General features: G+C 35.1%; 1 protein-coding gene and 1 non-coding gene across 2 annotated transcripts; both read left to right on the forward strand.

The window, feature by feature from the left end:
• Window positions 1-677: 677 nt before the first annotated feature.
• Window positions 678-60,371, forward strand: LOC123552772 (centrosomal protein of 290 kDa-like). The gene is made up of 57 exons (XM_053540785.1): window positions 678-750; window positions 3,275-3,406; window positions 4,303-4,441; window positions 7,521-7,576; window positions 7,808-7,957; window positions 8,597-8,650; window positions 9,710-9,859; window positions 10,248-10,361; window positions 10,960-11,028; window positions 11,271-11,360; window positions 11,600-11,840; window positions 13,314-13,420; window positions 14,072-14,143; window positions 14,535-14,605; window positions 14,991-15,183; window positions 15,550-15,623; window positions 16,006-16,144; window positions 16,861-17,112; window positions 17,661-17,825; window positions 18,223-18,375; window positions 19,421-19,546; window positions 21,128-21,220; window positions 22,010-22,159; window positions 23,087-23,167; window positions 23,608-23,781; window positions 24,295-24,406; window positions 25,170-25,369; window positions 25,907-25,967; window positions 26,707-26,804; window positions 27,680-27,812; window positions 28,089-28,291; window positions 29,237-29,350; window positions 29,860-30,054; window positions 30,435-30,515; window positions 40,682-40,789; window positions 41,240-41,374; window positions 41,914-42,150; window positions 42,510-42,728; window positions 44,171-44,325; window positions 44,793-45,006; window positions 45,388-45,525; window positions 46,027-46,141; window positions 46,313-46,422; window positions 47,248-47,394; window positions 48,102-48,253; window positions 50,447-50,594; window positions 51,445-51,582; window positions 52,221-52,376; window positions 52,962-53,078; window positions 53,574-53,738; window positions 54,579-54,701; window positions 55,724-55,945; window positions 56,236-56,328; window positions 56,531-56,610; window positions 57,047-57,131; window positions 58,141-58,266; window positions 58,907-60,371. The coding sequence occupies exons 2-57, from the start codon at window positions 3,314-3,316 to the stop codon at window positions 59,063-59,065; spliced, it is 7,545 nt and encodes a 2,514-aa protein (XP_053396760.1). The 5' UTR covers window positions 678-750; window positions 3,275-3,313; the 3' UTR covers window positions 59,066-60,371.
• Window positions 37,137-37,209, forward strand: Trnat-cgu (transfer RNA threonine (anticodon CGU)). The gene has a single exon. It is a non-coding gene; the product is annotated as a tRNA-Thr (tRNA).
• Window positions 60,372-60,948: the final 577 nt, after the last annotated feature.

The raw sequence follows: 60,948 nt of genomic DNA on the forward strand, positions 1-60,948 counted from the left end.
TGTTATTCATGAAAATTCATATGGATCCATGCCAGCCTTAAGCTGGAAAGTTAGCTTTTTGTACAAAACTGCCTGGCGACTTCAGAAATTAGATTTCGAGATTTATTTAGATTTATTTACTACTCTCATAGTCCAGAAAAACATGTGACGCAAAATACAAAATAATATAAAATGTGAACATGTTAAAATGTGAACATGTTACAACCGGAACAAGTTGAATTATACAAAATAACAGGAGAATAAGTAACCATGCATTACAATGTACTCATAATATTTTCTCCCTTATTCTTGAAGGATTCCAGACCAAGGCAAGTAGCAAAGGTCCAAAATTCCTGGGAGAATGACTGTCCTCTAAACAGTCACGACTTGACCAATGATACACGCATTTATGCACCATTTGAAAATTTCTAAAGAAGAAAACTAATGAATTCATGAACATTATCAAAACTATTTGTAGATTGTAATTATTTCTTTACAAAACAATTCAGGATTTTGTAAAAGTGTTTTCTTTCTTCTGTTCATAAGTTCTTCAAATTTCAATGTATTAGGATACCTATAATGATATGGTTTAATTAAGTTATGTCTACTAGCTGTTTACAAAAATTAATGAGTAAATGTGTGGGTGTCGTTAGCGTAGTTTCTTTACTTTTTGGTATTTTACAAGCAACAAAAATGAAAAACGCTGAAATATCCCGAAGTTGTTTTTCTTGACGAAAATGGCGGACATTCCGTAGCTTTTTCAAAACAAACGTAATATTTTGTTTATTTAAGCAGAAATTTAATGCTTATCTTTAAAATACCAGTAAAATCAAGGTTACAGAACCTGTCTATTTCTGATTATTGAAATATTTTACAATGGCATCACGCATTTAAACAAAAAATAAGTTTTATTTATAATTTTCAAGATTGAACATGTATAAATTATCAGATTGTAGCTAATAATTCAGGTATTTGGGATATTTAGACGTTTTTATGGATATCTGAGCTGAAATGCATCTCATATTGGAACGTAGACAGAAGACCTGTCCGAAATATGTTGCAAAATAATTCTGGAAAGCTGTACTCATCTTAGCCTGCTGGTACATCATCACAGTACCTGCTTAATCGCATCACCAACATGACCAAGAAGGACAACAACATGCTGGGCTTCCTAACACAGAATTTACACAAAGACAAGTGCCTACAATGCCGATCACATCTGGATTACTGCTGCTCAATCTGAAGTCCATACCAGAAGGACTTGATCCATAAGATAGAAAAAGTTCAACGCAGAGCAGCGCGATTTGTCACCAGTCGCTATCGAAACACCAGCAGCTAGTGTATCAGATATGCTCCAACACTTGCAGTGGGAGTCCCTCCTGACAAGGAGAGAAAAGGCACAGCTCATCATGCTCAACAAGAGTTACTTTTACTGAATGCAAAGTCCAGTTGCAGATATAAAAAGCAATATTTATGAACAATTAAGTGGCAACAGAGAACATTTCTAGACAAAAATTAACGATTCTCATTAATAAGCAGACAGACTTAGAGAGGTTTAAGCGTAGTCATAGCCCCTCTCTTTATTTCAAACCACCCCTGAGTACCGGAGACAGTTGTTTTTACCAGCTTTTAACCTATAAATTCGTCCACCTTGTATATTAACAGTTACACTATCACATTCACACTTATATTTCATTCTCATGATTTTACTTTGAAGTCTTCTTTCAATGCTTTTAAACTACATACTAATAATTCAGCTCAGCTGTAAATTATTCATCCATTGAGGATCTGTGAATGAAGATCTGTCAGAGTTCATTGTGTTTTCAAACAAGTAAATACACAAAAAAAGTTTTCATAATGTATATAAATTTCTGTCAGTACTTTAATCTGCATTTTAAGAGCTAGTTGAAATTTCTTGTAAGTACAAAATAACTAAAACCTAACCCTAGGAGATTATGCAGTACCATATGTTTCCATTTATTCATAGTTCACAGCCTCAGACTGACCTATTGATAAATTATCCATGGTGTTAAATATATCATTAACTGGAGCTTCTATCAGATCTTGCATAAAAGCACAGCAGGTGCCCTTGCTGAGATTCCTTAGATGTTTGCATTTTAGTGGATGACCTGGTTTTATTTAGAAAAATAGTATTGCTGGGAAAGATTGTGTACTGATGAAGGACTTTTATAGTACAGAAAATGTAAAGCAAAGGTTAGATATTTTTTTATGAAACAGTGTCTGCTGTGTACTGTTGGCCAGTGTATTAAAAACCACAAATTATTCAGTCATTTTAACACAGTAGGATTAAACTCTGATATGACTTTTAGCTATCAACTAAAAGTAATATTCTAACATTTATTTAGAATACTTTTTAAGAGAAGTTCTGATTGAAACCTTACATCTTTTTATGAAATTCTAAGAATCATTTGTCTCATAACAAATATGGAGATGTACTAGCTAGTGTTTGGTCTTCCAGATCTATTACAGGGTAGTTTGTTAATGCAAAACCCAGGTGTACAGTGCACTATACATAATTCTATTTGGTCTCTAAGGTTGGTTGTAGGATTCTTTTTGAATTTTTAATCTTTTTGTTTAAAAGATAAATAATTTTAATTTTACAACCAAAAGTATGTTTTCCCATTGTAAAAAAATCAGACAAAATCACAATTCTGAAATACATATTTTTTAGAACTTTAGAAAATATAAACTATATCTGAATTCACTGTCTATTCTACACAATATTTTTACTGTGTTACTAACACAGTAGATATAATTTCAACATATTATAACATTTTGCATAAATTGAACCTTAGTATCTGTTTAAATGTAGTTAAAATATTTTTAACCACTTGGTAGCATAGGATATTTAATATTACCGGTGAACTACTTTTAACTTATAATGAAGTCTAACAAGTAACAAAACATATTTAAATAAGACTAAGTAGAACACATGTATCAACAAAGCTAAACTCAAAGTCATTGCTTGCACGAAACGAAACCAAACACATATTTATTACCTGGTTTACATTGTAGTTAGTTTAGTTTAGTTTATTGGCAAAATTTATGAAATGAAACTTGTTATACATCATTAACATGAGGAGCACATTTGCATATATTTTTTAACATCCATATCCAGTTATTAACTGGAGCTATGGACTTTTATAATATTTATAATATTCAATCAAACAGTTCCATGGAGAATATGTCATACAATATTAAGATTATTCTTGTTTTGCATTATATTTATTTCAAGATGAAAGGTGATAGTTTATGCTGATTTGAATTATTTCAGAATTAACAACTAATAACAGAGAAAGAGTAAACCATCACAATGCCTCCCTTGGAGTGGGACAAGGTGATGGCGGCAAAGCCGTCCAAACTGTCAGATGATGAAATTGAAGGTTTCTATGAGGCGCTGGTTGATGTGAGTAAACTTTACATAATTTTGTGGAATGGTTTGTCAGTCACTGTTATGTTATGCAAGAGATTTTTCACATTTATTATCAATCTGTCTAGATATTATTTTTATGCTTAATTAAAGTCAAACCTCTGCTAAAGACCACCTCTTAACAGAGACCACCTGGCTCTATGGACCACCGGTTTTATTTCTATATCAAACACTGAGTGTATATTACCATAGACGGTCTATAAAGACCACCTAGTTTCTTCATCCGAGGATGGTCTTTATAGCCTATAGGTCCGACAGTATAGCTGTAACTTTGTATAGAACCAGAAATTTTTCATCTTTTATGTCATCCTCATGCAATGGACCATTGTTTCAATCAGCTGTGCAGTCAACCAAAAAAAAGACTTTCATATGACATTTTCTTTGACCATGTTTTTTTATACTAGATTTTTGATGCAGTAAGATCAAATATGACAATTTCCTTTGCAGTTTTGCAGTAATCTCCCCTTACAGTTCAGAGACTTTTGCCACCAACAACATTTTTATCAAGCATTTGTGTTATTATTCAATATTATACTTTGGTTATTGAAATTGTTTTGTGTAAATTAAGAGATTTAATGCTAAATGTGGGTTGTTGTAAAATGAAAAAAATAAAATAGAAAATAAGAAAATGATATTTGAATTTCTTTTCAACTATCATGAGATTTTCATGGTATGGTCATGTGGTATTTGTAGTGGCAGTGAATAATGTAGTGCTAGGGGAGATAATCGCTGCAGGAAATTTTAGAATTTTCCTTGAAGTGTTTGATCAATTACATATGGTCTGGATCCATGCTGGTCGCAAACCCACTATGTTGGTTTTCTCATGGCGCGGCTCAATTATGTTTATCTGTTTAACTGTGTATTTTTACCAGTTTGATCCTACTGAAGATGATGTTGCCAAGTTGAAACAACTGTTTAAGGTCACACAGGCTATAATGAAATCACGAAATGATCAGGTGGAAGAAATTATGGATGAGATGGAAAAGGAGACCAAACAACAAAAGAAGAAAGGTAAACTTGAAAATTAATAAACAAAATGACTGTTACATGCAAGGTTTATTATGTCTCCCCACCTCTGGGGGAGACATAGAGAATCTGTCATTGGCCTTCGGTTAAGATCAGAAAATCCCAACCCTAGGGTGCACCGCTCAAGTCTTAAACGAGGCTGTGCCGAGTTTAATACTTGAGCGGTGCGCCCGAGGGTTGGGATTTCCGATCTTTACCGAACACCAATGATGGATTTTATTTCTCACTTACCACAACAGAAACAATAAAAACAAGCATGAAAATATGGAACTACTTAAAATGTGGGATATTGACATCCGTAAGCAGAAGTGACGTCATGACATTTCAGTGACACACAATAACAAAGTTCCGCTTTAGTTTTATCGTTTGTAGCTTAACCGGTACGTTCTTATCATAAAGTAACGAATTTTGAATCGAGAAATACACTATAAGGAACGGAGAGAAAAGATAAAGATACCTGATTTTTAATTATTTTATATAAATAATATGTATATTCAGTGCATGAAGTAGTCTGTCACAGGAGTGTGGGAGGCATGTGAGATAAGATTTTCCAGCATTTCTAAAAATAGAGATTTTTCTGTCCGATAAGTGAGAAATATTGTTTTTACCCTGTACGTCACACTTCATTTCCAATCAATAACTGGAGAACCATTTGACCTAGAACCTTCAAACTTCATAGGATGGCAGGGCTTATGGAGGAGACGACCCCTATTGTTTTTGGGGTCACTCAGTCATAGGTCAAAGTCACAGGGGCCTGGACATGGAAAACCATTTCCGATCAATAACTTGAGAATCACTTGACCCAGAATGTTGAAACATCATAGGATGATTGGTCATGCAGAGTAGATGACCTCTATTGATTTTGGGATCACTCCATTGAAGCTCAAGGTCACAGGGGCCTGAACATGGAAAACCATTTCCAATCACTAACTTGAGAACCACTTGACCCAGAATGTTGAAACTTCATAAGATGATTGGTCATGCAGAGTAGATGACCCCTATTGATTTTGGGGTCACTCCGTTAAAGGTCAAGGTCACAGGGGCCTGAACATGGAAAACCATTTCCAATCAATAACTTGAGAACCACTTGACCCAGAATGTTGAAAATTCATAGGATGATTGGTCATGCAGAGTAGATGATCCGTATTGATTTTGGGGTCACTCCGTTAAAGGTCAAGGTCACAGGGGCCTGAACATGGAAAACCATTTCTGATCAATAACTTGAGAACCACTTGACCCAGAATACTGAAACTTCATAGGATGATTGGTCATGCAGAGCAGATGACTCCTATTCATTTTGGGGTCGCTCTGTTAAAGATCAAGGTCACAGAGGCCTGATCATGGAAAACCATTTCCGATCAATAACTTGAGAACCACTTGATTCAGAATGTTGAAACTTCATAGGATGATTGGATATGCATAGTAGATGACCCCTATTGATTTTGGGAACACTCTATTAAAGGTCAAGGTCACAGGGGCCGGAACATGGAAAAACATTTCCGGTCAGTAACTTGAGAACTACTTGACCCAGAATTTTGAAACTTCATAGGATGATTGGACATGCAGAGTAGATGACCCCTACTGATTTTGGCATCACCTGATCAAAGGTCAAGGTCACAGGGGCTTGAACATGGAAAACAGTTTCCAATTCATAACTTGAGAACCACTTAGCCCAAAATGTTGAAACTTTGTGGAATGATTGGACATGCCAAATAGATGATTCCTATTGCATCCAGCCACCAGTGTTGCTTAGACTTTTGCTCCTGTCCCCTATTGACTTCCTGCCTATATGACTATGCATTGGGGGAGACATGCGCTTTTCTACAAAAGCATCTTCTAGTTTGACCCATATTTTCACTGTAGGTGCCTGTCCTATTAGTAAACATGTCTTCTCCAGAATATGTGTAGCAGTTAAATTGCCTAGCCTGCCCAATTAGCTCAATGTGGAGAGTGCAGATCTACAGATTGCAGGGTCGTGAGTTCGATCCCTGGGTATGGCATATAAGTTCTCCATGACATTTTGATAAAAGACTTTGTGTCTGAAATCATTTGTTGTCCACCTCTTATTTAGTGGGGAAGTTGGCATTTACTTGTGGAAAACAGGTTTGTACTGGTAAAGAATTCAGGAAGATGCACTTCAGAATTAAAAAAAAATAGAAAGTACAGATTTCTGTTTTACATGTTGTTTTTTTTTGTTTAGCAGCTGCCTTGCAGAAGTTTTCTAAAAATTCTACAGACTACACTAATGTTTTGAAACCCGCCCGCTTAGCTCAGTAGGTAGAGCGTCGGTCTACGGATCGCGGGGTTGCGAATTCGATCCTCGGGCGGGGCGTATGTTCTCCGTGACTATTTGATAAACAACATTGTGTCTGCAATCATTAGTCCTCCACCTCTGATTCATGTGGGGAAGTTGGCAGTTACTTGCGGAGAACAGGTTTGTACTGGTACAGAATCCAGGAACACTGGTTAGGTTTACTGCCCTCCGTTACATGACTGAAATACTGTTGAAAAACGGCGTTAAACCCAAAACAAACAAACAAACAAACATTTTTTGATAATTAGATACTTCCTAAACTGTTTTAATTTCTGTGTTTCTTTTTATACAAAAACACTTTCTTACAACTTTTACATCAAGGTAGAGGTGTGCTCCTTTTAAGATTCAAAATCATTACTGTAAAAGCACATATTTTAGCTGGGTCAAAATTTCGCGAATTTGAAGTTTTCAGTGTGTTCGCGAGGGTTACTATTCGCTAAATTGTAAAAATGGTATCCTACTTTAATTTGAATTATACTAATGGTAAATATTTACGCGATGATTAATTTTCGCGAGATGTAGGGCATCGCGAATATAGCGAAAGTTAAACCCTCGCGAAAATTTCTGATTTTACAGTATATAAGCAAATAGTTACATGTAAAATAACTATAATATTATGTCTTATACTTTCTGTATATTTGGACTGTTGTGGAGAGTGCTATACAATGAGTTCATTTAGAAAATTATGTGTAAATATTTCTGACTGAGTTAGACTGACTGTTAAACTGATATTTTGGGCTGTATTTGTAGAACAAGAGTTGATTGCTGAAAGAAAAGAACTTGAAAAGAAAGTTGAAGAATTAGAGGTAAGTTAAGTTTAACTATATCATTTTACTTCAGTGACAAAAGCTGATATTAGTGTAATTATACTGTTAGATCATGAATTTGACTAAAATGAAAGTATTTGTAGGTCATGTATCTCTTAAAATATTTTGCTCAGTTGATATCAGTGCAATATAATTGATTAATTATGAATATGACCTAAATGAAAGTATTTGTAGTTCTTCACATTCCGTGACCTATTTTATTTACTATAGAAATATGGTGGTGATTCTGCAAAGGGCAGTGGTACAGCCAGAAAGATGAGAGATGAACTGTCCGACCTGGATAAACAGAATGTTGAACTGCAACAAGATATACGTGATCTCAAACAAGAGCTTGCTACAGAACGTAGGACTGCTGAAAAGGTATTTGTTCTAAGTTGAGTAATTTATGACAGTACTTTGTGATATTTTAGACATGGTCAACAATTTACCTAATTGGACATCACTGATGAAAAGATGAAAAATGGATGGACCAAAGCCGAAAACCTTGAACAAATCCGCAAGTGTTTTGGTACATTTATCCAAAATTGGACAGTGCCAAAATATCATGTAGTCAACAGAAGTTAACAGGAAAACACAATACATTTATGAACACATTTGTGAAAATATCTGCTGGAAACTGCAAGACAATTTAATCACTTCATTACTAGTGAAATTGTCAGACTTTTCTTTGTTATAATAGTGTAATTAATGGGAAAAGCAAATTGTTAATATCATAATATACACTTATTGAATAGCCTTGACAGTCAATAGTCAAAACTTTTGACTGAGGTCCGAAGGCATTCAGTAAATGTATTATTACATGATGTAAGAAATAGATATTCAGATCTTTTCTTCAAGTTTTGACTTTAGCCAAACAAAATTTGGTGTTGAATATTGACCAGTCATACAAAACAAACTATGGATCAGCGATTTATATAAGAAGTTATGTAATAACATGTATAATAGTAAACACACAGCAATGGTATATGACATAAATTCTTTTTTTCTTTTTGTTTACAGTACAGTGAAAGGATCAGTGATGTTGAGAAAGAAATGAAAGAACTCAGAGAAGACGTAAGTAAAGCATTAATAGTCTGGGTTGTTTGTTAATAATAATAACATTACCAAATTGGTAACATGATCTCTGTGATAAATCATGTACTAGTAATCATAGTGCAGTGTCAGGTTCTTGTTTTAGTTTTTAATTATTTAGACTTTGTTTGGAAGAGCTTGAACTTTCTTAAAGCGGGGGCTTCCAAGGTTGCTGATTTTGAATCACTTGCCCCTAAGCAATGTGGGTTCGAGCTTCACCAAGGTGCATTGAATCACTTGCCCCTAAGCAGTGTGGGTTCGAGCTTCACCAAGGTGCATTGAATCACTTGCCCCTAAGCAGTGTGGGTTCGAGCTTCACCAAGGTGCATTGAATCACTTGCCCCTAAGCAGTGTGGGTTCGAGCTTCACCAAGGTGCATTGAATCACTTGCCCCTATGCAGTGTGGGTTCGAGCTTCACCAAGGTGCATTGAATCACTTGCCCCTATGCAGTGTGGGTTCGAGCTTCACCAAGGTGCATTGAATCACTTGCCCCTAAGCAGTGTGGGTTCCAGCTTCACCAAGGTGCATTGAATCACTTGCCCCTAAGCAGTGTGGGTTCGAGCTTCACCAAGGTGCATTGAATCACTTGCCCCTAAGCATTGTGGGTTCGAGCTTCACCAAGGCGCATTGAATCACTTGCCCCTATGCAGTGTGGGTTCGAGCTTCACCAAGGAGCATTGAATCACTTGCCCCTAAGCATTGTGGGTTCAAGCTTCACCAAGGTGCATTGAATTCTTCATATGAGGAAGCCATTCAGCTGGCTTATTGAAGGTCAGTGATTCTACCCAGGTGTCGGCCCATGATTAAAAAAGCACTAAGGGACACCTGCGGTCTTCCGACACCATCAAAGCAAATGCACATTATGACATATGTTGGTACAACATTAAACCCAGCTAATATGAATAAATGTAAGTTTTTAAAAGCTTTCTTTACTTTCTTTAAATGTTGCTTTCTCCATATTTAGAGTATTTTCTTATGAAATGTCTTCAAAAATGATAATGTAGTTTACTAAAGAAGTTGTTTGTTTTTCGTGTTAACAGAATGACCAGATGCGTCAGGACATCACAGAGTACAAGCTACAACTCCAGTCACAGAGGAATATGATGGTGGCCAAACAGGACGACACAGACATGGCTAGCAAACTGATGAGGAAAAACAAAGATCTTGCTGAGGCTATGGAAGAACTTCAGGTAGATAAAAATGAGGCTTACCTACTTTAGACTTACTTTACTGTTTTCAGCAATGATTAGTGTTGTGTGTCTAATTTCGAGCCAAATTTTAAGTTGGAAAAATGCCCTGAAGAAGCTAAGCTGCTGCATGCTCTTACTCACTTACATAAATATGAAATACTAGATAAACCACATTATGAAATGCAGTTAACAATAAAAAATTAAACTACAGATTTATTATAGCAATCTTCTCACATGTGAACTGTAATAAATCAGCAGGTTTGAGTAGAAATAATACCATGGCATAATACAAAGAGTTTATCTTCAGTTTTATGACAGAGGAATTAAAATGATAGTTATCATGTTGTATGTTGACAGGAGTAATAAATGCTTGAGTGTATGATTTCAGAACCTGACAGATGCGAACGACATGTTACAAAAACAGACAGACAACCTGAACAGGCAGCTGGAGGAAGCTATCACACAGATGGACAGAACCACGGAGGATTATGCTAAACTCAAGGTAGGTTCCATTACAATCAAACCTGTGTGAAAGACCTTCTGTAAACAGAGACCACTTTATTCTGTAGACAAGCATGGGATTTTCAGGACTGGTCCTGATATAAGGCTTTTGATTGCCAGAATTCCTGTATATCATTCTAGTGAAAAAAGCATTGTTAACTGAAACAGAGACCAGAAAGAACACTTGTTTCAGTTCCAATTTAGAAATCTGCTGCTTATATCAACCTGTCATTGAGAGTCACAGGCAAATAATGACCACCTTCGACACTACTGAGCCTGATGTTTGTATACAGGATCGTAAGATTTGCGTCCTATCTTGTGTTAATAGCTTGCCCATATTAAGATAAAAGTTCTATATGTCTTCTGTTTTACTTTTGGATTTTTTTTAATACTTCAATAATGATAGTAATAATGATAATAATAAAAGTCTTTATTTCAAGATAATTAGGAAAAAAGATTATACAATTATTATTATTATCATAAACCTCATTTTCCAAGTATTGTAAATTGAGATCCTTGTCCCCTATTACTCAACCAATGGTATTAATTTACCTACTTGAAAATCATCTCTAACTGTATAAATGCTTCTTTACTTTCAGCTTGTTCTGCAGCAGAGTGATACAGTGCAAGACAGACTGAGAGAGGATAATGAAATCCTTAAGTCAAAGGTATGTTCGTAATTTTGGAATTTCCTTTTTCTTTTTTTTTATCTGAAAATTTGTTTGGAAATTTTGTTATACTTTTTTGTAAGTAAGACATTTGGGTATTATGTCTTCAGTAGAAATTATCAACCTGATTGAATATGTTTAATTTCAATGAAAATTTTACCTAACAGCTAACTTTCTAGGATTTATGTTAATAAAGGGAGATAATGCTGTAAATATTTATGTTCTTTGTTTTCTTTAAAAAGGTTGCTGATCTAACAGAGCAGCTAGCTTCTAAGACTGATGCTGATGATGCTATTATGGTTGCAGTGGACAACAAGATTGAGGAATGGAAAGTATGTCACATCTTTTTTGTAACTTTAATCTAACTCAAATTTTTGTGTAGTAATAAATTTGATAAGAGAAAGAATTTTCTCTTGGACAGAAAGTAATGTGATAAAATAAAAACAGGAACTGAAGTAGATTGAGAAAAATCCTATAAAAATTGTATTTCTTAAACTTTCTCCAGCACAGCTGAAGTTCTTCCATTTGTACCAGTCTGATCAGACATAACTTTAATGACTTTTTATTGTAGCTAATTCTTCAAGACAAGGACCAGTCTATTGTAGATCAACAAGAGGAAATTTTCCGTCTCAGAGAACAGCTGATTGCTGCCAACATGGACAGTGACAAGGCATCTGTTGCAGCTCTCTCAAAGGTTATCAAAGAGAAAGACAGACAGATTGAGGAGCTGACAGAACAGATGAAGGTGTATGCTGATGATCTGGATAATAATGCTGCAATCATAGAAGATCTAAGATCAGAATTACACAGAAGTAAGAATAGTCTTCTTTCCTGCTAATTTAGCCTACTTTGGTGCTAGAAATACATATCACTTGCTTGTTAGAAACAGTAGTAAACTTTTGTTTCTATTTGCAAAGTCAAATTCAGCAGATTCATGGATTTATGCCCTATGGTTATTTTTCAATTATAATATATTAGAAAATGGGATCAGGATGACTTCATGACTAGTACCATTTGCCATATGGACCTACATTTCTTGTTTTAAATGATGTACATAAGAGAACTCAAATCATAACCTAATAGATTGATGTTTATAATTTGATTTAAGATAGAGTACCTATTTTTCACCCACTAGTCAAGGGGAGATCTCAAGAATGATTGTACAAGAACTAAAAAAGAAACATATTTAACCTATAAATTTTAGTACATCTGATTAAAAAAGCTTTAATCATTTTTAGCTCATCTGATTTTTTGAAAAAAAATGATGAGTTATTGTCATCACTTGAGCGGTTGTCGGCGTCGGCGTTGCCTGGTTAAGTTTTATGTTTAGGTCAGCTTTTCTCCTAAACTATCAAAGCTATTGCTTTGAAACTTGGAATACTTGTTCACCATCATAAGCTGACCCTGTATAGCAAGAAACATAACTCCATCTTGCTTTTTGCAAGATTTATGGCCCCTTTTGTACTTAGAAAATATCAGATTTCTTGGTTAAGTTTTATGTTTAGGTCAACTTTTCTCCTAAACTATCAAAGCTATTGCTTTGAAACTTGGAATACTTGTTCACCATCATAAGCAGACCCTGTACATCAAGAAACATAACTCCATCTTGCTTTTTGCAAGATTTATTGCCCCTTTTGGACTTAGAAAATCAGTTTTCTTGGTTAAGTTTTATGTTTAGGTCAGCTTTTATCCTAAACTATCAAAGCTATTGCTTTAAAACTTGCAACACTTGTTCACCATCATAAGTTGACCCTGTATAGCAAGAAACATAACTCTGTCCTGCTTTTTGCAAGATTTATGGCCCCTTTTGGACTTAGAAAATATCAGATTTCTTGGTTAAGTTTTATGTTTAGGTCAACTTTTTCTCTTAAACTATCAAAGCTATTGCTTTGAAACTTGCAACACTTGTTCACCATCATAAGCTGACCCTGTACAGCAAGCAACATAACTCCATCCTGCTTTTTGCAATAATTATTGCCCCTTTTGGACTTAGAAAATCATTTTCTTGGTTGAGTATTATGTTTAAGTCAACTTTTCTCATAAACTATCAAAGCTATTGCTTTAAAACTTGCAACAGTTTTTCACCATCATAAGTGGACACTGTACATCAAGAAACATAACTCTATCCTGCTTTTTGCAAGAATGATGGCCCTTTTTAGACTTAGAAAATCATGGGTAGGACAATATTTCTATTACACAAAAAAAATTAGATGAGCGTCAGCACCCGCAAGGCGGTGCTCTTGTTTGCTAAATATCAGTAATTGAAATATATCATTTTTCACCAGCTGGCCAAGGTCCAGGGGAGAGACAGCAATTGATCATTCGAGAACTAAAAGAGAAACTGAAGGGTGAACAGGAAAGAAACAAGAATGCTGACAGAGACATTAAATTGGTATATAACCTTCATTTTGTTGTAAAATTGTCTAATAATGAAACATGCTTAGATAGTAACAGAATTTTAGCTTTCTGTCACAAACAAATTAAATTTTCAAACTTGAAACTATAAGATTTTTATATCATCTAGGTCTGCTTTGTTAACCATACTGTGAAATCATTAATATTCGCGGGGGACTAATTTTCGTGAATTTCTTGGTTGAGTCAATCCACGAAATTTAATCCCAACAAATAAGTAAAATTCCCATTAATTTTACGTTCAAAAGTTGAAATCCACAAATTCATATCCCCACGAAATTGACATTTTACCAAAAACCACGAAATTTCATGCCCACGAAATTAAATGATTTTACAGTATTGCCAGCATAATAGTATAAATGTTCAGCTCTGTTTAGATTACTTTATTTGCAAAAAATATAGACATTTTGTGTATAAACATTTACACATTATCAAACTTGCACTGTATGTTGTAATAAACTATCCATAACTCCTTAAATTGTTAGAAAAGTACTTAATAGATGAATGTATAGACATAAGGATGTAAATTGAGTGATTTTTAATTGTGAATAGATAATACTCGGAGGTAATTCAGGTCAACCATGAATGGTTCGAGTATGACAATTGAAATATTTTGATGACTATTTCATAGGCTGAACAAGATGCCAGTGAGAAGGACAAGGAACTAAATGATGCCTTGGAAAGGATGAGACAGTATGAAGCTGTAAGTTTGTAATAATTTTTACACAGAGAAAAACAAAATTACAATAGCCTAAAGCTACATTCCATGTATTTATTAGCACCAAGATCTTTTTCGAAGAATTTTAGCCTGCTATGTCTAGGTCTAAATTTGAATGTTTTTAGAATATTTACTAAATGGTTTTTAAATGCAATGGTGCTGTTAGTAAAGTAGGACTTGTAATAACTTCAAATTTAAGAAGACTTTTAAAGGAGCTTGCAAATGAATCTGTGTTGTCTTTTCATATTTTTTAAAGAATTTTCTTAGAAAGTTATTTTGTTTTATATTGGTTTCTGCTCTACCTAAATTTTTTCATTGCCCTGGTTTTGGACTGTCTATTTTGATTTATCATAACAATATGTTTTTACGTTTGCAGGGAGAATATGGCCTGGCAGAGGCTGTTGCTGAAATAAAAGATGGCAAGAAACAGGTCAAAGTTAGAGATAGGTATACCACCTTTTCTGTTTATACCATTTGAGAATAAAGTATATGTAGCATTTATTGAAGGAAATCAAACTGCATTTTTTTGTTAATGAAGTAGTGTTGGAGCTTTTTCAACTTGAATTTTCACTAGGTACAAACTCTGTTTCAAAATATTTTGGTGAAATGCCTTCTGGTCCCTTTAAAGTCATCTAAGCATTTAAATGTAATTTAAAAAAATAGCAGGATTGATTATCTATATATTTTATATGCCAGAATCAGGAGGTATTTACCGTGTTTACAAGAAAAAAAAGATATATATTGACAAATAATAATGTTATAATAATCGTGGATTTTGATAAAAGAAATAGTTGTTGTATATTTATAAACCTTTATGTTTATCTGTATATAGGCAAATAGAGGAGTTGACACAGCATATCAACAAGACAGAAATGGCTATCAATGATCTGTGTGACGAGAACGAGGACCTGAGAGGCAGACTCGGACTCGATCCTCGTAAACCGCTAGACCTCACAAAGTTCAGATCTGATAAGGCAGTGAGAAAGGAAGAGGAAAAGGCTATGAACTATATCCTGCAGAAGGAGGTACAAAAAGCTGTTCTGTTCTGTGCAATAATTATTTAAAACAACTTGCCAAATAGGATATTTTCTCATAAAACTTTTGACTTGGGTCCAAGTTAATGTAGCTAAGTTCTTAAGATCAGACTCAAAAGACTCGACTATCTAATTGGTTGTTTCAGTGCACCATTTCGAAATTTAAAAATAAAAATGCGAGGTTGCATTTTGTGACTCATCTCAGTAATGTTTGAGGAAGGTGACACAAGTCTTGGTAAAATGTATGAGGAACAAGGAGCTTTCTCCAATCACATTTTCAGCAAAATTGCTGTATCAGTAGACTTGTTGAAATCAGTTTGAGTTGTATGAATTAAGATGATAATAATCTATATTTAGGTTGAGAAACTTGAAGATGAGAGGATAGAGCTGAAACAGAAAATCAGAAAGATGGCTCAACACATGGGACAGAGGTGACAGCTTTTTTATATTTTGATACTCATTTGTACCATACCTCAAAGGAAAACTGACACTTGTTTTTGTTCTGAAGAGGTTAATTTACTAAATTTCTAATGGGAAAGAAATTGTCATCCATAAATATGAGGTATTTGCTCTTTTGAGGTGTGGTTATTATGTTATTATTACAATGTATATACTTTCGATACAGAATTTGAAGAGTCTGGATGTTTAGTCCCGCTTTATCAAATTTTGTTCAATAAATTTTGAAGAGTGAGACTTGTTATAAAGATTTTTGAAGAACTGTTTGCTCGTGTATGAGATATTTTTGCAGGTGTACTAACTTTAGAGAGTGTATGTTCGTTCTTTTATTTTGTTGTTTCCTTTACCAAATTTTAGAGCTGTAGCGCTGGGTCTGACAGCAGATGACATGATCGCTGTACAGGAGTACACGGAGACACTGAAGGAGAAGAGGAAACCAGAATCTGTGGCAACAATTATCAAGAGAGAAGTTGCCATGGAGGAAACAAATATGAGGGTTTGTAGTCTGAATCTAATCTATAAATATGATTTATTTGCCATCTTACTAGTTCAGTATAGAGAGATCTGTATTATTTTGTCAGAGTTTATCAACATCAATTTGCCATGAAGGTATACAACAATATCATGGCAAATTTGTCTTAAGTAGTATAGCCTTATGAACAAATTCGTACCAGTCTGCAATCAGGGAATTGGTTGATGAATAGCTTGCTGTTATATAATCTTAAAAACTTGTGATTAAATAGGGGTTTTGACTAGGAGGGAAGGGACCAAGGCCTGTGATTTTTGGGGAAAAGCTCAGTATTCTGCGAAAGGGGAATACAAAATCTGATGTTTAGTCAATTTTTAGTGGGAAACTGAAGGAGTTGAAAGATTTTTTCTGAGATTAAGAGGTGTGTAAACAACCCCTACTATAGAAGGGAAAGATCCGTGTTAAATGAAGAACAATTCGAGGGCTCAACTCGAAACTAGTCTGTCTAAGTGCATATAGAAATAGAAGCAGATAGACTAGTTTCGCGTTGAGCCCTCGAATTGCACACAGAAACAGAATTTTGTTTCTGCAGACAGCAGGTTCGCAAACTACAAAGGAATATATAAATGCATAGACTTCCTGAAAAACATACTTCATTCATGTTATAATAGAAAATGAAATTTTATACAAAAAAAATAGTCACTGACAAGAATAAGGTTCAAATAAAGGTTGAAATATTTCAGAGAAATGAGTATGATCAAGATATACGTGAGAACTTCCGTGAGATGGATCGTCTGTATAGCGACAATGCTCAGCTTAAAGCACGTGCTGAACAGCTTGATGAGGAAAACAAGCATCTAGAGCAGGGCCTCAAAGAAGTAATGGAGGCTATGAAGAAGTATGGGGTCAGGGCCTCGGAGGATGGGGAAGTGATAGAGAAAGGAGAAAGAGAGTTGCCGGAAATGCAGTTTCCAGCTCTAGAGAGAATGTTAGCGGTGAGTTAACATTGTGTTACCTGCAGAGAGATCTGTTCATTTGTTTTTAAATGTTTAATAATTAATATGTCTTTTATATTAGAATTCTCAGAGCAAGATTGTAAGGACAGATTATTTTAAATCATAAAATTTCTTCAGCTTATAAAAAAAACAAGAGAATTAAAGATCTCTGAGTTATTCCTTGTTAGAAGTCAAAGTTCAGAATTTAGTACTGTGAAATCATTAATATTTGCGAGGGACTAAATTTCATGGATTTGGCAGTTGCCTAAATCCTTGCAGTTAAATCCCAGTGAAAAGCAAAGATCCCATTCTTTTATCCTGATAAGTTGATATCCACAAATTCATATCCGAGTGGCTGTTTTGCACAAAACTATGAAATGTTATACTCACAAAATTAAATGATTTTACGGTACTTGTCAGAAGTTAATAATAATGTTATGAGCATTGTTGACATCAGCTGTAAGGAATTTCATTACAACACTGATTGATTAAGTATAACCCAAATCCAATTACATGATATGAATTTTTTTTCTTTTATCAAAATACAGGCAATTGAAGCTAAGTCTGTGATTGGGAGACATGATACATCACTGTTCCTGAAAGCCCAGATGGACAACTTACAGGGCAGAAATGACGAGTTACGTATGGTTCTCAGAGAAACCAGGCATGAATCAAACAAAGCCAACCTTGAACTAGAAAAAGCAATGGAAAAGGTTTGCATGGCTTACACAGTTCTTTTTATTTTCCATTGATGGGTCATTTTCAGATTATTCTAGAATTTGCGTCTTCCAGCTTTGAAGTACAGGTGATGCAAAATATTTATGATACGGGGCTACATATACCAATCTATTTAATGACATTGCTAAATAGTTTAAACGAATGTCATTTGTTCAGTTACGTATTATTTCAGTAGAAGATCAAATTCTAGAAAAGGACAACTAAAAAAAAGTTTGGTTCTTCTACAGAGATATAAGAATGTAGTAAATAAATGCTTATACCTATTTAGTTAGCCACATTAGCTAAAACTTGAAAAAAAATGGTTTCAGAAGAAAAATTCGCACAATGCATGGTTATTTAAGATAAGTTACTTTATGCTACATGTATGTACAGATAAAACAGATGGAGGAGGAGTTGAAGTCAGTGAAAGGTCCTGGCGGGGTCAGTGCAGGATTCTTCAAACCAATGAATCTTCCAGAAAACATGGCAACAACAAGCGCTGAGGTGATTGCCGGCCTCAATGAACATCTGGTTACAGTTTTACAGGTAAAGTTTTCATGTCCTTTGAAGTCTTAAGAGTTTCCAGAACAGTATGGTAATTAAACAGGGCTTACAAGTCAGCTAACTTCTTTTTCCCATTTGTTATATCATTGCTTACATGTTCAATGCAGTACTTGCATTTTCGGGGGACGTCTGTGGCTGAATGGTTAAGTTGGCTGACTTCAAATTATTTGCCCTTCACCACTGCGGGTTCGAAACCTCTCATAGGGGGTAGAATTCTTTCATGTGAGGTAGTCATCCAGATGGCCTGCCAAAAGCTGGTGATTCTTCCCAGATGCCCTCCTATGTCTGAAATAATGCACAGAGGAGGACCTAGGGTCTGCCTTCATCAGCAAAAGCTGGAAAGCTGCATTATGTCCAATTACTTTGTTGGCATGCCATATTATTATTACATTATGTATTTGCATATTAATTTTACTTACATGTACGTATGTTATCACAAAAATAGCATATACCATACAATAAAATGCAAATTGCTTAATGTCGCAAGGGGCTGAACAAACTACTTGTGTTATCCAGCATTTTTAGCAATCCAAACATAGAAGATATAAAGAGCACTGCCGGGAACCACATGAATTGATAAGAGTGAGCTGGGTATGTCAAGCATTGGATGATCAAGCACATAGTGTTTCACTGATTTTAAATGATCTAGTACTATATTTAGTGCATACGCTGCATTACTACCTGTATAAGACAATTTTAACAGTGTTAGAATATCAAATGTACATAAATTACCAGAATTTGAACATTTGGATCAGTGAGTCATATCTAGAAACAGTGTTTTGCTGCTTATACAATATTAACCTTTACCCTGCTAAATTTAAAAAATGGACTGATCCAGCATTCAATATGGGCAGTACCATTTAATATTGGAAGGGGTGTTCACTGAAAATTTACTGACTGAATAGGGAACAGTGCAGACCATGATCAACCTGCATGGATGATCTTGGTCTGCACTGGTCATAAAGGCAGAATCACTTGCCGCCAGCAGGCAAAAGGTTAAAAGAAGATTTTGATTTTACATTTGTAGGAGTTACATGTGAAAGAAGAACTGTTGAACAAGACAGAAGGCAAACTTGAGGATTACAAGAGAAAGTTCGCTGTGGTTAGACATCAACAAGGTCTCCTGTACCACGACTATCTCAAAGATAAAAAGGTGATAATTATAAATATGTCTAGAGCTATGATTTTTTGTATACTAAAGTGTTTAAGACTAAGATTTATAGAGAAATTCTAGCGAAACATTGACTGAACATTCACGTTTTGTATGGTGAATTCTTCTGGTTGACATTTTCTCTTTAATAAAGGTAGGCGTTTGATAAATGTAAGTGCAACATAACAAAGTTTAAGTTTTTGAATTTTGCTCTTTATATATTTATGCCCCCCTCGCAGAAGGAGGGGTATATTGTTTTGCAGATGCCGGTCGGTCGGTCGGTTAGACCAATCCGTTTCTGGATGATAACTCAAGAACGCTTGGGCCTAGGATCATGAAAGTTGATAGGGAGGTTGGTCATCACCAGCAGATGACCTCTATTGATTTTGAGATCAGTAGGTTAAAGGTCAATGTCACAGTGACCCAGAACTGTTAAATGGTTTCCAGATGATAACTCAAGAATGCTTGGGCCTAGGATCATGAAAGTTGATAGGGAGGTTGGTCATGACCAGCAGATGACCCCTATTGATTTTAGGTCAGTAGGTCAAAGATCAAGGTCACAGTGACCCGGAACAGGTAAACGGTTTCCGGATGATAACTCAAGAATGCTTGGGCATAGGATCTTGAAAGTTAAAAGGGAGGTTGGTCATGACCAGCAGATGACCCCTATTGATTTTGAGATCAGTAGGTCAAAGGTCAAGGTCACAGTGACCAGGAACAGTAAAACAGTTTCCGGACGATATTTCAAGAACGCTTGGGCCTAGGATCAGGAAAATTGATAGGGAGGTTGATCATGATGAGCAGATGACCCCTATTGATTTTGAGGTCATTAGGTCAAAGTTCAAGGTCACATTGGCCAGGAACAGTTGAACGGTTTCCAGACAATAACTCAAGAACGCTTGGGCCAAGGATCATGAAAGTTGATAGAGAGGTTAATCATGACCAGCAGATGACCCCTATTGATTTTGAGGTCAGTAGTTCAAAGAATCAAAGGTCAAGGGTACAGTGACCCGGAACAGTTAAACCGTTTCCAGACGATTACTTGATAATGCATGGGCCTAGGATCACGAAACTTGATAGGGAGATTAGTCATGATCAGTAGATGACCCCTTTAGATTTTGAGGTCAGTAGGCCAAAGGGCAAGGTCACATTGACCCGGGACAGTTAAACCCTTTCTGGACAATAGCTTGATAGGGAGGTTGATCATGACCAGCAGATGACCCCTGTTGATTTTGAGGTCAATAGGTCAAAGGTCAAGGTCACATTGAACCAGAACAGTAGAACTTTTGTTTACAGTGAGCAAATCATTTTTGTTTCTTGTGCAATTACTGAATTCATCAAGGGGGGCATTTCGTGTTCTACGAGCTCTTGTTTGTTATATGAAGTACCTTTCAGAAATGTAATTTTAATTAAAAGTGCTGTAAGTAAGTAAACAACGGATTTACAATAAAATTCTTTCAGATATGAGTGTGCATGTAATAACAAAGATTATTCCAAGGGTTCCCTGAATTGAAAAAAATATTTTGTGTTGACCTAATTATTTGGAAATTATATTGAAATTCAACTTTTGTGTTATAATTTCAGAGCTGGGAGGAGGAAGTGAAAAAGTTGAAGGAAGACCTTAAGAATGTGGAAGGACAAAGAGAAGAAGATAAAGTCAGAAATCTGGAGTTTGATGTAATTTAAGTTCTGTATACAGTCAAAGTTACTCAAGAGACCTGGCCTATTTAGAGGCCACTTGCATGAAACCAGTTTTTTTGTGTGTGGTTAAGGAACTAAACGTTTTAAGAGACTATTGGTGATATGAGACCAATTTTTTTACACTCTTAATGCAAGCTGTATTGTAATTGGAAATAAGTCTGAAGTAAGAGTGAATGAGGAAGTGGTTTAAAGGCACATGGTTATATTTTTATGTAAGAAAAAAAATCCGTACATGCTGAACACCTAACATAAATGCATACTTTTGTCTTCACTCCTCAGTGCAGGTTCTTTTCACATTTCAGCTATGACATGAATGTTTTCTTGAGGTTACCGGTAAACATCAACACACTTTGCCTTTTTACAATATTGTTTACCTAAAACATCTTACTGTGAAATCATTAATATTCGTGGGGGACTAATTTTCGTGGTTGAGTCAGTCACGAAATTTAATCCCAACGAACAAGTAAAATTCCTATTCATTTTATGTTCAAAAGTTGAAATCCACGAATTCATATCCCCCCGAAATTGCCGTTTTGACCAAAACCACGAAATTTCATGCCCACGAAATTAAATGATTTTACAGTATTTTATATGTAGTCTAGGAACGTAGCAAACTAAAAGAGTTCTTAAATGCAGTAAATTTTATTTATCCGATGTATTTTAAGTATTTGATTGATGAACTTTTATGGCACTGACAAGCCAGTCGTTCATTAAGTATCACAATGAATCTGGTAAATAAGATCAACAAATTTTTTTTTATTCCAGCGATTGATTGATACATTGAACCAGGATGACAGTGAAATTAAGCGTAGGTTATCAGATCTTACAAGACGTATCACAGTATATCGAGTAAATGAGAAGGCCCTCACTAGAAGATATCAAACCATGGAGGAGATGGATGGACAACAGAGAAAGGTAACTTTATAACTGCTTTATGATATGAGCCGTGCCACGAGATGACCAACATAGTGGGTTTGCGACCAGCATGGACCCAGACCGGCCTGCGCATCCGCGCAGTCTGGTCAGGATCCATGCTGTTCACTTTCAAAGCCTATTACAATTACAGAAACTGTTAGCGAACAGCATGGATCCTGACCAGACTGCGCAGATGCGCAGGCTGGTCTGGATCCATGCTGGTCGCAAACCCACTATGTTGGTTTTCTCATGGCGCGGCTCATATCTACATGTAAATACTGCCTTGGCAAACTGTAAATAGACGTGTATGCACATTTGTTTTTGATATCGAAGTAATACGTCATTGTCACTAGATATTGCTTTTTTTTGTCATCAGAATTTTGCATTTTATGATGTCTAGATATTACCCTGACATATCTTAATATTGCCATCATAATATGTGCAAATACTTTTAAAATGGTATCTGGATATTGCCTTGATGACTTTGGAAAATACTGTATGATAACTAGATATTGCCTTGATGACTATGGAAAATACTGTATGATAACTAGATATTGCCTTAATGACTATGGAAAATACTGTATGATAACTAGATATTGCCTTGATGACTATGGAAAATACTGTATGATAACTAGATATTGCCTTGATGATATTGAAAATACTTTATGATATACTGATATTTTCTTGATGATATATGGAAAATACTGTATGATATCCAGATATTACATCATGATATCTGAATGAGTTTAGGACTAGAGGTAGAGATAAACTGACATCACCTAGTAATAACAACACTGACTAGGCCAGAATCTTAAGTAAAAAGGGCCTCATGTTGCACTAGCTCTTGTCATATTCCATTTTATAAAAGTTTTTTAACAGTGTGTAATTGTTATCTAAGTACAGTTATTTTCTTTTTTGCCTACCTAGGAGATCAATCGTTTGAAAAATGAGATGGTAGCTATGGAGCAAGCAGTTGTTGAAAGAATGGGTTACCTGCAGAGATATAAGGTAAATGACAGTGTCATTTTTAAATTAAAGCCTGTGAATGACTCTTTGAATTTCAGTGTAGTTACATCTGGTATTATAGCACAAAAGTTACATGTATTTTCTGCATGTTTATTTGATTGAGAGTGCTGCATGCACTGACCCACGAAAATGGATAATAACTTATGGGAAAAAATGTATTGACCCCTACACTGTAGTTTTCATGATGTGAAAAGGGATATTATGTCATAGATATGAAATATGATAATTGCAGACTTGTGTTACAGTCAGTGTATGGTTTTGTCGACCTCGAATTATCTCCTCAGTCAATATTGCTTTCAGGCCGGTAAAAAAGGCTTGAAACTAATCTCCACTTAAGCCCATAATTGTGTAATATCTATTTATAGTACAGAATGTCACATTACATTTACATGTATATTACTATAGTTTCTTGCACAATTCAGGATATGGCAGCATTCAAGATTGCAGGCCTGCAGAAAGCCCTAGAAGACTCCGTTCCTACCAGTGACCTTGACCATGCTAACAAAAAATACCATGAACTGACTGAGAAATATAGAGACTTACTAGAGAAGGGGAATAACTTAGTGCTGAAAGCTGAGATGCTGACTGGTCTTGAGGTAAGACAGGAAGATTTCTTAAAATATGTTATTCTTTGCTGAAGTGCTTGAAGAGAAAGTCGGGAAAATTAATGAACAGCACACATAGGAATTTATCACTGTTTACTTGGATTGTTAGCGCCAGATTAGAAGTGACCATGATATATTACTAAAAATGATTTTTTCAGATATCTTTGCAGAACATTTCTTACTTAAAATTTCACCAAGTAATAGTGTTAATTCATCAATATTTGTGTTAGACTAATATTCGTGGATAAATGTGGTTATGTAATTCTTAAATTAAAATCTCGATGAACAGAACACAGAAAAGTCTTATTCATTTAACTTAAGAATTTTAAATCCAAGAATTCGTATGAAATAGCTGTTTTGTCTGAAACCACGAAATTTCATAACATCAATGATTTCATTTGATTTGAAAGTTTATTACTACCATTATATTGACTTCAGTTTATGCGAACTTTTCTAAAGGAATATGAGCTTCTGGATACTAATGGTGATTTTTGTTTCTTCAAGGTTGAAGTTAAGAGAATGACGGTGGAGAATGAAGAACTCAAGAAGACAATGACTCTAGACAAAGAGAAGTTACATACACTTGAAGCAGCTTTAAATGAACTACACAGAAGAGGTGATATTTCAAGTTAACATACTTGCTACTGATCATATGTGTGTAGTTTGTTTTGTTAAATGCAGAAAGTAATGTTTCTGAGTAATGCCAAGGCAGATATCAAAAGTGAAATTTGCAGAATGTCATATGCAAAAAAAATGTATGTATCTAAGTATTTATAGTTGCCAACAATTATCCTTATGGGTAACATCTCCTGCAAAAAAAATTTAACGATATAAATTTTAAGCAGATAGTGCAAGATGCTCCAATTCAAGAAGCTTGCCTGGATCTTTTATATGTCACACATGAAGTATCTACAGGCTGAACTGGTATCCAAAAGAAAGATTACTCTGTTTTTGTCGAGCCCGCTTGCGGTGAGCTCGATATAGTCACGACTTTTGGCGGTTCGGTGTATGTGCGTGCGTCCGTCTGTCCAATTTTGTCCGGACCATAACTTGCATGCATGGACCAATCTTGTTTATATTTGGCATGAATGTTTACCTCAATGAGAAGGCATGTCATGCGCAAACCCCATGTTCCTATCTCAAAGGTCAAGGTCACAGTTGGAGGTCAAAGGTCAAATTTAAGTTTGTCAGGAGCATTTTTTCTTCATGCATGGTGGGATTTTGATGTAACTTGGCATGAATGTTCACCATTATGAGACGGAGTGTCGTGCGCAAAACCAGGTCCCTAGGTCTAAGGTCAAGGTCACACTTGACAGCTGGCAGGTTTGACATTCTGCCCGTGGGCATACTTGTTTAAAAATGCTTGTTGCGTATAACAGGTGTGACCGATGGAACTGAGATAAAAGGCATCACCGATGCAGATGTTATAACTACATCAAAGAAGATAACTACGCTGGAAATGAAGGAGATGAATGAACGACAGCGAGCAGAACACGCTGTCAACATGTACGAACAACAGAAATCTATTCTACACGGTCTGGAAAACAGAAATAAGGAACTGGAAGATAAATTTGCTGAGGTAAGCAGTTCTTTCATTACTTAAATAGATAAATATTTCTGTATACATGTACGAATTTACTGTTATAGTCACACTGGATTTTAGATATTGATGAATCATGACCGTGAATATAGTGAATATAGAAAACTATATTTAGCTCTTTGTTTATCAGGTTTTATGTCTCTTTACCAAGTTTTACAGAAGTAGCATTGTTCTAAATTTATTTTAAGACACCAGTCACAAAACTTAAGCATCTGATTGGTTGTTTTTTGAGCTGAATCATGAATTTTGCCATTGACAGGGGAGCATTCTGAGATTCAGGCTTTAAGTTGGAGCCAGTCAAGTTTAGACTTGCCTTATTGTCAAAGTTTTTAACTTTACCTAGGCTACACTATCTTGTTGATTTACTATGACATACATTGCCATTTTGCATGTAACTCTTTTAGATTTGTTCATGGAAAGAAATTTAAAAACATTGCTATACACCATATTAATAGAAACATTAGTAAATAGTTATGTCGGTATTTGATAATAAAAATAAGTTTAAATGAATTTCAGATTACTCGATCCAATTTAGATCTTCAGAAAATTGAAAGGGATTTACGAGATGAGCTGTCAAGTAAGTAATAATCTATTGTTTTAAAAATTGAATTTTATCGAGAGTAAAACTTCCTGCATTAATCACCGTTAAGCTTGTAACGACAACATTGCCTGATGAAAATAAACAATTTTTTAACCGTGAACCTTGAAAGAGTACAAGACTATAAGAGAAGAGATTGTGAGTTTGATCATGAGATACATCCTTCGTTCTCTGTGATAAATCAACAGAAGGTATGTGTCTGAAGTCATTCATTCTCCACCTTTGATTCATGCGAAGAAGTTACAGGTTACTTGTAGAGTACAAGTTAGTACTGATAGAGTATACAGGATCACTGATCAGGTTAACTTAGCATAGGAATTTGACTGAAATACTGTTGAAAACTAAACAAACAAGGCAAGCTATAACTAGTATTAGATCACCTTGTCAGTCCAGTGTAATTTGCAAAAAAACAACATATGCAGAAGTCGCAAGTTAGATCCCTGTGAGGAAAATATTCACCAAGAGGAACTGACTCAAGACAAAATATATTGAGTCATTAATTATGACTCTGATAAATATGAGGAAAATTTTCAGAGAACACATTAATTTGTATTATACACATTTAGGCTCCTAGGTTATAAAACTTGAGTTTGGAGGCCAGTCTAAGGATAGTTTTGTGATTGGTCAATTTCAAAATTGAATTCAAAATCAGCCAATCGGGCTTGGAGTTTTGAGACTGTATGCTGTGTAACATTGTGATACTTTGTACTCTATACAGATTCAGTAACTAAAGCGGTGAGTGATGCTGACAGGAAGAAGATTGACCAACTTGATGAACAAATACTCAACTTACAGCATGAAAACTCTAAACTTAAGGTAAGAAATACTGAAACTTATATACTGGTACTCAAAATAATAGCCCACAAGCTTCATAAAGAACATTTAAGAGCACTATAAAAATCTGGTAAATAATAAAAAGTGCATATGATTTGATTTTATTGACAAGGAAATGAAATTTAGCTTCAGTGTGGTAAAATAATAATTTTTCTGTTAAGTTTTAAACGACACATGGAGTCGAGTCACTGATATTAGGAATTGTTGTATACTGTGAAAACATTGAATTTATTGGGCATGAAATTTAGTGGTTGCAGCTAAACATGCAATTTAGTAAGAGCATAAATTTGTAGATCCCACATTTTAAGGACTACAGTGACTAAGAATTTTATGCTTTAGATAGAAATTACTTTCATGGATTGGCACAACCATGAAATCAATGAAAATTACTCCCCATGAATATTTACGATTTCTCAGTAAGCCTTTTGATTTTATAAAATTTCAAAGAGTGAACAGCTTTCTACAAAAGCCAGCTTTTTTTTCTTCATTTGCAAAAAATCTTCCTAAATGTACCACTTCTTTACAACAAACACAGTAAAGCTTTCTCAGTGGTATTCTCAAGAGATATCAAAGTTTTACAAAGGCTGTGACAAGTAGTAGACTTAAACCCTTTCCCCGCTAAATTTATGTAATGAACTTGTCCATCTTTCAATTTGGACAGTACCATTAACTGTTAAAAGGGGTGCATACCAAAACGATACTGACTGAATGGCAAACAGTTCAGATCTTGATTAGACTGCACAAAAATGCAAGCTGATCTTGATCTGCACTGGTCGCAAAGGCAGAATCAATCGTGTCCAGCATGATAAGGGTTAAAGAGTTTACAACTCTAAAGACATGTTACATTTTATCTCTAGGAAGTAACAGATGTGGCCAGTTCCCAGGTGAAAGCTCTAGAGATGCAGCATATATCAAAAGAAAAGGAAGTGAAATCACTACGGCAACAATTATTAGACTTCCAGGTCCAGAGTGATGAAAAGACGATTATTGGTATATTTATTTTGTATTATATATCTTTGCAGTTCTGACATTAGTTTTCTGCTTTCCAAATTTCTTAGTTTAAGAATATTTTATTGCAAATGTTACACAAGATACATTCATACACATACAGACAGACATAACAACACAAGCAACAGGATATTGACGGAAGTATTGAAATACTTATCGAGTCAACCTCCAGATTTCTTGAGTTGAGGTATTGCCAAAAATTGAAAAGTTTAGCTTTTTATAAAAATGTTACAGAGATTTCATCATGCTATTTTTAAGGTAAACTTCATCGTCACATTGTCCAGCTGCAAGTCAGTGAAGGAACGGCAGTGAGAAAACTAGAAGAATCGAGAAAGAAGGTCACAAAACTTGAGGCGATGGTTCTACGTCTAGAACAGAAGATTGACGACAAAGAAAATACACTCTTCCATAAGAGAAAAGAGGCTCAGAACAAAGTTCAGTACCTGAAAAGAAATCTACATGTAGGTTCATATTGCATTTTCAGCATAGTCTTTGAAATTAATCTGTTTTTAAAGTACGTGAAATGAGTATTTCTCCTGTGCACAGAATAAATGATTTTACTATTCAACTGCACACTTATAAAAGTCATAAAATGGTTTTAAAAAATGATGCATATCTAAATTTGTAGTCCTTTAAATATAAACAGATATGTTGTCACAATATGGTAAAAATTAAAAGGTGATTGTCAATTTTATTATGTCTCCCACACCACTGTGGTGGGAGACATATTGATTTACTCCTGTCTGTTGTGTGTCCGTCAGTCTGTCACAAATCTTGTCCGCACTCTAAGTCAAACATTTCTCATCCGATCTTCACCAAACTTGAACAAAATATGTTTGCCAATAAGTCCTCGGCCAAGTTCGATAATTCCAAATCGGCCCAGGCACATCAGAATTATGGCCCTTGAACCGAAAATACGGATGCCAGTGATACAGGCCTTGGTGCATGGTTGACTCAGATACATAATGGAGACGAAATGCCAATCTAGATGATTAGGCAGTTGTGGGAGACATGCGCTTTTCTCAAAAGCAGCTCTAGTTTCTACTCAAAAGGCATAGAATCAATAAAGAATCACTGTGAAATCAATCTTATTTTCGTGGGCACAAAATTTTGTGGTTTTGGCCAAAATAGCTATTTTATGGGGATAAAACTTTGGGGAATTTTTACCTTTGAACATAAAATGAAAGCAAACTTTAATCGTTCATTGTGAGTTAATTTCGTGGATTGAGTAAATCTTAAGAATAATAAAAATTAGTCCCTCTCGAATACTTATGATTTTACAGTATGTTTTAAAATTGTATTACGCAGAATTTGTTAGTGTTTAATATTTCTATAACTTACTTTAAGCATATAATAACTACATATGTGGAATAGGATGTAATACATGTTATTGTACATTATTGTAGGATATGAGATTGCAGTTTGCCGGTGCTATACCTCTGTCTAAACAAGAGAAATTCTCCAAGAATCTGATGCAGTTACAACAAGATAAAGCTCACCTGGAGGATGAACTTAGACAGGTATACTAACTTGTAGAATATACCATGGAATCAATTAACTGCACACTGTTTAGCTGATGAGAATTAATTTCTGGTTTGGAACAAGGTCATGAATTTGATCACAAGGACCAGTGGTTTCCATGACAAAATGACATTATAGTTGTTGCTCTTTTCTCCACACCTGTTACATGTGGGTTTTCGCCAAAGAAATTAGTTTCCTCAGTTGCATTTCCAGGAAAATGCTAAGACTTCTTTAAAAATATCACAGTTACAGTTACATAACTTATACTGTTAGGAAATTGTGTTAAACACAAAAAGGAAAAGTAACAAAGGTATTTAATGTGAAGAAGTTGTCATTCCCTTGTGGGAAACTAAGTCGGAATATGTTAGAAATCAAGTAAGAAAATGTAGAAATATAGTTTGGTTCAATGGTGGTTGTTACTTAACAGGGAAATCTGTTGAAAAATAGTTTTAAACAAATGAGTAAATAGAAAAAAAGTTAATTTTTAAGATTTGTTTTATCTTAAAAGGTGAAGAAAACAAAGGAAGATATGGAAGACAAGCTTGCTGCTCTAGAATTACAACACAAGAGTTTACAAGATCTAATGACAACACTGAAAGACGGGCGTGGCGCTGCAAAAGTGAAGGAATGGCACGGGAAAATGGATACCTTGAGACTTGAAGAATTGAAACATAGAAGACATATAACTAAACTTCAGCAACAGGTGTGTGTTTGTGTTAGTCTGTGCTCAAACGTGCCTACCATTTTTTCCATCTTTAAAAAAGAGAATCTTGTGAAAAATTATGTCTTACATTAATAGAAAAAATGGCTGCTTTCTATTGGAATTGTTATTTTTTTTATGAACAGTTCTTTTCATTCACTCGATCACCATATATTATGTAGTTCCTAGATAGTTTTTAACCTTGTTTATTGAAATGAACTGTATTCATGCTTTTAAAAGTAAGGCAGATGTTCAAGTGGAAATGCATCAGCATGTGAAGGAATGTTTATTAAAGCATAACTGCTGTTTTTACCATATCTTTTTAAATCTACTGAAATAAAGACAGTACATGTTGATAAACTTTTTGCTTTGTTTACTTTTAGATTGGTTACCTAGAAGGAATTATCAGGACTCATGAAAGTGGTATAGCAGAATTAGAAACCGATAATGTCAAACTAACACAGGTCAGTGTTTAAAGTGTGGTAGGTAGGTTATAAGGTTAAAAGAGATTGGTGTGTTGGTAGATGCTTGTCCAGGAAGATGTAACAATTAGGGTGTAATCAAGGTGTGTGCAGGTGTTTTGAAGGTATTGCCTACTCTTAGCACATATCTGTGTTGAGAGTGTATATGTAGGTTTAAGTTTATAAGAGAATGGTAGGTCAGTAGATGCTGACCTTAGAAGATAGTGTAACAATTAGGGTGTAATCAAGGTGTGTGCAGGTGTTTTGAAGGTATTGCCTACTCTTAGCACATATCTGTGTTGAGAGTGTATATGTAGGTTTAAGGTTATAAGAGAATGGTAGGTCAGTAGATGCTGACCTTAGAAGATAGTGAAACTATAAGGGTGTAAAAAAGGTGTTTGTAGGTATTGCCTAAAATAAGCAAAGATCAGTTTTTATAGTTATGTATATGAAAGGCCTGTTATTTACTAGCATACATGCAGGTCAAATGTTTATAAGGTATCTGTCCCAGTTTACCTATGTCAGACTTATACAAGTTAGTATAAAGAGTTTATACAGTTTAAGGGTTTTAAGTCTGTAGACATACTGGTTATAACAGCATTCAAACGGGAGATAAACCAACATTCTTATTGCAATGTGTAGAAACTGTGCTGACAATGGTAGGTGTTTAACCCAGGTTGAGATGGTTATAATATATGGATCATAATTATATTAATACATTTATAAATGTCTTAGTACAGTGAGGAGCAGTATTTAGTTTATACAAACTCATTTGTGAAGAAAGCTTCAAGCTTATTGAACCGCTCCGAGTCTGCTTCCTGGAAAAAACCAGTACTGGTGTCATGAGATGGTGTGGTTGTGACCCCAGTGGGGCTCGAACCCACGACCCCCGGGTTGAGCATCCAACACCTTAACCACCACTCCTTTTGAAGTGTTTGACCAATGTCCTAGTTGTTCTGTATCACTTTCTTGGGATGCCAACACATAACTTTACCTGTTTTTAAAACACTGTCATGACGTCACTCCTTTGTACTCGCAGTACTGTAATTTTAATATTGGACCGCAGTGCTGTAATTTTGATATTGGACCGCTTCAGTGGGACTCAGTACTGTATTTTCCACGTGGAGTCCAATATTTGTTTAATACTGGACAGTTTATTTGATACTGGACTGCACGAGGAAAACGATTAATATGCACAATCAATTTACTCATGTAGTCCAATATTTAGCAAAAGTTGGATTCCATACAAATGCGTTATTGTAACCCACTGCAGGCAGTCCAATATTATAACAAAATACTGAAAGTAAAAAAGAAAATTACTATCAAAACAAAGTTTTATTATAGACGCCTAATCATTATGAAAGTAATCGCAAAATGTCTGCAATTTTTGCATGCGTCGACGTGGTAGACACCTTCCAAGAGTAACAACTTTCCTTGAAAATTATTACATTGGGCCCGCATGCCCTAGCAAACATATTTTAAGCCTTTATGTCTGAAACAGAAACGTATTAAATTATGCGTCTATCAAACGCGTGACATTCCGTAGTTTTGTCACAATGTTTTGGAATTTGTACTTGTATATTCTATTTTGATTTATGCTTTCGGATGAAATACTGAGATATAAGTGAAAAATATATCTGATAAATTCAAAGTGAAAAATATCAAATGTATTCTTAAGAGTACTCCAGTTGGGACTACTTTAAATAGGTTTCTCCTTAGGGTGCCTCAGATACTGTCACTCATCAGCTCATTGAATAAGAGTAACTTCGGGTGTACATATCAAATTCATATTGAAACTAAGTTTTCCTTAGTTTTTAGCAGTTTAGCTTCCGCCTCGCTATGCGCCGTGTGTTAACCAGTTAACAGAAACAGAAACTATATCATTCTGTATGGTTTGGACTTACCAGTAGCTGTATCCGATAACATAGTGAAAGGGTCTGTTCTGTAAATATTCCTTCACTAAATTTGAAGATTTTTGGACATACTAGTATTCATGTACAGCCCAGGGAACTAATAAATCACTAAAACAGTATATTGCCGGGCAGGTAAACAAATAACATTTTTTCATTTAGTGCACATGTCCGCAGCAGTCAATTTTCTCCGGCTGTCCGATTCCAACCATGCTTTCAATGAAACATCATCCGCATCCGCTTAGTATGCCTTTGCCAATTTGAACAAGAAAGTGTTTCCTTGTGCATGCTTAAATAAAATGAACTAAAGCACTTTACCCTTGCCATGAATTAAAATAAATCCAGTATTTGTTTCCGAAATATCACAAAATTTCTTCTCGCTCCGCCAGTCGTGAGAATGCTATTTTCGAAGCTCATTCGAAGATTGCTATTCCGTACATGGGTTAACACAAGTTAGACCACGATAATCCGTAAATAGCCAATCGCAAAGCAGACATGTACCCGTCTATATTTCATATACAACAGTAGCGTTGTATATATATCGGGGAAACTTGGGCAAAAAAACGCGTGAATTTCGTGTCAGTTTACCATCTAACAATACAGGCTAACGCCGGAGTTAAATGACCTTGCAAAATTCTCACCAGTTATCAATGGGACAAAAAATGTGACTGACTTTGAGGTAAATTCAGTTGACAACGTCTAAATATTAATATCGTAAAAATGATCCCATGTTATTGGATATCAATAAAATTGACTTACAATAAACTACATATTTGTAGTGTAGAACCAACTGGGTAAAAAATCAATTTACTCATTCACTGAAACGTTTCCAACAGTTGTAACTTTTTATGTTCACTTGTTATAAAATAGACATGTCAGCACGACCCTTACATTTTCAAACAACTGGCTCCAGTTGTTCGAAACTTTAACGGTCGATTAACTTTATCTGTAGATTTCGACAGTTTAGAAAACTTAGAAAATCAAATGTATTTGTTAAGGATTATAAACACTAAATCAGCTTAATGCAGTGGTCATGGGTTCGAGCATCATTGGGGTCGCGACCATGACTTCTCATATGACACCAGTACTGGTTTGCATAGGAAACGGACTCGAGAGTGGTTACAATAAGCTGAAAGCTTTCATCACAATCGAGCTAAAACAAATTAGTATAAACTAAACTAAACTAAATTACAGCCCGTTAAAGTTTCGAACAATTTGGCCCAGTTAGAAAGTAGAACAACTACACCATTCTTACTAGAAGGGCACGATATAGTAAAAGGTGATCGTAGTCCTACGAGCATCTGCGCACTAACTATATCCTGATAAACAAAATGAATAAATAGATAAAATAACTAAATAACTATCTAACTAAATAAGTAAATGAATATAACCATAATTATTTTGTCACTTTACACCGATTGTTGATAAGTGATTTCTAATAGAATCTGATAATTTGTATGTGATTATGTATATTACCAGTAAGCACTAGTCCATACTTAAAATACCAGATTACTTCAAACAACAATATTTTTTTATCCAACATGTTTACCTCCGATTTTGCTGTCAGCCTTTTTTGTAGTTTCGGAACCTGGCTATCTTATTGAATCAACGTATCTGTCATCGTGTTTCGCCAACATGCAAACTCCTCACAAAAACTAGTTGTTCAGCATGCAGTTCAATTTTGAGTATTTTTAAGAAATCTATATTTAACTGTTTAGCATTTGTGATTGCAAATGACTCAAAGTGTTAATGAACGTAAAATCTTAGTAAATCCGGTATATGAGTAAAACTGAATTTATACAAATAACATGCAATCTTTCATATGCCCTAGTGACAAATAAGCGCTAACAGTACAAAGATAATATCACTGTTATAAAAACACGTTAATCCTAATTTCTATAGAACGCGTGGGAGAGTTTTCAATAATTGCAGTTTTTATGTCACGTGGTCTAAGTCGGATAGACAACTCGTGCCGTTGTCTACGGGATATATACAACTCGCTTTGCTCGTTGTATATATCCGGTAGACAACGGCACTCGTTGTCTGTCCTATACTAGGCCTAATAGCAATACGAGAATCCCGGGCTAACGAAAGTCCAATATTCTGAAGGGGAGAAACACGAGAAAAGCGCAATCGTGCATTATGAGAAAAACGTGCATAAAATGGTCATGTGGATCTACAGAGTATTTATAATCATACAGCAACTGTTATTCTAATATGCTTGTCTCTGTTAAAGCACTCTTACGCTAGAATGACGTCACGTTAATGTGCGGTGACGTCAAAGTTTTTGTTGCGACAAAGAAAGAGCGCTTCTATATTTTATCTACTGTTTTAGATTAAGGGCATATTAGAATCGAAATAATTTATAGCAAAACCGTGTTTTAACACTATTTATACACTCGGGCGGTAATACGTCGTACAAATAATTTCACTCGGGCTGTGCCCTCGTGATATTATTACGCCCGACGTATAACCACCCATCGTGCATAAATAGTGTTAAAACACTATTTTGCTATAAATTATTTCTCAGTTAAATGCGGTAAATAAAACCGAATTAATTTATGAATATTTTACGTCAATGTTTTTTACGTACTTCTTTATTGGTTATATCATAAAAACAATATTTTAAGTAAGATATACATATTTTACATATTCTATCGTTTTCGTCTTATATCCTATACAGATTATGCCTGTGGAGACATTTATTTTATGCTAACAAATGAAATACTGTATTCTATCAGTTAAATATTTTAATATCTCATCACTCACACTGTGGAAATATGAAATTTATATTTTCACACTGTGAGAGATATAGCTCCGCCCCCTCATACATTGTGTATGAATTTTAAATTATTTGCTTAAAACAGGATGAAAATTGTAGTCGCACTTTGTTCTTTATAGTATATTTCTCGATTCAAATTATTTTACTTAATGAGAATTTCATAACGTTATGCAGCAAAAAATAAAATAAAATGGAACTTTATGTTGTGTGCGTCTTTCTAACGCGCTCGTGAAAATATTTGAAATTTTCTCACTTCTCAGTGAGATATATTCCATATTCACTCAGAACAAACAAATATCCTCTATATATTCTTGAACTTCATTTAGAAGTGTGGTATAGTTTAGTTAATTGTAATCAGCATGAATGGATTAGGAAACGCTGCAGACATAAATTGTTGAAAGTTCTCATACCTGTTCCGCTTCCATAGTCTGTAAAGGTACATTTATAAGAAAACTAACATGACATGATCTGCGGGTAAAAGTATATGAATGCGTAGAGGTCCAAGTAAAGAAAAAAATATTGTTACCTGTAGTGTAATGTGCGCTGTGTCCAATTACCATGGTAACATTTATGCTGAGATATAAAACTCCCTTTGGGAAAATGTACAAGAAATATACTTCTAGCTCGCCAGTTTTAGTTTTGTATGTATGCATTGGTTTCCTTCACTGCTGTGGTATGTTTATTGGGTTATATTTCTAGGAGCCCTTTGCATATACAGTTGAAATTCGGTATCAAGACATTGTTTATCTGATTCTCGAAATTCCACCTATTTCGAAAAAAAGTTTCAAAGCCCGTCAAAATTCCTGTTTTTTTTTCGACTTTGATTATTATGTCAAAGTAAATTTGAAGGCCCGTCAATCAAACCCCTAAATAAAGAGGTGATTATCTGTTGTAGATAATATATATATAATGCGTTACTCCTCGCAAATTGTGTATAACATGTAAATCATGTGTATAAATGATACAGCAACTTCTTTAGCGAAAAACACGTGCACCAAGCCCAAAGTCGAATTAAAATGTTCTGTCCCTCTGAATTCGGGATACCGATTGACAGAATGATGCCAATACCTTGTTTATTTCTCACAGCCTAACTTTCATAACCTTAAAAATAGTAAAAGTTCTGAATTTTTTTTTTTTTTTTTTTTTTTTACAAAATCGCAATTGAGCATCAGTTTGCGATTAAAATTACAATAAACTCAGTTCAGATGTTGTAAATGGCAGTATTCTTTTTTCGCTAGTAAATCCGTGCTGTGCCGCCCCCGCACACACCCCGCAGCGGCGCTTGTGTAACCGGTTTTCTGTGAAATCGGCACCCAGTAGGACATATGGAAATGATGATGGTGTGGCTAATACACAAGAAAGATAACTGAAAAACGGATTGCTGCATTAATTAAATAATATAAAGATAAATGATCGGAGCCAGACTTAAGGTAAAGATTATCCCTGCCAGCAAAGAGCTATAAAAATAAATGTATTTATACTTCTTTGCTGCCAGTCACTCAACGCCGCACCTGTATAATTACTGGTAGGTTAAAATAATTTCAGAAACATATATCTTGTTTTTACTGGTTTATTTTATTCTCATTTCATTTTTCAAATTTGAACGAGCGGAATAGTATTAATCAGCTGCCAGGCACCTGCACTGTATAATGTACGGTATAATTGTGAAACGGACTATAGAATTAGTTTTCGTTTATCTCTGCTAAATTCCGTACTCGGCCGAATCGATATTGTTTACATCGGGTGTTTCATTAGCAACGCGCATAAATTTCAGATAAAAATGTCTTTATTAAACGTTAAAAAGAAAAAAGAAGCATGTTGTAAAGGTGAAATTAACAAAAAGGCAGCGAGGTTGAAGAAAAACGTTCTTTTACGGAAATCTAATATCGGTATTCAAATATAGTCTTAATTAATAACCAAGTGAGTGTCGTTGCCCCTATAGCTCAGTGGTTAGAGCACTGGTCTCGTAAACCAGGGGTCGTGAGTTCGACTCTCACTGGGGGCATGTGGGATGATTTTTCTTTTTTTTTTATTTCATTAAACATTTTTAACTGTATTTCATAGTATTAGCTATTCGCATTTTGAAAAAAAAACATATTAAAAATAGACTTGTACGTGATTCGTATGAGTGTAAACGTGATAAGTATGGAATTTTTCACCATGCAATTTTTATACTTACTCAGTGGTTCAACGGATTGTAAGCCACTTGGGAAGAAAATAGTTTCACTAACGGCGGAAGGTCCCCTTCCCCTTCCCCCCCCCCCCCCCCCCCACACACACACACACACACACACAACACACACTAAAAAAAACACACCGGAAGCTGGACTTTTCATAAAGTTATCATTACATGATGAGTCGTCAGCTTTGAAATAATTAAAGCGTTGTCTGCATATACTAAACTGTACAAAACTTGCTATTTTGACAATATCGTAATAGTTACTAAAAGTAATTTCTTGAAATTTAGGTACCCTCAGAACAATATGTTGTTGATAGCATATCGAAATGTCAACAAAATCAGACAGTGAAATCATAAAAAAAAATACTTACTTTACGACTGCAATGCCACAAAAATACACATATATTAATGTCAAAATTTACAAACTATGAGGGGAAAATGGCCATAGTAACAAAAGAACGCCGTTGTCGTGCAAGATCGAAAAGATTATTAGGTATTTGTACGATATGTAATCATTTTCTAGCACTTAATTAAAATCTACACAACTGTAAAATCTTTTAAATTGTATTCATCCGAACAGTTATGTGTAATTTTGTGACTCTTAAAAAAATGGAGAGTGATCACCGGGTAAAATGATATTTTGATAACTTTGCGTAATTCCATACTTTTGAAATTTTGACATTATTGTTTATAAGAAATAAATGTATGCATAACTTCAAAAACGCACTTTCAATAATTTTTAAGATAATGGTAGCTAATGGCGGCTTATTCAGGTTGATCAGCTACTTGACGACTTCGAGGTCTATGGAGGCTGCTTGTGCGGACAGTTAACGCCACTAGCACCTAGTCCGTTATCGTTGTGAGTTCGAGCTGTGCTCGGTTCGTGATGTAAGGAAAATATCCAGTAGGCTTATGGAAGGCCGGTGGTTTTATCCAGGTGGCCGCCCGTGGCTGAAATAATTTCTGGAGAGGCATCCGAGGTCTTCCTCCACCATCAAAGCCGATCATTCACCATTTAGGCCGATCACAACCAAATCAATCACAACCAAATCAAATGTAAAAAGCCTTCGCAAGTCTAGTTACAAGTAGTCCACTAATCTTTTTTTCCCCTTTCCTAGTGCCTTTTCTCTATAGCATTTAGTGTTACCGCGTTTCAGTATGTATTCTATCGAAATCGCATGCTAGGAAAAAAAAGAATTTAATGTCTCGAAAAGAGAAATTGAAAGAAGCGAAAGGGAGTAAATTCTGCGGGTTGTATTTAACGAACTGTAGTTTTCTTATATAAATTTTAACACCCACTTTTCTTTTCTGTTTTTAGCTCACCTGAGCCAAAGGCTCATGGTGAGCTTTTGTGACCGCTCAGTGTCCGTCGTAAGTCGTCCGTCGTGTGTCGTGTGTCCGTCAACATTTTCTAAAAAAAATCTTCTTGAAAACCTTACACCAAACTTTACAGGAATGATCCTTGGGTGCCCCCCTTTCAAAATTGTTCAAAGAATTGAATTCCATGCAGAACTCTGGTTGCCATGGCAACTGAAAGGAAATATTAAAACAATCTTCTTGTCCAAAACTGCAAGGCGTAGAGCTTTGATATTTGGCATGTGACATCATCTAGTGGTCTTCTAAGAAGATTATTCAAATTATGCCCCTGGGGTGAAAAGAGGCCCCACCCCGGGGAGCACAAGTTTTACATAGACTTATATAGGAAAAAACTTCAAAAATCTTCTTGTATAAACCCACAAGACCTAGGCCTTTGATATTTGGTATGTAGCATTGCCTTGTGGTCCTCAACCAAAATTGTTCAAATTATAACCCTGGGGTGAAAAAAGGCCCTGCCCCGGGGGTCTCAAGTTTTACATAGACTAATATAGGAAAAAACTTTAAAAATCTTCTTGCCTGAAATTGCAAGGCCTAGGCTTTTGATATTTGTTATGTTGCATTGCCTACAGGTCCTCTACCAAAATTGTTCAAATTATGCCCCCGGGGTGAAAAGAGGCCCCGCCCAGGGGGTCACTTTTTATATGAGTTATATAGGAATAAATAGTTCAAAAATTATCAGATCATATTTCCTAGACTGTTTAATTATAATTACCTGGCGACCCCAAGCGATTAGGGGTCACTTGACTGTGACCTTGACCTACTGACCTACTTTCTTGTTTTTTAAGATACAGCCTTGAAATTTGGATGACATGTACAGTTTTGCACACCGATCTTAAAACTGACTTTCAGTGACCATGAATATGACCTACTGACCTACTTTCTAATATTTTAGCATCAGTTTGCCATTTTAAACATGTGGCTCATGTTACTCAGGTTAGCGATTCAGGGTCATCATGGTCCTCTTGTTCTAAAGTAGCGATATAGTCCTTTATGGGAATATAAGTCTCTGAAAATCTGATATGCTAGAAAATGTCGAAAAACCGTTATAAAATAAGTGGATTTTATATGAAATAAAGAACAGCCGGATTTAGTGGTGTTCAACCTTTAGGGCATGACATAAAATACGTCTGCGGATATATTAATTTAAGGTCAAGGTCATTCTTAGTGAGTGATAATTTGGCGCGAAATCACCAAGCACAGGCCACGTGCATGTAAAGCCTCATGCCAGTGTCCGGTTTATTCATTTTCACATCTCTGGTTTTCCTTTGATTTATAAGATATTTATTTTAAACAGTCAAATGTTTTAGAAATTTCTCACAGCGTATGTAACTGATGTCATTGCCGCGGAATTATCCATACAAGTGAATTATGGCGTAGATACATTTGAGTCCTGCTGAAAGTACGAGTGCACGGAGTTGTTTTATACGTAAACGTGATTTTTGCTCAATATTGTCCGCTTTGTGCGTAAGAAAAAAAGCATATGCCATAGGCATCGCCCGCTAGTACGCATAATGTGCACGTCTGAAATAAAATTTGGAGAAATTGAAATATATGGCAGATCTACCAGAATCCAGAATCATGTCTTAGTGATGCTGGGACATTTTTTTCTGAATCCATTTAGCATGACCTCTCTACAAACTGTTTGCTAGACCTCATCCTTAGATATTTTTTTTGAAAGTTTTGTGGTTGTTGCTGTTAATAATGGTGGTGTTTTCGGACCTTGGGTGAAACAAAGAGCTATAAAAATAAATTTTGTACTTCTTTGGGTGAAATTGTTCCATATCTCACCATCTGCAGCGCATTTAGAACAGAAAATAGTATTTGTGTGCAATGTAGTTGACTGAACTTATTATCGAAAAATAGTGGCAACAGGTATACACGAAAATGGATTTTTATTTTTTGTTCATCATTGTATTTTCAGGAGTTTGAGGAGCGGCAGTTGAGGTGGGAACATCGTGAGGTGGAGTTAGAGAGACAGATAGCGACACTGGAGAGGCAGACTGCACAGATAGCGGGAGCTGCTGCTAAGGTCTTGTCTAATTTATAATATTACAGAGATTATTTTGTTAATACATGTATTAATATGCACAATTTACATGCCATATATATAGGACAATTTCTAATGTTTAAAGTCCTTTACTGACATGGTAGACTTATTGACAGTGAATCTTCTACAATGTATTAGTTTTTATAATTGATAAAGTCATGTAATTCTTATTAAGAAAACACATGTAATATTAGACCATTCAGTATAAATTCCCCGTGCATAAAGTAGCTTAGTAAAAGTAATTAAATATTAAAGTAAAATTTTGATGGGGTTAATGCTGATTTGTCTGTACCCGTTTTTGCAAAAGACTTCTTTCAGCTGTTTGTTGTAAGACCAAGAGAGACACTTTACTTGAAAATTCACCAATAAACAATCTCTAAATAGAGAATATTGGACATACGTTACTTATTTTTCTGTATGTTACATTTTCAGTTTGAAGAAGCAGTTGGTAGGTTACCAGACTCGAAGTTACCTGTGGCTAACCAGTTGGAACAGGCTATCTCCACTATCAAATCTAATGTGAGGATTATACTGGATACCCAGGCGGAGTCAAAGAGACTTAAACAGGTAATGTTGTCAGCATGGGTTAGAGTTTGTCAACAGATCTTTAGATGTTTTAGGAAATGAAATAGTAGTTTAAGCTGGAAACCTGAGGAATAGCTTGTTTTAAAGTTGTAAAACTGAGTTTGGAGGTGTGTCTCGGACTGCAAAACTACCATTTGTCAATTTCAGATTTATGATCAGAAATAGCCAATCAGACTTGGATGCAATTTTACATTGAAATATTTGTTGTCTACCTATTTTTACATTACACTGTTTTAATTTGTGAAAACACTTAAGATAGTATCATGTTTATGAATATTGGAGTGTGCAATGCTTGAGTCTTTACAAATATAATTCCTGCATCAGCAGGGGAGGTAATTACTATTTGACAAAATTATATTTTAAGGCATGAGAAAGGTAGTTAAAAGTTCCCTTGATGTTGGTATAGTAAAATTGATTAAACTTGCTTTTGTGCAAAAACTTCTCTTGAATAAATTCCAGTAAACAAAGACAAGGAAAAATAATCCTGAAGTTTTTACTATGTTTTTGGTTTTTTTTTGCAGAGAAATGAGGAGCTTGAAAAACACTGTCGAGAAGTAGAGCACGCTTTGATTGCCCGTGACAAAGTGATAGCGGATCTCAGGCTGCGTATGCCGGCTACTGCAGAGCGAGATGAGATCATATTGCGAGCACAGTCTAAAGCGAATACCGAGGCTGAGATTAACAAGGCAGCTCATGATCGTAACTTTGAGAGTGAACAGTCAATGAAAGTAGCTCAGTCCACTATAGCTAGTCTGCAGGTAAGGTTCATTTGCAAAATTTCAGTCATAATTTTTCGAAAAAGTTGAATACAGGAAATTATGTTGGAATATAAACCACTTCAGCTTGGACTTCGGAAGTTGAAAACAGTAAACTCGGTGAATGGACAGTTTTAAGAACTTTTCACATGTTTATATTTAGATGCCTTTAAAACAACTTAGAAATTACAAGAAAATATAAAGCAAATTTAAAAAATACATCACTGTTATAATGAAATAATGATTTTGATGTAACAATATTTAAAGCTTTATAAATGACATTTTTCAAAAAATTTAATAAAAATAAACAGAATAAAAGCTTTTTGTCAAATGGTTAAATTTCTTGTTAACTCTTAAACCAGGCAAGAATCCAACAGAAGGAAGAGACGATATGTAAGTACCAGGATTTGTTGCGTCAGGCTCGTGAAGATATGCAGGATATGAACAAACGTCACGAGCAAGAGTTACGGGCCATGCAACAGAAGATACACATGAACACGGATGCTGCGTTCAGCAAATTCAAGGAAGCCGCTCAGCAAATTATGACACAAAAATTAGCACATCCTATTTCAAATAAACAGGTAAGTTTGACAAATTACACAAATTTTGTTGATTTTGCTAAGGCAGCTGTAAATGATTTGTTCAACTAGTCTGTCCAAAAATCAGTTAAGCCTTGATTTCTGAGAAAAGAGAAATTCTCATCAGGGACTTATTATGCACAACATCAAAGGAAATTGCATATACTATTTTGCTCACCTGTCGGTAGACCATTTGGTTGCTGATTAATAGCTAGAAAATGATTGAGCCCACAGTGTTAAAACTTTATAAGATGACTGTCGGTGGTCAGTAGATGACTCTTATTGTCTTGGAGGTCAGTAGCTGAAAGATTAAGGCCACAATGATCTTGATATTGAAAATGGTTTCTGCTCTATAAGTATAGAACTTTTTGGCATACAGTTGTAGCAAACCATAGAGGATGATTGCTTGTGTTCAATAGATGACCCCTACTACTTTTGTGATTAGCAGGTCAAAAGTTAAGGTGTTAGTGACCTTGGGACTGAGCATGGTTTCTGTGTAATAATTAAAGAACCCTTTGGCCTACAAACTTTATAGGATGATTGCTATTTGTCAGTAAATGATCGCTATTATTTTGGAGTCAGTTGGTTAAAGGTCAAGGTCACATAAACCTAGACACTGAAAACAGAAACAGTTTCCGAGAAATATCGGAAGCACTTCGGATTACGGAAATCAAATTACACAGGATAATTGCCGGCGGCCAGGAGATAACCAGTATTGTTTTTGGGGGTCAGTACTTCAAAGGTCAAGGTCACAGTGATCAGCTGGATCACACTTCTGCTTATGGCCTTCAAACTTCATAGGATGATTGCATGTAGACAGTAGATGACCTTGATGTTTTTGAGTTTATGAGGTCAAGGCCACCGCATGCAAAATTACACACACAGTTGCCTCAGACACGTCATCGCGGAGGGCATATGTGTTTCGTAAACAGCTTTTGTTTTCTCAGATTTCGAGGTTGTACTGATCCGCAAAATCGACACACAAATACAATTTTGATTCAATCTCTTTTAAATGGGAAATCAGCAAGTTTATGCTTTCACATCGTTACTGTTAGACCCAAGCCCCAAAAAAATGTTGTGATGAAAAAAGTGATTATATAGTACATATGTATTGTGAAAGTATAAAAAGGAGTTTTTCATGAAAGTAGAAATTTCAATCAACTTCATAAGAAATATTCCCTGTATAGGCATTGTCTTTAAAGTTGTAAGTCATTCAGTCCTATGATTGGATTGATTTATTTTTGAGAGATATTTTTTCGCACATGTATACTGGAAAATAGTATGGTTTATAGTACTCCGAGGATATTTTAGTTGTGTAATGAACATTTAAAAATGCACCAATTAGAGGTTATAAAATAGATCTTTTAAATATCAAATAGCGTAATATAGATATAGGAAAGATCTGTGATATTGACAGTTGATTGACATATATATTCTATTTATAGATTGCCCGTTTGAATGAGTTGGAAGATCTGGTTGTAGAGCAGGAGAATGCACTAGCTGCCATGGCACAGAAACTACGATCTAAGGATGAAGATATTGTCGGTCATAAAACTAGACTACAGCAACAGCTACATGCTCATGCAGGAGAAAAACAGAGGTATATTATAGCAAAAACTTTTTTAAGAAATTTTGTAGCAAAGTTAAAAATGGGGAAATTGGCATTTCAATTTTGCTTTGTGAAGTAGGTCCCGTATTCATTAAGGTTGATAGTCTGAGGGGGTGGTGGTGGGGGGTGCGTACAGGGATAAAGCACTGGACTCCAATTTAAAGATTGTTGAGTCTGTTGTCTGTTGAAATTTTTCATGATCATTACAATTCCATATACATTATATTTACGTAGATGATTTGATAGCCATTAAAAGCAAGTATGAAAGTTACTTTGTAATACTTTTACTCTATCATGCTATAGTTTTGTTCAGTGCATGATAGCAGCCAAAGTTACTATAGATAAATGAAGGTCTTGAAACAGTTGTGCTCCTTGTGTAGATTGAAAATTAAACAAGTACAAAAATAAATGTATGACAAAATTGCAGTCTTTCTCATGACGATATTTATTTATTTCAGTGTGGTTGGACAGCTTTCAGAAGAACTTGCCAATAAACAAGCAGATGTGGACAGACTGACAAGAACAGTTGAACATCAAGCGAAAGAGCTGGAACTACTCAATGAAGAACTTGGTACCGCCAAGGACGCTAACTCTCGTGCACCTACCACAACAATGAAGAATCTTGTAGAAAGACTGAAAAATCAGCTTGCATTGAAGGAAAAACAACATCAGGTACAGTTATACTTACTATGTTACTGTTCAGCCTATGTTAAAGGTATCCAGTGTGCATTTTTCACCAAAATGATATATCTTAAGATATAACTTGAATCCAGAAAACCACTTCAGTAGCCTTGTGGTAGAGGGCCCGCTTTGAGTGCAGGAGGTGTTGGGTTCGCTCCCTGGCCGCATTTTACCAAAGACATAAGAAATGGTACTAGTAGCTTCCCGGCTTTTCGCTTTGCATTAAGAGGATAGTTCTAACCTAGGATTGGTAAGCCAGGTGTCAGTATTTAGATGGCAATAATCTTCATGAAAATTTTTCTATTGTAAAAATGAAAATATCTTGTGGTTTTCAAGTTGTGAACTGATTTTCATTAAATTTCATTATTTCAGGCTTTAAGTAAGGCACTTACTGAGCTGAGAGCAGATATGGTAACTCAGGCCCAGGAACAAGTCAAGGCTCACACGGAAGATTCATCACAACAGATAAATGTACAGAAAATTGTTGATAAACACACTAAAGAACTCACTGTAAGTATTTTTACCAAATTTATAGTGCATGTAACAAATAAGATCTTTCACATTTTTCAAAACCACATAAAGTATGAGTAGTAAAACCAATACTAGCAGTCACTGTTTCTATGCAGACATCTGTTACCCTTGTCACCCTTGTCAATGTGGGAAGGACAATTTGTTTGGCAACTAGCTCACTTAAATTACCGCTTTTTGTCTGACCCTTTGGTAGCTGCTATATACAGTTTCAACAAAACTAGTATTTATAAAAGCTGTTCTTGATTGTAATAATGATATGTAAAAACCGTTATAAACTTTAAAGATTTATTACATTGTTTTTGTTTCATGTCAAAAACAAAATTCCAAGTATGTTTGCTTTCTCTTTAATCTGTTACTTAATGTTTCTAAGACATACATGTATTTCAGTTTTTGTGATTGCCTAGTGAGATAAATCTGCCCATTACAGTTGTACAAAAGCTTTTGTACTCTTTCACTTTATTGACAATACTTTTCTTACAGGATCAGATAGAAGACCTGCAGAACACAATAGAGAGACAGAAGAAGGAATTAAAGAAAAGAAAGGACAAAGAGAGTGGTTTACATTCAGAGATTGATGATTTTAGAGAGGAACTTAGTAAGTTTTTCATTTCCACATGTTTTGCCCTTCATCTCCCAATTTGTTAACAGCAGTTTTGACTCAACATTTGAGTCTTCTTTTGAGAGGGTGTATAGCATACAAGAAATCATTCAGTTTTAAAGTATGTATTTTAAATCATGTCTATAAATACTTTTGCTACAATTTCAGCTCAGAAAGAGAAGACGGTCCATAAGTTAAAGGGAGACAAGCAGAGATTAGAATCAGAGATTGAAGAGTTAGAGAAGAAGATAGAAAGAATGAGTACCATGAAAACACAGGTATACTACATTATAAACATATTAACTAGAAGAATTCATGTTAAATAGATGGGCTCATCATGTTATGTGGTATATCACTGAGTTGCTACATGTTTTATATACTGTCAAGACTTAGCTAGAAATTCATTATCTAGACAATTTTCTACAGTTTCATAACTTTGCCATTGGAGTTATGATGGTTTTATGATTAAATTGAATAACTTGTTACCTGGACAGAAATAGAAAACGTGTGACTGCAGGCTGTATAAGTACATTGTAATTAAATTATGTCCAGAATGAACTGTACTGTACATATACACAATAAGTAATATGTTTTGATTTTGTCTCACAACATTAAATAAAAAAAATGAAGTATGACATTACTTTATGTTATATATACTATATATTATATATTACTATATAGCTAAGTCGAAAAAATGCAGACATAATTGTCATTGATGGTTTGGGAAAATCGAAATACACTGAACATTTTCTTTTAGCAACTCCTTTACATTTTCCATTTTATGCTGTTTGTAAAGTCAGTAATATATGAGCTGTGCCATGAGAAAACCAACATAGTGGGTTTGCGACCAGCATGGATCCAGACCAGCCTGCGCATCTGCGCAGTCTGGTCAGGATCCATGCTGTTCGCTTTCAAATTATTGCAATTAAAGAAACCTTTAGTGAACAGCATGGATCCTGACCGGACTGCGGGAATGCGCAGGCTGGTCTGGATCCATGCTGGTCGCAAAGCCACTATGTTGGTTTTCTCATGGTGCTGCTCAATTACGATGAAAAGATTCTAAACAATTAAAATTATATGTTTACTAAACTGTCTTGTTGCAGAAAACTGGAGAAGAGAATACAAAGCGTGAAATGGATGAATTGAGACGCCAGGTACGACTCCTGGAAGGTGAACTGAAGCGTAAGAGCCAGGCTGCAGAGAAACCCTATGACCATAAGAAGGAATCACCTAGAGACCCACCACCTAAGGTACAATTTTAGCAAAGTCCATACGAATATCTTAAAATGATACTCTGTTTTTTGTTTTGAAAATATTTGTAACTGTTCTTTAAAATTGGTATGTATTTCATATACATGTACTTGTTTTTTCCCCATACAGTATATTTTGAATCATACAATATACCGGTATACTTTTCAAACAGACTTTAATGTTTTTGCTCACTGGAACAAGCATATTAAAATGTGTCCAAAATATGTCTATACTTCTAGTTAATATGTTAAATTGAAATGTTTAACATAAATATAGGACCTCTGGGTTCAAGTTATTAACCTCAGTTTTGAACCCAGTTTCAAAATGTTAGCATCAGATTGGCCGTTTCTGATAACTTTTTTTGAATTTGACCAATAGCAAAGCAGTAGTCTTAGACTGGGCTACAATTCTAAGCTTTGGATCAAGAAAGGTGAACTGAAATATGAGGATCAGTCTGCAGAGAAACCATTTTATGATAAGAAAGAATTGTTAAGGGCTCTAATATATATAATGTCTGTATTACCAAAACTAACCTCAAAGTCAAACATTTTTAGCTAACATAGATGTATTTCATGCTTGAAATGGTTAAATGGTACTGAGACTGCTATTTCAAGTTCTTAGGAGTAGGGCTTTATGATTTCAAAATTCATCTGAATTTCCCAGTGCAAGTAAGAGCTAGTAATGAAAAGTTTTATTCATATTTCAGGGAACTGGAGGTAGCGAAGAGCTTCTCAAGTGGGAGGAGAGCAAGAAATGGCAGAAAACCGTGGAGAAAATGAGGTCAAAGATCAAAGAAAGGGACGCAGAAATTGATAAATTGCAGAAATCTAATAAAATGCTCAAAGATATATCAGACAGGTAATTTTATTGGTTTTGTAAATCATAAAATAGATAAAAATGAAAACCCACAGGCCACCCAACATGACAAAAATGACAGTATTCCGTTTGAATGAACCTGTTCATGGATGGTAATGTGGAAGTGTATAAGTATAGCTTTGACAATGGAAGGAAATTTTGAAAAAAAGGAAACCTAAAATATACATAAATGATTATCAGAATTTGATCATGACAAAAGGTCATCTGACTGAATCCTGTTTGAGAAACTATGTGTAATGATATGTAGAAAAGAAGAACATACACTCCCATATGTTATAAAATGATGGTAGTACCACAAATGGTCTGAATTTTTTTAATGCAAACATTAAAAGACATACCATAACATTATTGAATTTTTGAAGTCCATTTCATATGTCATGTTAGCTGTACTCATTCTACTGTAGAGATACTGCATACTTTCTGGTGTTATAATGCATCATTTAGAAAAAATAAATATTTGAGCCATGCCATGAGAAAACCAACATAGTGGGTTTGTGACCAGCATGGATCCAGACCAGCCTGTGCATCCGCGCAGTCTGGTCAGGATCCATGCTGTTCGCTTTCAAAGCCTATAGTAATTAGAGAAACTGTTAGCGAATAGCATGGATCCTGACAAGACTGCGCGGATGTGCAGGCTGGTCTGGATCCATGCTGGTCGCAAACCCACTATGTTGGTTTTCTCATGGCACGGCTCAATTTTAATGTTTAGTTTGTATAAATAGCCTCATCACTACTTCCAAAAAAGTAATTAAAGTTATGGTCACACAGTAGTTGTGTATGTGAACAGTTTTCATGCATTTCAGGTAACAGCTATAATTATTAATTAAAGTGATGTCTTTCAGATTTATAATATTTCTCATAAATGCAAATAAACAGTTGAATTGTTAAATAACAGTTGGTTTCTGCATGTATCATTGTTACTATGGTTTCTCATTCTGCATTTATTACTGAAATACAGAAATTTGATATATCAAAAATATATCGGCCTCAAAAGTCTGTATTCAAGGTTTGAAATAGACTATAGCTCCTGCTTGATTGATTTGCAAGTTCATTCATGTTTAATAATTAGTGGGTATTTCCAATATTGAATACACACTATAAGGTTTGTAATACTATATAAAGGTTGATACTACATTGTAGTAATCGGTATTCTTTAAGTACTGACTGATATATAATTCAGAAGCTTTGATAAACTTGTACATTTGAATCCAGAAGTGCTTATTATTCAATGGACTGAAGTAAAAAATAATAATTGAGAATGCATATGGATTATTTTAGTGCAGAAAATTGTGGTATGTTATTATCAAGCTAGTTTTCCATTAGAAAGACATGTGCAATAAATTTGACAGCCAGACTGAAGAGGTCACATTTATTAATTTAATTCTTTTTAATTGTGCTTGGTTAAGTTGCATAAGAGTTTTAAGGTTTATAAAGATATTGAGTTGTTCTTAAGTTCTTTCTTTACTTTTACCTGTATAACTGCATAAATTAATTCAACACATTCTGATATGGTGCAATAAATATACATAAACTTACAGTGCTAAACGCACTTTATCTGAAGATTTCTATTTTATTATAAAACAATTTATATGCACATTACAAGCGGCACTGTCTTGATATAAATGCTAGAATCATACATGCCTCTGATTTATGTGGGGAAGTTGTCTGTTACTTGTAGAGACTAGCTTGTACTGGTATATAAACTAGGAGTGCTAGGAGTAAATTGACTGCCATATACTGTATTATTACATTTCTCCTCATATAAATCATGAGCCCAGATTTTGTCCTATATGATCAGTCTAAAGTCAACACATGTTTATTGCGATATTAGGTAAAAAGGTTAAAAATGATACTGAAAATTGATTTTTGATGTCATGTAATAAAACACTTATTGAATAGCTTGCTTGTCAATAGCCAAAACTATTAGCTCTTGGTCCCAGACCTCGGCCAATAATTCTAACTATTGACTGGCAAGTCATTCCATAAGTGTATACTATTAAACTGCTGTTGAAAAAACAAAATTACACATTGAATTTACACCCATCAAAACTAAATCTAACTGCACTGTGAAACTCCATATTTTTAAGAATCAGTCTTTATTATTTACTTAAATGAAGATTTTTCATGTTAAAGTTCAAAACAGCTTGATAAACCCTGTAATTACATATACTTCAGATTAACAAGGGAGAAGGATAATCTAGAGAGGAGATTAAGTGCTAAACCCACAGCCACAGCAGCAGCTCCACCACTGACCTCTGCCCCATACAAACCTGACCATCAACTGGAGAAACTGAAAAATCAGAACTATCAACTGCAAGAGGAGGTAAATATTACAAACTGTTACTGCTTGAAAAATAGATACCAGTAGCATACACTTTTGCCATATAATTGAATTAAATTTGAAAAATAACATATTTAATTTGAAGTACACAATGCAGCATCTTGCACATAATTATACAGTCAATGCTGTGATGTAAAAGAGAAGATGATCTTTGTGTGCAGGTGGTCTTTATATATATTGGTTTAAATGTTTAGAATTGAAAACTGGTAGTTGTTGGAGCCAGTTAATCTGTTCAGAGGTGGTCATCAAGGACAGGGTTGACTATAGAGTTAAAAGTGCAATAACTTGTAGATATGAATCTCTAAGGTTTGATAGTTTTGATAAATGAGCCGTGCCATGAGAAAACCAACATAGTGGGTTTGCGACAAGTCTGGACAGGATCCATGCTGTTCGCTAACAGTTTCTATAATTGCAATAGGCTTTGAAAGTGAACAGCATGGATTTTGACCAGACTGCACAGATGCACAGGCTGGTCTGGATCCTTGCTGGTCGCAAACGCACTATGTTGGTTTTCTCATGGCACAGCTCAAATGGGAACAGATTATAATAATTTATGAATGCTAAAGGAAGATTCTTGATTTCGAGTCATTGCCATGTATAGCTATAGCTGATCTGTATTACTGTTGCAAACTTTAACCAAATCGATGGTGTAGATAAAAACATATATCAGAGTATCTTGTAAAAATTGAATTTTCTTAAAAACAGAGAAAAATGCAGCGTTCTTGTTGATGTAGCATTTCTTTTTGATGTTGCCTTTAAGTGTTTTCTCCCAGTCAGTATTATAGCATTGAGACGGGAAATTGTCATTTGACTGTTGCGTTCTATTTTACAGGTAGCGGATTTGAAACGCCAGTTACTAGTTGGCAGAGAAGTACCACTACAGGAGGAGAGGATACGCAGTCAGCAACTTGCTGAACAGGTCGAGATTATGGAACAAGTTGTTGCAAAGAAACAACATACCACTGCTAAGGTATTGTGTTTTCATTCTTCTAGACATTGTTCAGTTTTTATAAAAACCCAAAAAGAATTTTGGGTTAATGGTTCTAAAAGTGATTTTGGGAACTAGTTGCAGAATTCAACCTTTTCATTGGTCAGTTTTGAGATTGATGTCGGGATCAACCAATCAGATGCTGCGTTATCTTAATCAGCCGATTAGAAGTCAAAGTTTTAAGACTGTATTCAGAGTCCGGTTCTTGACTTTGAGCTCTGTTTTAAGAGGTCTAAAATTTGTCTTGTTTAGCTCATTTAGATGTCAAACTGACTGCAAGTCAAAGAACTTTGAGTATGATTTATATAAGATAAGACTACTTGATACACTTTGTTACATCCTGGAAAGAACTAGTGTTGGTGTATGAGGAGATGCCAGTCTGACGTCAATGGTGTTTTAGTCCGTGACCCCTGAGCTGAGCATCCAACACCTTGTCTACAATTAAACCTCAACTTAGCCTAAGATGACGGACCACATTTAATAAATGAACATCCAATTTTGTCTGAAAGTTTTTTATAGGTTAGGTACACAATAATGGCTGCCTTAGTTAACAATGTATTTTTTTAAATCAACAGTTCTGCAATTTAAAACTTACTGATTTTCTGTTTACTATTTTACAGTCACCAACAGAAGCCTTGGGTTCACAGGGATCAGAATATCAGGTTATATTTGAGAAAAACCAGAATCTGCAGAAACAAGTTCTCAAGATGTCAGAGGAGAACATTGAACTCAAGTTTGAGGCAGAACAAGCCAAGAAAGATATTCCTAGACTCAAGGTAAATGTTTCTTAAACCTTACCGTGCTGTACATGATTGATTCTGCCTTTGCAACCAGTGTAGATCATGATCAGCCTGCACATCCATGCAGTCTGATCATGATCTGCACTGTTCACTATTCAGGGGGCCTCTATGGCCGAGTGGATAAGGTCTCCATCTTCCAGTCACTTGCCCCTAACATCTGAGGATTTGAAACCTCAGTATTACCCCGGTATTGAGGTGTAGAATTCTTCCATGTGAGGAAGCCAACCAGCTGGCATAAGGAAGGTTAGTCCTTCTACCCAAGTGCCAGGTTGTGCCTGAAGTAATGCCTGGAAAGGCACCCAGGTCTTCCTCCATTATCAAAAGCTGTAAAATTTGTGTATTACCACTGACTGTCTCAGTATGATGTTAAACCAAAATAAATCAAACCTTTTGATGCAATATGCTTTGAAGTTCTGTTACTTAATACTTGTTATGAGATATTTTCTATAAATAGCATAAATGATCTGGAGGACAGGAGTCTTGAATTTCAACTTTTGATCAATTTTGCATTTCATCATTACAAGGCAAAATTCTATATTAACCTGTATTTTGTGATTACAGGACAGAATAAATGACCTACAGAGGTATGTCGAGGCACTGAAATCTGAGAACAGTCAGCTGCTAGCAGGTGATGGGACAAACAGATCAATGGATTCAGCTGGCTCTTCAATCAGAAGGGTAAATATGTTTGTTTTTTTATCTTATAATTGTTCTCTTTCTTTTAAGCTTGATTATGAAGAAAGCTTAGATTATTTTTGAGTCTGTTTTTTTTTTTTTAAGGAATAATAAGTACTACATTTTAGTGTAATATGAAGCGTTATTCTGACTAGTGACCTCAGGTTCAAGATGCCAATGTCTTTTGTCCATTACTTTGTTTTGCAAGTTATAAATATCCATGGAGACTGATACAGGCTTTGTTAATGACACCGTTAAATCTGTTCTTACAAAATTAGTTGTTTCACTTTCCACAAGATTCTAGCATTTTCACTGGTTATAAGATGGTCACATTGTGACTCCCTATATTTCTGTGGAGGGTCAGTAGATTTTCATGTTAGGTTACCCTAAAAATAAGTAGTTGATAAACCATTTGTCTAGATCCTTCACAATAAATATATACGGTCAGTATGATCATGGTTAATATTTTGTAGTTTAAGAGTTTGTTTTGAACTTCAGATTGGTGAGAGTGGAAAGAGTACAAGGCAACTTGAGAAGACAGTGGCGTTGCTGAAGAAGGTTGTAGAACGTGTACAGTCTGAAAATGAACAATTAAAGAAGGCACCAGGTGTTGTTAGTAATGAACGTCTTCAAAATTTACAGCTTGAAAATGAAGGACTGAAGGTAAGCTTTGCTTGATGTTGTTTCTTTAAATGAGCCGCACCATGGGAAAACCAGCATAGTGGCTTTGCGACCAGCATGGATCCAGACCAGCCTGCGCATCCGCGCAGTCTGGTCAGGATCCATGCTGTTCGCTAACAGTTTCTCTGATTGCAATAGGCTTTGAAAGCAAACAGCATGGATCCTGACCAGGCTGCGCAGATGCGCAGGCTGGTCTGGATCCATGCTGGTCGCAAAGCCACTATGTTGGTTTTCTCATGGTGTGGCTCAAATGTAAGACATGTTTATACATTAATAAAACACTACGAGTATGATCCTTGATACGTATATTTAATCTTTTAAAGCACCTTCCAAGCTGTTTAAATATTGGGCATGCTAATGCTTGTCTAAACAAAGTTTTATCTTATACATGTATTTAATATATAGTAACAGGGAACACTTTTTCTAGCACTTGCTTATTAACTATTAACAGGAAAAAGTTTATTTAACCTAATGTACCCTATATAAATGCTCTAAATGCCACTTAATCTAATGGCTGAGTCTCCATATAAAAACATTTCTTAGGAGAATACCAACATTATTTTGGTAAAAAGTCAGTAAAAACATTTGTGCAGGTATAAATTATATAAAAGTTAAATAGTCGGGCAATATATTTGGCCCTAATTGAATGCTGCCCCTGTCCCCTATTGAAGAATGTAACACCCCATTGGGCTTTTATTCATGGGTCACTGTTACTGTTGTCTACGAATTTTTATCTACCAAGTGGGTCAATGTCTTCAAGAAGTTAATTCCAAGACAATCTTTATTTAATACTGTAATAAGGAACTTATTTTGTTTCTGCAGTCTCAAATGGAGGAGCTGCGTCAGAAGGTTGGAGCCACCCTCAGTGAGAGATACACCAGTCAGCAGAAAGGCACAGCTAAAATGATGGGTGATTATGAAAAAATGAGGAAAGATCTCATGAAGGCAAGAGTATTTTTTTTTAGAAAACTTAAATGATCTTGTATGTTCATTATTTATTTCATTTCATTTAACATTTCTGTCTTAGTTTTTTATACGCCCAAAGGGACGTATTATGTTATATCCCCGGTGTCCATCTGTCCGTCCATCAATTAGCAATTTCGTGTCCGCTCTGTAACTCTTGAACCCCTTGAAGGATTTCAAAGAAACTTGACACAAATGTTAAACACACAGAGGCAACATGCAGAGCACATGTTTAGGATGTCTCACTTCAAGGTCAAGGTCACACTTAGGGGTCAAAGGTCATATCAGTTTGTTTTGTGTCCGCTCTGTAACTCTTGAACTGCTTGAAGGATTTCAAAGAAACATGGCACAAATGTTCATCACACTGAGACGACATGCAGAGCACATGTTTGGGATGACTCGCTTCCAGGTCAAGGTCACACTTAGGGGTCAAAGGTCATATATGACTTTGCTTTGTATATATTGCTCTGCATTGCAGTGCTCTTGTTTTTATTTGGCAGATCCCTTTTTTGTTCACTTACAATAAAAAAATTTGAATTATTTCCCTTTTATGTTACTATAAGTAGCTTATTTTCAAACTTTTTTATTATTAGCTGTAGGGAAAAACCGAGACCATTTTTCTGTGGTACAACATGGGTGGTACCTCCAATTTTTAGGTGTATTTTGACATACTTTACCTGGTAAGGATTTTTTTGTGGACATAGAATTTTTTGGGGAATTTCTTCCATTTGTTGTTCCTGTACTTTGGACTTCAACAGTCAAGTTCTTTAAATTTTGCACCAATCCTCTGATGTAACCCTTCGGGCGTATATTGCACCGCTTGGCGGCGCTCTTGTTCAAATTTGTTCGTAGGATCTTTTTTGGGTGTGTTTGTGTGTGAAATATTTACAAGAAATTTTAAGTATGGGATCTCAAAAGAATAAAAGCTGTAAAAGATAATGTTAGAATATTTATTTTACTGCCACGATAAAAACCTGTAATATCAAGATTTCATTTTTTCATAGGAAATGGATAATAATGAAAAACTTCGAGCTCAGATCACATCCCTAGAAATAAAGCTTGAACAACAGAAGGGTAAGGTAGCAGAGTCAAAGACAAGACTTCAGATAGAGGAAGGAAAGACAGAGGATGGACAGGGGGCTGATGGGAAAGGATGGAAGTCGGCTGTTGTTACACGCATGTATGAAGATAGATTGAAATCTTTAGAAGCGGAGCTTGATAAGAAGGTATTATTTTTTAATTATAGATTGGGATTGGGGTCTTTAGATTGTGAGCCAGTTAAATTTTCTCTAAATGTAAATCTTTAATGCATCAGAAACATGTGCATTGACTGACTTTAAGAAAAGTTGATTTTAACTTCTGTCTGTAGGGCTTCTAGAATTGACTTTGTAAAGAAAAAAGAAGTTAAAGTTCTCTTTAACTGGTTCAGATGGGAACGTAAACTGAAATGTCTGTAAAGCTGAAAGTAGTGTCTTGGCTGTCTAAAATTAATTTTTCAACCATTTCTTTGTTACAGACAAAATTATTGTCTGAAACCAAAACCTTGTTGAAAGAGGCAGCTATCAGGGAACAAAGACTAATGGCAGAAAAAGAACAACTTCTGAAAAAGGTAAGTAGGATTTTTTTGCTTTATTTGTAAATGTGGTGAAGACCCATACAGAGATGCCCTGCTGGTAATCAGTCTTCTTTCCTCGGGACTGTGTGATTTAATTATATTTGTTTTGTGCAGAAAATGTCATACATGTATATTATGGATATACAATACAACTTACTATTTCAGACTACAAATATGATATTTATTATATTTTCAGGTGGCTGTATTGGAGAGGGTGCCACCAGGAAGTTCTGGTATGTCAGATATAGATGTTGCTAGAGACTACCAACAGTCAAGGTATGTAATAGAACATTTAGAAGGTCAAAGTTCAGTTCAAAAGTTAGTCACAGTTTTCATCGGTTTCGGAAATTTAATATGAAAATAAAAATAACTCACTGTTACGTGAAAGTGATATTCCTTTGATAAAAAAATATATATATATTATTTGTATGCAACATTTCAAAGTAGCCGTGTTACTCTAGTTAAGAGACTTAATTTACCTTTATAAATTGACTTTGCCATGTAAGAAAAATCAACAACAGTTATTTCTTTCATCTGAAATACATAGAATGTTTTTGCAACCCATGCACAAGATAACTGAATTTACTGTCTCCTGCTGGAGATTAGCTTGAACATGATTGTATAAATTCTGTTATGCCATCCCTCCCTCTGCCATTCAGAAATATTGCTGATGCTGCATGAATATAGCTAGTATATATGTATATTTTTAAAGGTTGACGATAGATCGGTTGGAGAATGAAAAGAAAGAACTTGCTTTTGAGCTCACTATGGCTCGACGACAAGCTGGAGCAGGAAATGTAAGTTGAACACATACATATTTTAAAGTAGTTTCATATGGACTCGTTGGTGGTATACTGCTACAGAATTTTAATCGGAGAGGGAGTGGGGATAAAGAAAATAAGGCTCATTACATTCAAAAGAAAAAATCTTATTTACAGTCAAACATGTGTTATGCAGCTAGCCAAAGGAGTAACACAGTTTGACTTCTTAAGGCAGATGACCACTTTTAAATTAGACAAGTTATAGTTAGAACAGAATGTCAGTTTGGGAAGTGAGCTAACTGAATGCTTATGGCAAGTGGCTGCTTTATACAGGTGACTGCTAAGGCAAGTTAACTGTAGTTACCGACTTCCCTTTACTATTATTTATACTATATATACATCCTCTTAGTTGTCTAATGTCCCAACCTCTGTACCATATGAGAACTTTTTAACCTTTCTTGGTTTGAAATCTTACACATTTAACTGTTTTTTATGCCCCCGAAGGGAGGCATATAGTTTTTTAACTGTCTGTCGGTCTGTCCGCAATTTTCGTGTCTGGTCCATATCTTTGTCATCCATGGATGGATTTTCAAATAACTTGGCATGAATGTGTACCACAGTAAGACGATGTGTCGCGCGCAAGACCCAGGTCCTTAGCTCAAAGGTCAAGGTCACACTTAGACATTAAAGGTCATATTTCATGATAGTGCAATGATGGCATGTCCGGTCCATATCTTTGACATTCATGCATGGATTTTAAAATAACTACGCATGAATGTGTGGCACAGTAAGACGACGTGTCGCGCGCAAGACCCAGGTTCATAGGTCAAAGGTCCTAAACTCTAACATCGGCCATAACTATTCATTCAAAGTGCCATCGGGGGCATGTGTCATCCTATGGAGATAGCTCTTGTTCATAAGTTTGTTGATAAGTCAGTATATTATCAGTATTTTTCAGTTGATATTTCTATTAAAAATTGATAAATTAGGGACTGCCCTGTCACTGGGATCTTACACATTACCGTTCTTTCCTGTTTTCTAACAGATAAGTGAGGAGATATTCACAAAGGCCAATAACTATGACAGGGTGATGTCAGAGAATATAGAGCTAGGGCTGGAACTGAAAACAATCCGGCTTGAGAGAGATAAAACAAAATTGGAAGTAGACAGGGTAAGTGTTGACACTAACTGTCCTCTTGTAAAGTCTGGGCACATCCACTCAAAACAGTGTGTGCATATTTTGATATATGTTAACAAAATCACTGCTTTTCAAAATAATTATTATCATCCATAGATAACTTTTTATCACATTATACTGAAAGGATTTTTACAATTTTGTAGATGGATTTTATTCTTCAGAAATGAAAAATTAAATTTAGAAAGGGGCAGATTTTGTCATACTTTTACAATGTTGAAGAGTGCCTCTATCGCAGAGTGGTTAGTTTGCTGCTTTCAAATTTCTTGCCTCTCACCACTGTGTGTTCCAGACTTCATTTGGGATGCAGGATTCTTTCATGTGAGGAAGCCATCCTGCTGTGATACGCAGACCGGTGATTCTACCAAGATGCCCTCGCATGCTGCCACCATCAGTGGCTGGGAAGTTTCTTTGGTGTGACCGTAAACCAAAAAAAAAAAAAAAAAAAAAAAAAAAAATTACTTTACTGCTGGAAAAAATTGTCATATCTTACAAAAGGCTAGATTATATGCAGAAAAAAATGATGTAGCGTCTCCTTTGACATACAACACATAAAGTAATTTTGACGTTTGTTGTCTTATAATTGTTAATAAGTTTTGTTTCTTTTGTTTTTCAGTTAAGAAAAGAGCTTGGAACATTTGGACCAGACTTCTTTGAAGAAATAGAGGATCTCAAATTTAACTATAAACAGTCGGTAGAGAAAAATATTCTGTATGAAGAGAAATTAAAACAAGTTAGTGAGCAGTTTGGAATATCTATACCTGGAGTAAGATAAGAAGACTGAAGTAAGGAAGAGGATTTAGATTTTTAAATTTAGTACTATAAACATTACTTTCGATACTTGAAGGAATTAGACTCAAAAAATTATTTTGAAATAATTGTGTGATAAAGTAAAAGTTGTGTTGGGTACTGTGTCACAACTGCAGGCTGATTAGTAATACAGTTAATTAAAGGTCTTTGGTTTTCAACGAAATTGTTATTTTATGGTATTGCTAAGATAGATTTGATTTAAATTTCTCAAACCTTGATGGTGATTACTTCATGGGTCTTAGGAGCCTTACTTTTGGTCAACAACATTCTTATAGATATTACTTTGACTTGACTAGTTAAATTGAGTTGTAGCAGCATTTATATTCATGAGCCAATTATGCTTCCCCTTGATAAGTGTTAATTGATAGCAATTTTTGTGATACATTAGCTTAAACTAGCCATTCATGTTTCTTTGTAGTGCAAGTGTAATAGACATATGAATGCATTTTGTAAATGCATAGTATTCAAAACTGTTCAGTTTGTTTTGTTAAAATCTTGATGCCAATCATGTGGAGAAAATTATTCTGTATCCATGATGTTATATCTTGTTGTGCTAGTGCTTACATTGGTTGCTGAAGGTGTTTTGTTAAATTTTCAAACATTCCAGTAGATACATTCAGTTTCATGTATTGTTTTTCCTCATGATCTAATGGATCTTTTTGCAAATGAAGAAATATATTTTACTCAATAGATCTGTTTCAGTATATATGTGCTTGGAAAACCTTTTTTTTTATTACAGTAATTATTTTTAATTAAAATTTTGCATCTATGTTAACTTTAATGTATAAATTTTATATGAATTAGATTGAGTAATTGTGAGTGTTATGTAACTTGGGTGAATGTCATTGTAGTGTATGCTACTTGGAACACTACAAAAAGTAGTATATTCAAAATGCTTAAAGTTGTCTTTTATCTTGGTATTTACTGTGGAATCATGAAATTTCGTGGGCATGAAATTTCTAGGTTTTGATTAATACTACTATTTCAAAGGGATACCGGTATGAATTTATCGATATCTACTTTTGAACATAATATAAACGGAAATTTGGCTTGTTTGTTGGGATTAAATTTCAGATTGACTCGACCACAAAATCAACGAAACTTAGTGCCCCACGAACATTTATGATTTTACAGTATGTCTATGGTGACCGTAAACTTTACTGTGATATTTTTCCGTCCTGGATTATTTATATTAGGATTATTTACATAAATTACATGAACATTTATACTGTATGTCTACTATATAAAAAAATAAAATAGTTTAGAATGAATCTTTGTTTTTCATGATTTATTTACTGACTGGCTGTTGTAATGTGCAACTGATGTTTCGTGGCCAACTTGGCTTAATACCTCGACAAAACATTTTTGTTGTAGGTGGTGTCTGTATTGGAATCAAATATCCCCTCTATCCATCCAAAAACATGGGAGGCAATAACTGGAATGATTGGTGGCAATGACGGGAAATGAAACACACAAGAACCTTAACTTTATCTTGAATTATTTCAAAATTATCTACCATTTTCACATAATAAGCTACAATGTACCCTGAACTGAGGGTTTAGGGTGAGTTTTAAGTAAGAATTGGTGTAATCATCAATATTCTTAGCTTATCTGTATGTACACAAAGTGCTCAAGGTGAGTTGTTATGGCCCTGTGAGCCTTTCATATGTCATCAACGATTCCACTGTTAACACTCCAGAGATTACAATTTGGCTCAATCGGAATGAAACTTAAAATGTCAGTTGAATTTGTTACTAGGTCATTTGGGATCAAAAACACGATCCAATAGAAAAACCTTGGTAACACTGTAAAAACCATACTTTCTACCTGATTTTGATGAATGTTTGT

Source organism: Mercenaria mercenaria, chromosome 4, assembly GCF_021730395.1.
Source record: "Mercenaria mercenaria strain notata chromosome 4, MADL_Memer_1, whole genome shotgun sequence".
NCBI classification, from domain to species: domain Eukaryota; kingdom Metazoa; phylum Mollusca; class Bivalvia; order Venerida; family Veneridae; genus Mercenaria; species Mercenaria mercenaria.

Coding starts and splice junctions, on each gene's coding strand:
- LOC123552772 (XM_053540785.1), top strand. CDS start 3,314: ATGCCTCCCTTGGAGTGGGACAAGGTGATGGCGGCAAAGCCGTCCAAA. Junction 22,160..23,086: donor TGGATGGACAACAGAGAAAG/GTAACTTTATAA, acceptor TTGCCTACCTAG/GAGATCAATCGTTTGAAAAA. Junction 28,292..29,236: donor ACCTGAAAAGAAATCTACAT/GTAGGTTCATAT, acceptor ACATTATTGTAG/GATATGAGATTGCAGTTTGC.